Source organism: Eschscholzia californica, unplaced genomic scaffold, assembly GCF_041429995.1.
Source record: "Eschscholzia californica isolate CP2 unplaced genomic scaffold, dmEscCali1.0.p SCAF_6, whole genome shotgun sequence".
Classification (NCBI taxonomy): domain Eukaryota; kingdom Viridiplantae; phylum Streptophyta; class Magnoliopsida; order Ranunculales; family Papaveraceae; genus Eschscholzia; species Eschscholzia californica.
In genome coordinates, this window is record NW_028238483.1 from 5,944,064 (window position 1) to 6,016,152 (window position 72,089).

Genomic DNA, 72,089 nt, shown 5'->3' on the forward strand with positions numbered 1-72,089 from the left:
ATATGGACTGACTGTGGCGGAAATCTTCTTCTATGAGACTAAGACATTGTTTCTTGGTAAATCACTTTTGCGGGTTCGGTTTAAGAAATCATGAAGTTCCTGAATGCAGATTCCACAACATTATAAGATAGACCAAATGAATTTTCTGTGTCACTTCGATTATTTTTGACGAAATATTAGTATGCATTCAATACCCATTTCAAAGATTGTAATTAGCTTTCAGATAGTTCACATGAAAGTGTTGTGAACATCATTCTTAATGCTCAGCATGTCATTCCACCGTTCCTACCTAAATCTCATGAGTTATGCTTGATTAGACGATCAAAATCTTACACGATGGATATTTAGATTATTTGTATTACCTTATCATATATGATGTAACTTGTCCATATCTTTCACGGATGTGGTCATAAAAAAGATCGACTTTTTTAGTGATATTTAGGGAGTGGAGCATCTGGTGCTTATGTCCAATATATGTAAGTGTGTTGTCGGAAGGTTATTATTCATGGAATCGTGGTCAGATATCATTGAAGTTTCTTTCATCAAAATGCAAGATCAAATTAGTTTCCTCACCTTTGGATTTATCATTTCAGTGACGTCCGAAATATGGGTCCTACATCAAACAAGCGCGTATTGAAGATCTATATACTTTTTGTCTTCTATTAAAACATTTAATCTTTTATACCTCATCTTCTTTAGAGGTGCAACAGATTCAGATGATCCATCTTTAATGGATCCATTCTGAAATATAACTCTCTTATTGTTTTGATTGATGCGGAAACTTTTGTTCTCTTTTAATATTGTATCTTGATGCTTAGCTCTTTTCTTGCAAAGGGTAGTAAATCGATTCTTCCCTGCATTATCCGTCCATCTATTACCAAATATGTTTTGAGTCTGCACACAAGATTTTCACTATTAGACCCAAACTACAACTTCATCATCAAAAGTGGGTACTTTCTATTTAATCAATCAAGATGACAAGAACAGTATTAGATGATCAAGGAAAGGAATGATCCATCAAAACAAACCCTCTTATTGGGATCAAATCATCACAATTAACAAGTAGTCAAGTTTCATCTAAAGTGCTTAGAGAAAAAAAAATCTTAATAAATTGCAAAAGTGTTAATAGAAGAACACTAGTTAGTACCTCACATAAGAGCATGTCTCCAGAGGAAGATAGTTCTTCCGTCCCTCATGTAATTAGAACATGGGCTTGTGTTTCATGTGTATGATTCATTGTATTTCAAAAGAAAAAGATTGGGATGACCACTTGACTTAGGTCCCCTACAATAAGTATAGTTACTTCTGTTCTATGTATCTCTTTATTGCACTTTCAAAGAAAAAGGTTAGAATGACTGCTTAGACTTAGGTCCTCCCAAATAAGCATGGTTTATGATTTGAATGATGGAGTATGCACATTAAAATACGGAGGAGGCACGTTGATCATGCCTATTAAAATGTATTAAGTATTTATAATGTCTTACAAAATTTTGTTTAGAAAAATCTATCCAAATATTTTTTGTGTTTGAAAAATAAAACACATCAAAGTTAAGAGGAAAAAAACACATGGTCATAGAGACCATTTGATATAGTCAATTACCATTGACCATGTCCCATAGTTAGTGAAGGTCACAAGAAGGCCAAAATCACACAATAAACTTCAAGGAAGCTTCAAATTTTAATCCCACACCTTTGAGTTAGAGATAAAAGAAGCAAAGGGAAAGGTTATATATAACCTCTTCCTTTGGATTTGAAGATATGCTTTGTTTAGGCACAAACTTTAAGTAAGCTCCATCTATTAAACCCACATTGTTGGGATAAAGGTAAAGAAGCAAGAAGAGAAGTTATATCAACTTCTTCCTTTGCTTCACAAAACAAGGTTTGACAAAAGCCAAAAATTTTAGTAGCTCCAATTCTTTAGTCCCACACCTTTGAATCATATAAATTTCATTAGGTGATATGGGGATGAAAGGGGTGCTTGCTTGGGTAGTATTAGTCGGGCAGCTAGCGGGCGGATCCTCGCGGACGGGTACCGGGCGGGTATTTGGGCCGGGACTCGGATACGAGTGCTTGTCCGAGGCCCGCCCCTATAGCCCGAGCCATCGGGCCGGGTAAGCCCGGCTCGGGTTGCAATCGGTTTTCGGATGCAAACGGTCCGGGCGGATCGGGCCGGATCTCGGGTTCCCGGACCGTTTTCCCACCCCTACCAGTAGGCATAACTTTCAAAAAAGCCTGACACACATGCATGGGATGCTTGGGCGGACAAACTGACTTCTCAGTTCGTCCCATGTCATCAGCATGCATGGGCGGACGAACTGAGAAGTCAGTTCGCTCGCCCACTATGAAGGGTGTTCTCCTGAAGCGCCATAATGTTTTCTTCGGGCACCCGCCCAGAGCAAGCATTAGGTTGCCCTTGGCGCCCAACTGGAGGAACTCCTGGCGCCTACCTACTCCGGGCACCCGACAGACTGTCAAAAAAAAGTTGTTTGTGTAATTTCCGTCTTACTGACTAGTTGCATAAATGTTTTTCCAAATTCCGCTACAACAATAATCGGAAATCTACGACAGACTCGTGTTTTCTTACTTCATACCAACCAAACTGTTTATTTATGTTTTGGCAAATTTATTTCCTTGGTGTATTTTTCAGAAATTTCTACAAAAACTATCGGATCAATCCAACACCGGCCTATCAAACTATAAGCACCGAGCTAACTCAGTGGACGCGACACTTCTCGCGGACAAGACCCCATGGGACAAGAACTCGGCTACAAAGGCAGCAAAACCGAACTACGTATTAGTCATATAACTTCGAACTACTCTCTAAGTTTCCGCACTCCGTCAACTTAGAGAGTGGGGGACAAATTGTATGGTCCAAAATACGTCACCAGGAATACCCCAAGAAATTCACGATTAATGGGCTTACTCGGTGACCAAGCCCATGAACTAGTGACTAATGGGCCCGACCAATTTATCGTCGGGCACCCCGAAGCAACGCCAAGAAGCACTTCCAGCCCTGGAGGAAGAAGTCCACCCTCGCCTCCTCATCAACCTAAGTACGAAAGCACATCCAGCTCTAGATAAAGGGGTCCACCCTCAAATCCTCAACAGGCCTCCTGTCGTATATCTGTTGGAAAGACGTTACAGGCATTCAAGATGACAACATCCCGGATATATCCGTTAGGGGGTTACAGCATCCATATTAATGGTGACAACTCATGCGTTACCACCACTAAAGATCACAACTAATCACCGAGTAGCAGTCGATCGAAGACTCTATAAAAGGACCAAGAAGAAGATGATACGGATCATCTGATTCCGGGCAAACACATCGAGTACAGACTCAACATCGTCATCGAATTCCCGACTAAAACACTCGATCATCTGACAACCAAGGAAGGTCGACCATTACTTTCTCTCTCTCTGGGGCGACCAGACAACCAAGGAAGGTCGACCTTTACTTTCTCTCTCTTGGGGGACCTGAAAACCAAGGAAGGGCGACCTACCATTATCTCTCCTGAAGATCAAGTAGGCAGGCTACTTTGTCTCTTTTGGAGGTCCGGCTTTCCTTATCTCACCCACGTGAATATTTACAAGGTCAGGTCCTTAAAACTTCCCACTTATTTACTATACATACCCCTGGAGAAGGCAAACCACTCCAGGGTTGTTCACTCAAGGACATACATCATAGGTTGTCATATTCTCTCTCTAATCAAATCAGTCATCCGTAGAGAGCGAGCTCCGGCCACTCTACGAGCCGTGCCTAAGCTTCGACCATTATCCAGCCAACGGTAATATTTCCAAGGATATCATTTACGCCTCGACTACTTCTCTTGCAAGCTTACTGACTTGACCGTCGGAGCCCCCTTAGGCCGACACTATCCCGGTGTCCCCTAAGACCTCACGGTCACGTGTGTTGTTGTCTCTTTTGTCCCAGGTTGAGCCCAAAGACGTCGTCGGTGCCCGCAAAAATATTAACAGGTGAAGGTTCGACATCTGGTCAACGACCCGGTTCAGCTGACTTCTTGACCCACAATTTCGTACCCTCACACTCTGCAATATTATGGCATGTATGGAAGAACATGTGTACTTACGTGTTTGAGGGAACTCTTGCCTCGCCTCAAACCACCATTCACAATATACAACAAACAGTTCTATTAACCGTTGTTTATCTTTTCCCTCCAAAAGCACTACCATCAAGACACTTCAGCCCTTCACACAACCTTCGGCAACCACCATCTTTAGATTATGTTAAACTTAATGTGGATATTTCTTTTGTCAAAGTAGGACAGCCTGCAGCAATAGGATTAGTAATACCTGATCATTCTTCTAACTTTCTCTTTGCTAAAACAACATCAATCCACTACAGATCAAGTGAAGAAGGAGAGTGTCGAGCACTTGCCCTAGAATGGGCACTTCAGCTCCAACTCTCAAAGGTTATCATTGAAGCCGATTCCAAAGACATGATTAACGCAGCAAACTTGCAACCTAACTCATGCAGCTGGATGACGCAAGCAACCATTTCTGAGTTGTTGGAGCTGAAAAGTTTGTTTGTACAGGTTTCCTTTGTTTGGATAGCTAGAAACTCGAACAGGGTGGCTGATGTTTTAGCTCATACAACCAGAGCAAATGATCTTTCTGCTACTTGGACCTCTGTTCCAAGTTTTTTGAGCTCTTTTTATAAGGATATAACTTTTGTAAATCCGACTGTTCAAATATATGATATTCTAGCTTCCTATCAAAAAAAAAAGAATTAATAGAGATCTACAAAATCAAGTTTAATGAAGATTGTCAAATTATAAAGAGATCTAGAAAATAGTTACTCACATCAACCAAACGTGGATTTCAAAGAAACTTTTGCACTAGTGGTTTGTGTGGAGACTATCAGACTCATTCTAGCATTTGCTACTCAAATTACAAGTATTTTTACAAGAACAAATTCAAGGGTGGCGGAACATTTCAAAATATCCATGATGATAAATATGAAATGACAGACTTGAAGCTCATGAATTTTTTTTCTTAGAATTCAAATTTGCCAAACATGACGTGAAATTTTAATTTCTCGAGAAAAATACATGGATGACTTATTCAAAAGATTTCAGATGTCAGATTGTAAGCGTATTTGTACATCAACCCTTCTACATGAAAAAATTGCAATTAAATGATGGATCACCTAAAGTTCCTGCAAAAAAATTTAGAAGTGTTCTTGACTCTATAATTAATCTCACGAACACAAGGCCACACAGTGGCAGACCTAGAAAAATTGCTTTGTGGGGGCACTTTTAGTTGTAGTAAGTCGTAAATCTTCTAAAAATCTTGGTTTGACGTCCGAACGAGCGATTTCTATACATTACTGTTACATTCTAAGCCGACTCAACTACTATGGAGTATTGATTTACAAGTTGTACATGTTGATTGTAACCAATATAAATAAGTATACACATTCGAATTGTATGTATAGAGAAGTTAAGGTAATAGAGGGGACAAACTCATTTTAGAAAAATAATCAGAAAACAACACCACACACACACATAAAAGAAAATGAAATAAAAATGAGGCATAAGGATCCATGAAGAAAAGTAGTTCTAACAATGTATAAGGACCTTCATAAAAAAAAAAAAAACAATGTATAAGGAGTCAACAATAAAAAAAAAGGCTAAAAGATTTGTAAAGAAGGGTTCAAAACAAAGTAATACAGGGCTAATAGGATAACTAGTAGAAACTAGGGGCTATATACCAATTTACCCATAAAACAACTAAAAAGAAAAGACTGCTGGATTCGAACTCTAAACCTCTTGAGTGGAGGACTTCATGTCATACCACCACACCAACTTCTCTTTAACATCAAGCTCTTGGGGGTTTTTGTTTTTATATCTTTCATTTGTCTTAACTATTTTAGACCCTTTTCATAAAAAAAAACTTTTAGACCCGTGGGGGCACGTGACCCCACGGGTCCCAATGTGGGTCCGCCCCTGAGGCCACACATGGTCTATCATGTCAATCTCATCTCTAGATTCATGAACGAGCAAGCAAAATTCACTTTTTTGTTACAAATCAAATTTTTAGGTAACAAGGAACAAAAAGTCACGGAATTAAATATAAGGAAAGCAAACTGGTTGATTTTACTCGAGAGGGATTGGGTTGGTTTTTTGATAATCGAAAGTGTACATCTAGGTATATTTTCTGTTAGTTTCAAAGGTTATTGTATGATCTTCAAAAATGCAAACGACTATTGCATTATCATCAGCAGAGACGTAAGTTATTCGGCGAAGGGTGCAACATGTGAAGTAGTATGATCAAGAATATCAACTTTAGAATATTTATTTTAAATAGAAACCGATCCTACAACAATTTACCGTGACAATCGGTCTGCAATAGCAATGACAAAAAATCTACCATTTCGAGAGTAATTTGGAATAAGAGGAAGAAATTTCAAATTTCATTTTGATTTTTCAACAACAACAAGCAACTGGTAGATATCTTTACAAGACTACTACAACATAAATTTTTCATCAATTCACAAACTTTACGTAAATTACAAATTAAAGAATGTTAGAATTTTCTAGTTTGTAAGTTTCCAGGTACCTGATTTTAAAAACTATCTGGATTAAAACTCTTTGTATGTTGGGTTTGAAATTATTCATAAACATCTTGCACCCAAGGAGAGGGGAGACGGTGTTATAATGGTGGAGGTGGCGAGCAAGATAGTGGAGGGTCGGTCGACAATGTGTATGAATAACCCTTAACTTGGTCGTAGGCAATTGACCAAGTAAAGTGTTACCTCGTGACTTTGTCTATAACATATAAAATTCAAATCCTGATAGGGGGAGTCCCTGATGTATTCCCTCTAGTACAAGGGGTATTTTAATCTCTTCACAGTCTGAAAAAATCATGAAAAAGACCAAAATACCACTTGTCTTATTAGCTACCCGAGCGAAGTGAGTCAGGAGTACAAAGAGAAGTCCCCCACCCATTTTTGTATAAAATTGAGTTTTTAGGGGGAATCACTGAAACCCCCCCTTTTGATGATACACATTACGAAACTCCCACATCTGAAAAAGTGGGTGTTTCAGTTATGTGTATTATGAAAAGACAGGGGTTTCAGTAATTCTCCCTATAAAATGTCCCCATCTTTAGCCAAGGGACCCTTGGCATGGAGTTGAAGTAGAGGATAAGAAGACTTCACATCTGAACAGAACACTCATCAGTAATGGCAACAATTAGGTTCTCTTTCACTTCACCTAAGGCTAACCTTATTCCCTCTAAAAGAACTGTTATCCTCTCTCCTCAGTTCCTCCCTTCTTCGACTTTTGCTTTCTCTACTCCTCCGCAACTCAGAAAACCTAAATCACCCAAAAAGTTCAAAATTCAAGCTGCACGGATAGAGTCTAAAGGAGTCTCATTAGGATCCAAAGCCCCTGATTTTCAGGTTCTTACTCACATTGCATCCCCTCATTTGGGGGTTCATTTCCGTTTGCTATTTCAGAACACTCATTAGTTATTGTTATATTTATATAGCTACAGGAACCTCTAACTGGGAAAACCTGGAAATTGGACGATTTTGATTCTCATCCTGCTTTATTGGTACTCTTCTACAATTCCTTTCTAGTTGTATTGTCCTTTCTATTATACTGCATGTTGTGCTTAGTAATCTTGTGCTTAGGGTGAACCACTTGATTCCATTCATAAAATTCCCATCCATTGATAGTTGATACACACAGCTGGAAAGAAGATAGTTCACTCTAATTGACTGTAACTGTCCAGCACTACTACAAAAAATGAGAAGTTTTTGTAGGCAATGCTGCTAAAGGCAATCCCTTTAATAACATATTTTGGTTAGAGAAGGCATTGCCCGCATTGCCCATTTCAGTTTGACCTAACGGAATAATTGACGCCGTTAGGTCGTCGCCGGCCGGGGACCTTAATTAAAAAAAATTAAGAAGAGGAAAACAAAATTTAATTAAGCTCCCACTAGTAACCTTGATAAATAAAATTAAGAAGAAGAAGAAGAAGAAAAAAATTAATTAAGCTCCGGCCGACGACTTTTTGCCCGAAGGAGAGAAAAAGAAAAAGTGGTTGATAAAAACCCTCAAGTTTGGGCATTGCCTCTAACCATACTTGGTTAAGTTGTTTTGACCAAGTCTTGGGTGAAAAACACATTGTCTTTAACAAGTTTGTGCATTGCATATAAAACTCCCACAAAAAATTAGAACTCCTAACTCTACTACGTATCTGCTACTTACTCAACTAATAGAGTATTACTTTGTAGGATTAGAGTAACAAATTACTAATTAGTAAAGGCCGCTGCTTTAGGGCACCCAGAAAATGTTGACCTTTGGGTAAATCCAATCTGACCCAATTGACTTTACTGTGTCAGAGAGGAACCTACCTTTAAGCCCTAAAAATCAACATGTTTACTTTTCAGCTGGTGGATTTTTAGTCCATTTTTGGCAGGTTAATGTGCGAACCATCCAGGGATAACCATTAATTGGCTAAAGGCTCAAAAGAGCGGATTGTTTATTTTGCCCCTCCGCTCACACATAGTTAGGACATATGCCATTCTCTTGAAACAAACCACTCAAGAAACTCAGGGGCTAAAACTTATTGAGATTGAATCTAATGGACTTTCTTGTCCTCACTTGTTTGTTCTTTTTTATCTTTACTTTTTGGTGATTTATTGGCAAAAAACTTCTCAATGTGGCGTAGAGAAGAGTATTTTTTGGCTGCCAATGTTCCTTGACTACCATCCTTTAGTTATGAGGGTCATAAAGTTATGTTGTAATTGAAAACAATTAATTTAATTAGCTCTTCACTAGGTGGTTGGTGTAGATCGAGTCTTAAGAATGGGGAATCCGGTTCCTTTATATCTTCTTGTACTTTTGGTAATTTCCGTTGGGACTTTCAGTAGATTAGAAACTTCAACATGTCGATGCAGGTTATGTTTATCTGCAATCATTGCCCATTTGTGATACACTTGAAGAAAGACATTGTAAAGCTAGCCAATTTTTATATGAAGGTAAACTTATCTCCTTTTCGTGCTCGGAAATGGGAAGAAAAATGACATATCGATTTGTATCATTCTTGGGGGTATTATTCTTCACACAAGCATATAACACACAAAAATGCTGCAGAAGGGACTTGCAGTTGTCGCTATCTCTTCAAATTCCGTAGCTACACACCCGCAGGTTAATATGAGTTTGCACTTCGAAACCTAATTTTACAGTTTAGCTATTCAATGTTTTCTCATAATTGGAAGTTGGAAACACTCCTATAGGACGGACCGGAATTCATGGCAGAAGAAGCTAATTTATTAAAATACCCTTTCCCTTACCTCTACGATGAGGTATGTAACTGTAACCCAGATTCCTTTATTTTAAAATTATAAATTAGTCAGCCTGTAACTGTTAGGTTTTGTTGTTGGTTATGTAGATGAGACTATCTTGGTTGTTGTTATTGTATCTGTTGTTTGAGAACCTGCTAATTGGGAGGCGTTTGTTTTTCAACAGAAGTTAAAACGCAACTGTGAACTTTATTTACACTTCATATTTGTTAGTTATAGTATTACACTAGTAGTTAGGTTTCCACCTTGAGTTACCATAAATAAACTTTACTCTCCGATGCGTACCACGGACGAGATTCTCCATTTTAATTTTGGTACTTTTTTTGACGTACATTTGGTACTTGTCTAATCTAGTACATACCAAAATTTCAGTTCTAGTTTAATAATTTCTTTCTAAACAGATAAGAAAGTTAATAGATCTTGAGCTATTTCTTTCCATGACCATAAGATCATATGGAGAAAACCAGTCTCCCTGGCATCAGTTTTACTTTCTGGGGAGCATGCCAACATCAATTTCCGTCTGTTGATCAATTGAAAAATAGGAGATGCATCAGGGTCAATAGATGTGTTCTGTGTAAAGAACTGGAAGAATCGGTGAACCAGTTGATCTCCAGCTAAATCATCTAGTGTGTATGGAAGGAGAGAAACCGTAGGATTTTCAAAGAGAGATTTTCGCTGGAGGACTTATCATGTGCCATCAAATGATTCTTATATTACTTTAGTAGATTGCAAGTCACATATTTTGTACGCAAATTGGAGGCTTTTAGTTTCTAACTTAACTTTGGTTCTGTACTTCTGTTCTAGCGCGAGGTCCAAGGCCAATTGTACTCATCTCCTATCTCTCAATTTATTCATCCAAAGTTTCAGACAAAACAAAGTCAATAAAATTTGTAATAGTACCCAGCCATGGATTAATTTAGACATCTAACCGGCTAAGTTGGGCACCAGAAGATGATTGAATCGGTTCGAAAACCTAGGAGTCAGCTAGTCGTATCAGTCAAGCTGGGACTAGCGACTACTCAGAAAGCAGTCAAGAATAGTGGGGGATGTTATGTACATTTACCTTATGAAATCTTTCCATTAAACACTTATCTTCCCTGTTGGATCCAAGATCTGGTAATACCTTTGTTGCTCTAGTTACTTACCTTTATCAACTTAAAAAGTTGGTATCTTTTATTTCCTGCAGTCACAAGATGTTGCACGAGCTTTTGGAGCTGTCTGTACACCAGAATTTTTCCTCTTCAAAAAGGTTAACCCAAAAATTGAATCATCTTATACGAACTTTGAGGCTTAATTTAGATTGCCATGTAGCTTTATGTCTTCTTCAATTGTTAAGAAGTATAGGAGAACACATTGCCTTTGTTTTTACTACTACTAGGTTTTTAATTGAGTTGCAGGATGGTAGAAGGCCATTTCAGCTCGTTTACCATGGACAGTTTGACGACTCACGTCCAAGTAATAATGTTCGGGTTACTGGAAGGTTTGTATCTATGATCTATTTAACAGTAAACATTTGAGGCTTTTAGTCTATATTTGTCTTCATACAATTTATGTCTTTAGGGATTTGAGCATAGCAATAGATTGTGTTCTAAGTGGCCAGACATTGTCATCTGTACAAAAACCATGGTAACTAGTTAGCTCTTCTTACCAGTTCTTCCAAACTTGTGATCTATGTTTGTACATGTTTGTTTTTTTAAGCTGAAATGTTATATTTTGTTGGCTTGAAGTGTTGGATGCAGTATAAAGTGGCATCCTGAAGAAAGTGTCTAGTCCACGATGACCATCTTCAGCTCATATGCAAGGATCGTGCTCTTCAACTCTTAGAAATCCGTCTATGGTACGTCACTTACTCTACCAAAAAGTTAATAGTAATTATTGACATGTGAAGATAACGAGGGTGCCCCGAGCAACAGGCACCTCCGTCCCACCGACCAAGATAGAAGATAGGGATCAAAGATCCTCCCTAATTTCAATATATATATGTATGTTATATTTATCTTCTCTATTCTTGTACAATTATCTAGTGAGACAAATAAAGTTGCTACCTTGTTAATACGCTTCATTGTTGCTTGTGTTCTTCACAATTTCGCGATAATACTTTCTTTTGAGTAATGCTTGCTTTAATGATGTAAGAGAGAAGGGACTAATATTGAAGACTGAAGAATGAAGAGGGCTGAAGTGTAGATTAAACCGTTATAAGAAAGGACGGAAGTGGAAATAGTCAGTTTCTATGGGCACTCACCTCACACGCTTACATCGCTCGTGTCTATTATACTAACAATCAGATTAGTTGTTAACTAACAACTAACCTAACTTTCTCTCTCTAAACCGAACTCTTAATTCTGTTATTCTCTCTCTCTCTAAAACTCTATATAATGGGAAGATTCTAATCTTGTAATAGTTAGTTGAAGTTCATAATATCAAAGCTTCACTTTTCATGGTATCAGAGCCCTAGCGAGTTTTTTTTTTTTAATCAAGGAATTCTCAGAAACTCCATTGGGACTAAACTCAAGAACAAGATAACTTCAAATCGATCGAGGTTTCTGCTATTCTTTGTCATTACTCATGTTAAATTCTCAAAAGTTCGTATTGGAAAAGAGTTGGATCTTCTGTGTCAAAGAATCAGGGACTCAATCTCATCACAAAATGGCTACTAATCAAAAGCCTAATTCAGGTCAGTCCTCTCATAATGCAAATATCACAAGTTTAATCTCTGCTCATTTAGATAGCTCAAATTTCTCGGTCTGGAAGGACCAAATTGAGAATGCCCTAATTGGAAACGATCTAATTTCCTATATTGATGGCACAAATTAAGAACCCCCACAATTAATTGTTCTTGAGGGTAGAGATGCTTTCAATCCAGCTTATCTTCGATGGCGGAAGAATGACAGTCTTGTCAAATCTTGCATTAAAGCCACTATATCCCACTCAGTAGCTTCAGATATATTGGGTTTGAAGACAGCTAGAGAAATTTGGACTTATCTTGAGCTCATCTTTCTTTAAGAATTTGAGGCTAAGAAATCTTCTTTGAGATATAAGCTTCAAACAACCAAGAAAGGTTCGACATCGATTTCTGAATACCTAAGTAAGATAAAGACTATTGCTGATTCACTTGTGGCTGTCAATGATCGAGTTTCTGATTCAGAGCTCTCAAGAATTACTCTACAAGGTCTGGGAAAGGAGTATTCCCAATTTGTCATTACAATTCAGAATAGAGAGGGGTCTTTAAACTTTGCTGCGTGAAGAAGTCGACTTACCCATCGTGAGCATTGGCTCAAGGAGCAAGAACCCATTGTTGAGCATGAGTCTTACTTTGTCAAGAGGTTTCCAACTAGGGGTATGTCTCGATCTTCCCCTTTTCAAGGTGCAAGATCCATTTCACATACTCAATATCTTGATTCTGGCTCAAGATTTCCAACCAAAGCCAATCCCTCCTCCACTAGAAATAATTTCTTTGACTACACCACCATTCCTTGTGCCATTTGCTACAAATGGGGTCACACAGCTAGCAATGTCGCATGAGATTTAGCGATTTTTCAGAGTCTACTTCCTCTCAAAGACCCCCACAAAGAAATTTTGCCAATCTCCATTTACAAGAGATTGAAGAAGAAGAAGAAGAAGAGGGAGAGGTGTTCATTGAAACCCAAGAAGAAGAGGAGGAGCAAGCTCACTTTGGAGCATTGATGAACACTTCTTAGCATCTCTCTTCCTCAACTGAAGAGATTCACTTAACACGCCACAATGCTAAAGATGAGAAATGGATAGCTGATACAGGAGCAACAAGCCATATGACACACACCAAGGGCATTCTTGATCACAGTTCCCCCTATAGAGGTGACAATAGAGTGATGATAGGAAATGGGCAGTATCTGGACATCAGAAACACTGGCAGAGCTACTATCATTGCTGGTGCACATGCTTTTGAGCTCAAAAAGGTATTACATCTCCCATCCATACATAAGAATCCCCTCTCTATTTCCAAATTCACTAAAGAAAACTTTTGTAGTGTTGAACTCTTGCCTCGGGGGTTCCTTCTTAGAGATATTTGGTCCAAAGAGGTATTTGCTGATGGACCGATGGTTAACAATTTGTATAGCACTGATTTTACAATGAGCCTCTGTGATAGTCCATCTGAGATCCTACTGGAGCAAGCTTATAGTGTCAATGCTTCAGCTAGGACTTGGCACAACAGATTAGGTCATACCTCCAAAGATGTACTCTCAGTTTTGGAAAGAAGTCAGTAGATTGTCATCTCTTCCAAAGACAACTATGATGTATGTACCTCATGTCAGCTAGGGAAAAGTCAGAGACTTCCTTCATCTACAGGCTCTTCCTCTACCCCACTTGAATTGATTCATCGTGACATTTGGAGTCCAACCCCAGTTACTACTAAGTATAGCATTAGGTACTATATCCTATTCATGGATGATTTCAGTAGTTTCTTTTGGATTTATCCAATGAAACTAAGGTCTGGCAGTTTGGGGTGTTTTCAACACTTCCAAAGGCATTATGAAAAGCTTTTATCTACTTCTATCAAGAGTTTTCAGAGCGATGGTGCTTTGGAATTGGCTAAGGGAGAGTTTCAAGCACATCTAAATAAGTGCGGGACACTGTTTAGAAGTTCTTGCCCATATGCTCCACAACAAAATGGGAAAGCTGAAAGAAAAAACAGGCATATCACATCCGTTGACAACACATTGCTGTTTCGAGCATCTATGCCCAAGCATTTCTGGTATCATGCTTATTCTACTGCCACTTATCTCATCAACAGGACACCAGCTAAGGTATTATCATTCAAAACTCCTTATGAGGTGTTGTTCAATAGGACTCCAGACTATAACATGATTAAAGTATTTGGGTCTACATGTTATCGTTATCTTGGGGACATTAAGAATGATAAACTCAGCCCAAGATCTGCAAAATGTGTTTTTATTGGTTACAATCCTGTGCATAAGGGATATAAATGCCTAGACTTAACCACCAATAAGGAGTATGTGTCCAGACATGTTATATTTGATAAGTTTCTCTCTTAACATAATATTTTTTATGGATAAGAATTCCTAAAAAGAACAGATAAATATCCGATACTTAACGGGTACTTGCACATTTTATAACTCTCCGGCTTGGATCCTACAGGGAATAAGGTACGGCACCGCTAGAATTTGGAACTGTAGTTTTTAATATTTTTGATTCTGGGTAATGAGTTACTGGAACCAGAACCGACCCATTAACACCTCTAATTGGCCCTATGAGTTGGCACTGTCTTATTATTTCATTATAGTATTATACTAGGGTATAGCCTGTGCCTCCGGCACGTCTAGAAAAGAAAAACAAAAAATATGATAAAAATTCAAAATTGTGATGACGAATGAAAGTGTTACTAAAATTGGAAAAAGAAAATTGTAGTGAGTTGGCCGAACATATGAATGTAAGTCGTTAACTTTTTTTCATTTCAACATCATTTGCAAGTGAAGTTTCCTATAATGTACACATTCTTGAAGCTCCTTTACATAAAACTCTCCAAAACTAAAACTTGAAATTTCATATATTGCAAAAAGAATATTGTAACAAAAGTCATCAAAATTTTCAACAGAGATCAACAAAATGAAAAGTAAAAAACTTCCTGCTTGTTGATGTGATAACTCAAGCCGACCATATTCTCTCATAAATGAAGAGAAATGAGAAGTAATTATAGATACTCGTACTGTAAGATCCAACTTCTTTATTACTCTATTGTTAAATTCTAAAGAATTATTTAACTTGGCATGAAAAATCAAATAGTAGATAATGGTATATGCAAAGATCAAACACTATAATTAGAGAAGAAGGAAACTTGATTGATAATCTAAATATGTATCTTTCACGAGGGTATAACCCGTGCCCGCCGGGCACGGACAATTTTATCAAGCGCGTACATGAGCCGGTGAAATAGATTAAAACCATACTGCATTAAATAAAACCCCCGAAGAAATCGATTTAAATTTAACACAAATCAATTTATAGACCCACAAAAATCGAGTAGCAGAAAGTAAACTTTAAAGTGAAAATAGTTGTGACCTAATAAGTTCAAACATTCCAAATCAAAATATGGAACATGTGACAATCTCATGTCATTTCTTTGATAAATCTACTGCTAACTTTCATGTGACAATCTCATAAAAAAAAACTTTCACGTGACAAACCACTTCTATGATTCCTTCCAAAACCATGGTTGTATGATTTTTACGACAGTAGATATTTAATTTCGAATTTCCTTGATGGACTTCGAATCCAAATGAGTACTTTTGCAGGAGGTTCTTTCTTTGATCCCTTAAGTGATCATTTCGTATAAACTCTAAGTTGATCCGACAAACCCTAAAATTTGTTTGAAAAAACTTAATAAAAAATTCAGAAACTCCTAAGAAAGAAAACGCAAGATTCAATATGCTTAATCTAATTAGCAAAATGAACAACAACAACAAATTAAGCAAGATCAACAACCAATTAATAGTAGCAATTCTTCAAGCACACGCCACATGGATTAACATTTACAACCGTTCATTATAAATAATTAGTATAATTAACATAGGGCAAGAAAAAAATGGTCAACCAGTATTTACATAAAGAACTGAACTGATAAATGGCCGATCTAGCGACTGATTAAAATACTACAGTAATAATCGATCATTAAGTTACTGAAGAAATAAACAACTCAAGCTCAATCTCACATATGCCACAATAAAAAAAAATTCACAAAAAGAAAATAAAATAAACAAAAATACAACTCATAGAATACGGAATGAATATATTTATCCGAGATCAGTAATTACATAGAGAATAATCAACAATAGCAATTGGCATGGATAGGTATATAAGTTAAGGTTTTAGGCAGATGTGATGTAATTATAATAGTAACAGGTGATAGTTGGAGCAGTAAAGGAAGATATATGATGATTCATCATCATCTAATGAGGTTGTATGAGATTGATGGTGGGTTGATACTATTCTGTTTGCTCTAATGAGGTCGTGTGAGAAACAAACTTGAAACCTATATTTTGATGGGAGATGAGTTGGTTTACCAAAACTACGTTATTGTTATTATGGTTTACTCCACTACTAATGTCACACCTTTTGTTCCCATGACCACCATCCATGACCCCTGAAACGTTAATCTTTGCATTGTTAAGCTGATACTCCTCTCTTTCATCAAAAAAAAAAGCTGATATTCCTCTACATCTTGACCATCACAAATAAGTTTGATGGGCTCTTGTTATGGATTTTGTTTGATAGAGAAAGAGAGATGGTGTGAGCTGGAGAAATGTTGAGAAAGAGGAGAGAGGCAGGCCGGCTGCGTGAGGCAGTCAGAGGCTGCATGAGAGAGAAAGAAACATTTGAAAAAATTGAGAATGAGGGGGAAAGGACAAATTCGGGGGGAAAAGTGATTTCAAAATGGGGGAAAAGTGATTCAAAATGGCATCTTCCAAAAGATGCTCTACCATTTCATTTAAACCATTAGATGGGGTGTCATGTGAGTTTAAGCCATTAGATTTTGGGAGAATTAATCTCAACCATCTTTTATCTTTTGTGAGGATAAATCATGGCCATTGGGAGGAGGGGGAAAGATACCCTCCTCCCTTATTATATAGATATTCCATTAGTATTTATTAATTCATTATCACTCAAATCTTGCCTTACCTTCCACCAAAAGTTTAGCTTATCGAAAGTTTCAAGAGCGATTAGTTGAATCCATTCACAAGATAAAGCAAACACTCACAAACCCAGAGAAACCACCACCGTGGTAGATCAAGAGATTGGTCCGAGAAATCAAATTATTATGGGAGCAATTCGAGGAGTGTTCTATTATGCACGTGTATAGAGAAATAAACCAGGCAGCAGATTACCTCTAAAAAATGTAGCCCGCAAATGGAATGATCGAGATGACCCCAGAAGCAATGCTTGAGGAATTAAAGAAGCTAGTGAGAGATGACCAGAGGGGTGTAATTAGAATTAGGCATACTTAATTTGCTGATTGATATGTTTCTTTATAAGTCCTTATTGTTTTATTCGTCATTTTCTGATTCATTAGTTTTGTAAAGGGTCGGGCCCTTCAACCCGTTGACAATTTCAAATAAAAAACTCATAATTTAATTGTGTATTTTGCCTTACATTGATGCATTGGTTGAATCTAATCCATCGGTCAGGTTAGAGACTTGGTGATGCTCCAAACAGAAGTAAGTGGGTTTCGTGAAATTTTCTTTTTTAGCAGGAATCGACAAAATGAGGCTCCGAAAATCAGTTTTTGCATTAGATAACCTATTTTAAGAATGACATTAATAAAGATTAGAATTACATAACATATTCTATTTGTGTAGGGAGTTATAAAAATGACACCAATAAAGATTAGATTTGTACAATTGAGGTTCTGAAAACCAATAATATCCACACACAACTAAGTTTCAGTACCAATATTAGATTTATGTATTTCAACAGAAAAAAGATTAGAGTTATATAAGTAAAGAAGAAATTAGATTTATACCCACGGTGATTACAAAGTCCACGAAAGATCCTAAAATTTTACCTCACTAAATCTTTTGAAATTTGAGGAGATATTGCAACACAAGCTACTCCGTCTTTCGTTTAACAAAGGGAATAGAGAATCACCTTGAATCTTACCAACTCGGTTGAGTATTTGAGTTTTTTTAAAGAGAGAAGTAGAGAGCTGTTTGTTTTCTTTGGGTTTATTTTTCTTGATATGATCAGAACCGTTGAGAGGATCAACGGTGCAAATCATTTTTTAGAAGGTTCTGAACTGTAAACACGGTATAGTTATGGACCGAAGTGTAAATTACGTGAAAAAGGTTTGCCAGCTAGTTTTTGCGGAGGGACTTAACCGTAAACACGGTGTAGTTGTGGACCTAAGTATAAATTAGTGCAAGGGTTTGGCAACTAATTTTTGCGAAGGGACTTAACAGTAAACACGGTATAATTGTGGACCAAAGTGTAAAATTCAAACTACTTTAGTAAAATCACGTGAAAAGACTTATAAATTAAAAGGAATTTGATCACTTTGTAAATAATGAAGGGTTTCTAAATAATATGCATAATTAAAAAAGGGTGTTTATCCTGTCAATCGTTTCCCCTTCTGGTTTATTATATAGATTCGTTCTTTCCTTGGAAATATATGTCGAGTCACTAAAAAATAGTATTTTGAGCTTCAAAATTTTGAGTTAATTTTTGTAGAAGATTTTTTTGTCATTTTTCTTGACAGAATGCTGCAGAGCCTACCAGGAAGGGAAATAATTCTTTTATCAACCTGTACAATGTCTTGCTTATGTGATTGCAGTTTCGAAGGATTCAAGTTATTATTTGATCAACTTTTGCCACTTAAACCCACATACAACTCTTCAATGTATTCACGGAAATTGTGTTTGTTTCCTAACACATTTTTATCAAAATCAGAAAAGTCAAATGAATGTACTTGTTGTATGAATGGCTCAATAAAGCACATTCTTTTCAAACTTTAAAACAAGTCTGAAACTAAAGATCGTCTTCCGAAATATGTTAATGACAAATTCTCCTTTCTCTAAAAGTAAAACTGAAAAAAAGGACCTAAAATCAACCTCTTTCTCTACCCTGACCGCGAAAATTGAAATCTCGTGAATCTCTAAGAACGGTAGAGTTGACAAAATAATAGTTTTTGCCATTAAAAGAACATGTACATTATAATCTTTCCTGACCTATTGTTTAAACCGACAACCTTTCTTATTGTGATGATACATGTACTAAACAAGGGCTTTCACGTACTTTACAATGTGATTAACACACCTGGAACAAGATCAGGTATCACGTACTTTGTTAGAGATAGAAAGAGAAACTAATAACACGAATAACCGCCTATAAAACACACATGGGCACAAATTAATGAATAGCTCTTGCAGAACATCCAATACGTTTACACACTCGCTCATATGTTTTAACTTTGGTGAATAGATACTAACTTTCATCTTGCCATCCTCCCATGGTAGACGCAGCCACTTAAAAATCTTATTCAAGAAATCCTGTATTAGAACTTCATGATGAACTCTCTTCATCCTATATGCCTTCTGTTGTAACTAAAAGTCGCGGAAGCTATCGAACCTATCCTAGAAATTGATCCGACTACGAAAATTAATCGAAAAGTTATGTCAAAATCAAATATGCGAACAGAATTTAACGAGGTTCGGCTTTACAGCCTACGTCCTCGGGCGAACAAGAAATCTTTATTGAAGGATAGATGAAGACGACTAACACAACCCGTAAGTTCGTCCCAAGATGGTACCGTATAGAAATCAACCTTCTATACTAGATCTTCGACGACCGAGAAATTAAACACCGCTCAAAACTATGAACAAAATTTCCCCCTCACTTGCTCTCTCTCTAGCTCTCTCTAAAAAAGAGTTGTTGAGTTGTTGTGTTCATGTGTTGTTACAAAGCATTCAACCCCCTATTTATATATATTATAAGCCGGTGGGATTGAACCAAAAATTGGAAACAATCCAAAATTGGAAACCGCCATAAGCAAGCAAACCGCTAATTGAGTTTCCAAGTTTTCTCAAAACCGCCTATAACAAATTTGATACCAACCGCCTCTTACAATTCTCCACCTCGTACACAATTTGATATACTTCAAATTCTGGACGAACAACAGGATACTCCTTGTAAGATATATCTGTTTCTTGTAACTTCATCTGACTGCACCATATGACCATGGCTGCCTACCTACCCTTTTATAGGATCAAGCCTACCGTAGTTCTACCAATCCTTCACATAAAGATTACCTTGACGCCATTACGCCCTTTCGGACAACTTAACACGAGTCAATTTGTAGCAATTCCAAACAATGCTGAAACTTACTACACGTCACCACTTTAGTCAACATGTCCACGGGATTCTCATCTGTGTGTACCTTCATGAGAGAAACATCACCTTCCTCTATGACATCTCGTACAAAGTGATACCTGACATTGATATGCTTAGTACGAGCATGATGAACCTGATTCTTCGCCTTGTGGATCGCACTTTGACTATCACACCATACATCTACGCACTCCTGCTTAATCCCTAGATCTTCCAGAAAACCCCACAACCACAATGCTTCCTTCATACCCTCGGCCATAGCCATATACTCGGCCTCCGTAATAGATAACGCAACTATAGATTGTAACATCGATCTCCAACTAACTGGAGCACCATGTACCCTAAATATATAACCAGTAGTAGATCGTCTTCTATCTAGATCGCCAGCATAATCCGAGTCAACATAACCGCTTACCTGACATGTGTCTCCACCAAAGCACAAACCCGTATCAACGGTACCCTTCAAGTACCTCAAGACCCACTTCACAGCTTCCCAATGTGTCTTCCCCGGGTTTGCCATAAACCTACTAACCACACTGACCGCTTGTGAAATATCCGGACGAGTACACAGCATAGCGTACATCAAAATGCCAACTGCACTAGCATACGGTACACGATCCATATGATCCTTCTCCACCGCAGTAGTGGGAGATTGTCTTCCCGAGAGCCCTGAAGTGTGGTGCCAAAGGTGTTGACACCACCTTCGCATTCTGCATCTCGGATCGAGTAACTACTCGTTCGATGTAACCTTTCTGATTCAAGTACAGTTTCTTACTTGACCGCTCTCTCTTAATCTCCATTCCCAGTATCTTCTTTGCAGCGCCCATGTCTTTCATCTCAAACTCTTGACTGAGTTGAGATTTCAACTTATCTATCTCCACCATGCTTCGAGAAGCAATAAGCATGTCATCCACATACAAAAGGAGATAAATAAAGTCACCTTCGCGAAACTTCTGGATGTATACACAACAATCATAGTCACTTCTGCGAAAACCATGCTTTAGCATGAAAAAATCAAATTGTTAGTACCATTGGCGAGGGGATTGTTTCAATCCATAAAGAGACTTCCTCAAACGACATACTTGATTTTCTTTGCCCTCAACCTTGTATCCCTCAGGTTGAGCCATATAAATTTCTTCTTCCAAATCACCGTTCAAGAAGGCGGTTTTAACATCGAGTTGTTCCAGCTCAAGATCACTGTGAGCAACAATACTCAATAGCACCCGAATAGAAGTATGTTTCACGACCGGTGAGAAAATCTCATTATAGTCGACCCTTCTTTCTTCTTGTACACCCATTTACAACCAATAACAGACTTACCTTCGGGCAATGGGACAACCTCCCATGTCTTGTTCTTGTGAAGAAACTCCAGTACTAATCTGTTTGCTTTAGTACTGATCTGTTTGCTTTAAGTGGTAACAGAGCTACGCTAGATTTGTTATTCTGCGAATCTATGGCAGGGCGGGGTAATAACGTGGAGCAAAGTCAAGGAAGTACCGAAACAAATCCAGCAGCAAGTAATATGGCTACAGAAGAAGATGTGGAGATGCTTCAGTAGCACCTTACACAACTCTGTGATCGCCTTGAGCAAGCTAGAATCTTCGGGCCTCGTAATGTGGCTAATACGGAACAAAGAGAGCCACGGGCCACCATATTTCAGCACACGTATCATCGAAGAAGACAACCAGATCCAGCAAGGGTACAAATACAACACCATGTAGAAGAATCTTCAGACGGGGAAGGTGAAGATCGGCCTTATGAAAGACAACCTCCTTTCGATTTTGGTACTCGACGTAATCAAGATCCACATGTGAGATTAGAAATTCCAGACTTTACCGGAGAGGAACAAATAGAAGAAGTTTTGGACTGGTTAAATGAGGTTGATAGAATTTTCGAGTACTTGGAGCTACCCGAAGATAAGAAAGTCAAATTGGTGGCTGTTAAACTAAAAGGGTATGCGTCTTCTTGGTGGCAGCAATTACAAATCACAAGAAGGCAGACCGGAAAGGAGCGAGTTCAGACATGGTAAAAGATGCAACGGCTGATTCGGAGTAAGTTTCTTCCATTAAACTATGAAGATATGTTGTTCCAACAAGACCAATCCCTTCAGCAAGGAAACCGTGCAGTTCGGGAGTACACCAATGGTTTCTACAAAACAAAGACTCGTGCAAACTTAGTTGAATCAGAAACACAAGTTATACATCGTTATTTGATGGGACTAAGGCCAAATATTAGAAACTGGATCGAGTTACAACCTTGTAGGACATTGGCTAGTGTTGTTCAGTTGGCAATGAAGGTTGAATTACAACAAGCAAGACCTCATAATCGGCAAAATCAGATGTACAGAGGGCAAGTGCAAATAGGGCCTTATAGTGGTCAAGGTGGGTCAACTCAGAAGATCGAAACAGGACCTTCATTTACACAATGTTCTGGACCAGCACCTTACTCCCAAGGGCGTGGACAGAATCGAGGAAGTGGAACACCAAATTTCAATACGGGAGGTGCTACAAGTGTGGAAAAGAGGGGCATAAGTCTGCTGAATGTCGAAAGAAGCATGCCAATTTACTAGTGAATGAAGAAGTTGAGGACTTTGGAGCTGCTTATGAAGATGGTGGCAGCATTAATGGGGAAAATTTGTTAGAGTTTACTGAAGATGAAGTCTTATATGATGACAAAGATCTGCCAGCTTTAGTTGTTCAACGGGCCATGCTAACACCTAAAGCTATTGAAGCCAAGCCACAACGTAATAACATCTTTAGAACAAGGTGCTCGTCACATGGACGGCTTTCCGATGTTATCATTGATAGTGGTAGCTGTAAGAATTTTGTTTATAAAGAAATGGTAACGAAACTGAACCTTGAGATGCAACCACATCCAAAGCCATACAAAGTAGTCTAGTTTAAGAAAGGGGGCGAAGCAAAGGTAACCCATCAATGCCTTGTTCCTTTCTCTATTGGTAAAAAATTACCCAGACAAAGTTTTATGTGATGTGGTGGAAATGGAAGCTTGTCATATATTGCTAGGGAGACCTTGGCAATATGACAAAAAGACTGTCCATCTCGGAGAAAAGAACATTTACGCTTTTTTCAAAAATGGCGTTAAAGTGGTTCTTGCCCTAATGATAGAGGAAGACTTTCCTAAGCTCTGGGGAACATGCCTCATTGACAGCCCAACACTTTATAGAAGAGCTTGAGACAAACTCAGTGGCATATGTTCTTTTTGTGAAAGAAGTAAGGGAGCTACACCAAACTCATTCACAGCTGAAATAAAAGCGTTGTTGGATGAATTTATAGAAGTATTTCCTCACGATCTACCTTCTGGATTACCGCCTCAAAGGAGTATCCAACATCATATATTAGGGAATCAATGAGTCCTTGTGCTATTCCAGCATTGTTAGCACCGAAAAAAGACGGATCGTGGAGAATGTATATTGATAGTAGAGCCATCAACAAGATAACAATCAAATACCGTTTCTCCATACCCCGATTAGACGACATGTTAGATATGTTGCATGGGGCAAGAGTATTTTCCAAGATTGATCTCAAAAGTGGTTTATCACCAAATAAGAATTCGAGAAGGGGACGAGTAGAAGACAGCCTTTCAAACAACAGAAGGGTTATATGAGTGGATGGTGATGCCCTTTGGTTTATCAAATGCGCCGAGCACATTTATGCGTTAGATGAATCAAATTCTAAAACCATTCATTGGGAAGTTTGTGGTCGTATATTTTGACGACATCTTAATCAATAGTCCATCCAAAGAAGCACATCTACTACATCTAAAGGAAGTACTTGCTGTCTTACGCCAAGAAAAGCTCTATATTAACGTGAAGAAGTGTGACTTTCTCACTGACTCTTTGCTGTTTTTGGGTTATGTGGTAAGTGCAAGTGGAATTAAAATGGATGAGAGTAAAGTGGAGGCAATTAAGAACTGGCCAGCACCAACGACAATCGGAGAAGTACGCAGCTTTCATGGATTAGCAACATTTTACCGACGCTTTATCAGAAATTTCAGCACAATAGTTGCTCCATTAACTGATTGTATGAAGAAAGGGAAGTTCAAATGGACAACACATGCAGGGAAAAGCTTCCAAGAATAAAAGAAAAGTTGTGTTCAGCACCTCTTCTAGCATTGCCGGACTTTGACAAGGTTTTTCAAGTGGAATGTGATGCATCTAGGGTTGGGATTGGTGCAGTCCTAAGCCAAGAAGGGAAACCAATAGCATTTTACAGCGAGAAGTTAAATGACACAAGGCGGAGATATAGTACCTACGATCAAGAATTTTATGCTATTGTTCAAGCATTAAGGCATTGGCAGCACTACTTGATACAAAGGGAGTTCGTTTTGTTCTCTGACCACGAAGCACTAAAACATATTAACAGCCAAAAGAAGTTAGACAAAAGACATGCACGTTGGGTTTCATTTATTCAGCAATTCACATTTGCCATAAAGCATAAATCTGGAATCTCCAATAAAGTGGCAGATGCACTCAGCAGGAGAACAATGCTTTTTACAAGTATGACAACAACTGTTGAAGGATTTGATTGTTTCAAGGAGTTGTACGTTGTTGATCCATGCTTCAGTTCCGTTTGGAATGACTCTAAAACTGGGCAGCAAGGTAATTTTGTCTTGCACAATGAATTCCTTTTCAAAGGCAACCAGTTGTGCATACCCGATTGCTCATTAAGAGAAAGACTCCTCTTTGATATGCATAGTAGTGGCTTGGGGGGACACTTTGGTCGGGATAAAACCTATGCTATGGTGGAACAAAAGTTCTTTTGGCCCCGAATGAGGCGTGATGTTTACAGGTTTGTTGATAAATGTAAAATATGCCAAGAGTCTAAGGGAAGGGTGCAAAATACAGGGTTTTATACCCCTCTTCCGGTTCCTACTTCACCATGGGAAGATGTGAGCATGGATTTTGTCTTAGGACTGCCTAGAACACAAAGAGGAATGGACTCCATCTTTGTAGTGGTGGACCGTTTTTCTAAAATGGCTCATTTCATTTGTTGCAAGAAAACTATGGATGCTTCTCACATTGCCAATCTCTTCTTTCGTGAAGTTGTCCGCTTGCATGGGGTACCAAAAACAATTACATAAGATCGAGACTCTAAGTTCTTATCACATTTTTGGAGGAGTTTATGGAAAAAGCTTGGAACTGAACTTCAATATAGCGGTTCCCACCATCCACAAACTGATGGGCAGACTGAGGTGGTCAATCGAAGCCTGCGAAATCTACTACGTTGCTTAATTTGGGATAACCCAAAACAATGGGAAGTGGTTATAGCTCAGGCAGAATTTGCTTACAACTATTCCAAGAATCGAAGCACGGGTGAAAGTCCTTTTGAAGTCGTATATGGGAAACAACCCCTCCATTTTCTTGATTTAACTCCCATAGTCGACAACAGTAAAGGAAATGGAAAGGGAGAGAACATGGTTGAGGAGATGAAGAAGCTTCATAACGAAATCAGGTTGAAGATTGAAGAATCCAATGCCAGGTACAAAGAACATGCAGATAAGAAGAAACGTGGGAAAAATTTTAAAGAAGGGGATTTGGTTATGGTTTACCTACGAAAAGAGAGCTTCCCGACAGGAACTTATTCGAAACTGAGCAAAAAGAAAATTGGACCTTATCGGATTACCAAAAGGATTGGGGAAAATGCCTATGAAATTAATCTACCACCATATATGGGCATTGACTCTACTTCTAATGTTTCTGATTGATATGCTTATCATTGAGGCGGAGTAGCAACAACTAACTCGGGGACGAGTTCTCTTCAAGAAGGAGGGACTGGTGCAAATGGTTCTAGAATAGGGTAGAAGTTCTCTAGGGTCTGGGGCAGTAAAGTCAATAGTCTAATTAATTAGTCAAGATTATTAAATTCTAAATATTAATTAGGTGTCTAGGTAATGTGAGGGTTTTCTAGTTGCTGTCTAGAGAAGTGAAAGGGTTGTATATGGGATGCTATAAGTAGGGAAGCTCTCTATTTGTAAGGCAGTCTACATTTTCTGAATATTCAAGTAATATTAAAGGGTTTTCCCTAGCAAAGGGTTCTCAAAGTCTTTTCCTTGGTTTCAACTCAAGAAATCAGGACTCTGACGGTGTTTGGAGTATTCCCCTTCCGATTTTAGAAAGCCAGTACTATTTTGTTTGCTTTAGTACTGATCTATTTGCTTTAAAACAGTAGCCACAGAGAAGGGAAGAAGAAGCAAAAGAAACTTGGAAGTTTCTAAAATTGGGCTTGCTGGCCTGGTCGCGTCTGAGACGCGTCCCATGCTTCCTAGAGACAGAACCCTAGTCCAACTCGGACTAGGAGTCTCGACCTTCTAGGACCAGGAATCCTAGTCCGTTGGACTAGGATAGGTCCCGACCGTCTCGGACTAGGAGTCCGAGAGGTGCGACCTTGACTTGGTCGCGTCTCAAGGACGCGACCATACAGTCAAGACGCGTATAGAAGCTTCTGTCCCGACGCGTCTAGGACGCGTCTGGGTACAATTGGAAGCTTCTGTCCAGACACGTCTAGGACGCGTCTGGGTGTGTCTAGGCATCTCGGACTTCATGTCTGAGATGACCTATGACTCGGGGATTGGTCAAGAAGCGTCCAGACATAGGACCCGACATGTTTGGAACGTGCCGTTCCGGTTTGGCCAGTGCTGGGCTAGGTCCTAGACTTGTCATGGGGTAACCCGGGCTAGTCAAGGGGACTATTGACCAAGTTTGACTTGGATCTTTCGAGTTTGATTCGGGCCTTAATCCGAGTGGGAGGTCTTGACTTTTCTTCTTCTGATTTCTACCAATTTTTCCAAAATCGACCCGGGTCATCCGAGGGCCCAAACAGATTTTCTCCTTGAATCGATTTTAGAAATCATTAAGGAAGAAACATAACGTGCCATTAGTTTATATTTCACGAAAATTAACTTAAAAGCATGTTAGACATAGAGATGACACAATTTTCCACAAATAGAAAACCTAGAAACGAACCTAGGATACATACTTTATTTTATGATTGTCATATTTTGTATGTATATGTATGTGAATGCGTAGAATAGTATTGCCTTTGAATAAGTAATCGACTCTTGTTTCTAAGCACATAGGAGTATATGCCTGAATAATACTTAGAGTATAGGGTCGTAGAATCCATTGATGAACCGAACGATGAGATCATGGTTCAAGTGGGAGTAATCAATGGAGGTTCAAGGACGTAAATCCAAACGAACCATAGGTGAACAAGAGGTAATCTAAAAGATTAGATCTTTTAGGGGATATACTAGGAACTAATTAATTCCTTACGCAAACTCATATAAACTTTACGTAATAAGTCATGAATGGTTATGATAGAGTTCACAGTAACGCAAACTTGATAAATTACGTAAAAGTCCCCAAAAAGAATTTTCAGTAAAGCCTACCAAGAATAAGACACCTACTGCGCCCTTGTTCATCGATGGTGGTACGTAAAAGTCCCCAAAAAGAATTTTCAGTAAAGCCTACCAAGAATAAGACACCTACTGCGCCCTTGTTCATCGATGGTGGGTCTGCCTCCACAAGGTGCCATCTTTTACCTCGGGGCAGTACGGGTAGATCTATGAGGAGGTCTACATGTCTAACTGGTTATTCTCAACGAGTCACCAAAAGAGTTTTGGTTTCGGGCAAAGGATGAATTAAACACATAAATGTGTTATTCATCAACCAAAAGTCATAGGAATATGATCTGTAAAGAGTTACTCACCCAGGACGATGGGGTTAAGGGCAGTGCCCTAGTACGCTTAACCTCAAAGAAATGGGGTCTTGGAATCGCATTATTCCACCAGGAACGGTTCAGTGAATAATGTGGCAAAAACTATGATTTTTCTATGATAATAAGTTTTAGGACTTTGCCTTTTATTTTAGAGTAGAGTATATATGACCATTAGAAAATAGTTTTCCAACCTTCGTTCATTCCTTAGGAAGGAATAAAACGAAACTTATTTCCTTGATTGGATTAGAATCCGAGAAACGCTCTCGAATTCGAAACAAAGAAAACGTCCGAGAATATCCCGTTCCTAATGTTCGATGTTACTTCAGTTTGTGAAGACAACTGAAAAGAACATTGAGGAACGTCTGAATCTAAGAAATAAGTTCTTAAGATTGCGCAACTAAAGGAATATAAGAAAAGTTCTTATGATTTATAGGGACAAAGGGTCAGAGTTTTAAAAGCAATGGCTAAGCCACTACAGGAAACTACCCTAAGTACCTGGAAGACAAAAGAAACGGAATTGCGAATTGCTGTTCTTGCATCTTTGTCAACAAAGTTAATCTAGCAAGTTTAGTAGATTTCCTTCATGGAAATCACATACTTGACTAAAAAGAGAAAAGATCTAAGAGGGAGCAGAAGCAAGTAATTGCTAAGGATGTTTAATTGGATCAAAAGTCTTCTTTTAGACACGGATCTAGCGTAGAACTTAATAAGTGTTATTATGTTCTTCTAGAAACATCTAATGTTTTAAACCAGTGCTAAATTAACAAAGTCGGTTCTGGGAGAACTGAAACGTTAACAATGATACTATAGGCTATGATCAAAGGATTCAAACCGGTCAACTCTGGTTTTGTCATTGCGTCTAATTGACATAAGACACATGAGGAAGATCCAATGGTATGGATTCCCAAGTCTAATGATTTTGAATCATATGACACATGTGAATTTTGTTCAAAAGGACTATTTGTCAAAGTCACCCTTTCGAAAGGAAGCTATGACTAGTGAACTAATAGTCTTCATACATACGGATGTATGTAAAACTATTAATAAACTAACTAGGGTTAATCAGAAACCACTTGACAAAAATATAAGTCATTCGATTGGATCGAGATGATGAATATTTAAGTCAGAAATTTGATGACCATCAAGAGGTTGAGAAATAGTTTCTCATCTTGCTCCAAACACATCCTATGGGTGATGAGTCCAGTGGGAGTAATCGAACATGTTAGACATGAGTCGATTAATGATGGGTACGCCAATCTTCCGAACACTTTATGGGACATATTCTCAAACACGGTCGTTTATCCTTCCTAACCACATTCCGTCAAAAGCTAAAGAAACATAGGGGATTCTTCACAATCCATCAGAGAACAAAGAGTTAGTTGCTCGTGATGTGTCTCGTTTGAAATAAGAGTTATTCCAATAAGACAAGTGGGAGAAATTTAAGATATCGAAGAAATTCGATATGAGCAACAAACTGACAATGGTATTACAAATCAAATGAGTTATACGAATGTCAGAAATTGCGGTTCCTATCGATTCTAGCCGATAGATATGGAAATAAAGGTAGAGATAGTAGATCTCAGAGATCCTTCCGCATAAGTCGAATTAGATTCGAATGAGAACACTCAAGGAATAGATAGCGTCTCAAAGTTGTTCAAACTCCTCGTAGGCCTTGAAGGATCATAGATCTGTCTCAGATGACTAAATCCTATTGAAGAAGAGATGAGCTACCTACACAAAAACTATGAAGGAATCACTCCGAAATATGGCTTGGAGTTATAAGATCAGAATGGAATCGACGTCTGAAATCAAGTTTGGAACTTGATCTATTTTTCTTAAAGGAATAGTTCCTGTTAAGTACAAATAGATTTTTCATAGTGAAAAACAGACAAGGATGGAAACAGTAGTGTTTCCCAGAGCTAGACTAAGAAAGAAGGTCACAGAATTCATGGTATAGACCATGAAAAGACCATCTCTCAAGTCATGATGCTTAAGACCATAATGATCAATCACTAAGCAAAAGAATGTGTACATGACACATCCTGAAAGCTAAGTGACAATGGAAAGCTTTAAAAATCCATCGAAGGATTCAAGCATTCAAGTAGGAGTGGGAATCTTCGATTACGCAAAGTAATCAAGAGTTAGTTTCTTTGGGAATGAAGAGAAATCTTGAATTCAGGAAGTTTAAGAAGGTTAGTGGGAGTGGACCAGTTTTTTTTGGTCCAGTATGTAAACTACATACTAGAGATCGGTCATGTTAGACATGATTAGCGTTCACCCTGACGTCTCATAATACTTGGAATACCGATGGTCGTCACCAATCTAATTCAGATAAGATGATCTGGATCGCATAAAGTTCTTGAGAAGCATTTTACTCGGTAGGGAAAATAAAATGGTTGAAAAAGTCATATGTTGCAAACTTCCAGAATAAGATGACAATCTTGACTTAGAAGAACAGTAAGCTGGAAGGGTTCCAAGCGAAGACTGTTGCAAACTTTACAAACAAAAGAAAATAGTTAAAGCTTAAGAAGCTTTAATTTAGTATTAAAATACTAAAGATTATCATCGAGATGATAACCAGCAAAATCTAGATAGATTTGATCTACTAACTAGACTGTCACCTAATGATGTGAAATCTAGTGAACCTAAATACTACTAGGCTAATTAGATTAATTTAAAACTCGCAAGTGCACGAACCGTATGTGAATATGGCAAGTATTACAAAGTCGATCCCACGAGGATTTGTTCGGAATTAAGTCTAAACCTAAAACTAACTAATAAACTAGGAAAGAAAATAGTTGATTTTGAGAATGATTTGAGAAACTAAAAATTGAAACTTAGAAAACAAATTTAAGTTGTGATGAAAATCTATAAGTTGGTAAATCTAGGATATTGAAATTCACCACTAACAATCATATTCGAATCTAATATCTAATTCAAATTATTATCCCGCTTTTGATAACTCAAAAATTGTTAGAAATCAATCTTCAATTTTCGGAAGATAAAGCAATAAAAGACCCTTCTCAATTAACTAAACCCATAACCCACTTCACTTAAAATATCATGCAATTAAGAACCAAGTTGTTAGTTTCTTAGGCTAACTGAAGTACGATTAATTATGAAACATTAAGGCACACTAAAAGAGATAATAAAATAAATTATGATACTAAAATTTCAAATACTCATGTGAGGGTTTCATCCTCTATCCTAGTGGAAGAGTAAGAAACCCATGGATATTAAATACATGGTTCAATTAATGATAAACAAGTAAAGAAAAAGAATGAGAGAAAGATAAAACCAAATTAATATTTGATGAAGCCCTCGTCTTTCTCCAAAACTTGTCTTCGATGAAGCCCTTGAATCTCCCAAAATTGACACTCAAAAGAAACTAATATCGCTCTTTGATTGCTCCTCTAAAATTGCTCTTAGAGTTGGTAGTGAATGTGTGTTTTTAATTCCTTGAGTTGGTTGGCTTTTATAGATTTGCAAAACTAATTTAATTAGTAACTTCCCATAAAAGAAACTCCTTCAGCCGACTTTATCAAATACCCATTCACAACCGACATGCATAGGCGGCATTCTCGTGAGAAGTTTTGCCAAAATGAGTGAATGGCCCAAAAAGTGGGGTACCATTACGGGTAAGGGCCACACCAAAATAAAAATAAGGTGCAGGTCCAATTCATTAATAAGTGGGCTGCCCAATAAAAAAGTACAAAAGAGAATGTGCCAATTATTTTGAAGTACCCCTAATACCCTTCTTTCTCTCTCTAAATGAAAAGTTTCCTCATCTTTCTCTCTTAGAAAATTTCTGAAGTTTTTTCTTTTTCTCTCTCTAAAATAGTTATCTGCTTCTCACTTTCTCTCTCTCTCTCTTCGATCTCTTTCTTTCCTACAAATTTCAACCTCCCAGTTTAATCTTTTTCTCTCACACAATATAAATAAAGAAGTCTACTCCAGATTCATTTAGGCTTGGAAGTATGGTGAAGAGTCAGATTGTTTTTTTTATTTTTGGTTTACAAGGAAGAACCGGATTGTTGGGTTCAGGAAGCAACAAATCTGGATTTTTTATTTAACAGAGATTTATGGCTTTTGGAGAAATTCATATCTGGGTTTACAAGGAAGAACTAGATTGTTGGGTTCAGGAAGCAACAAATCTGGAATTTTTGTTTGACAGAGATTAATGGCTTTTGGAGAAATCAGATCTGAAGTTATCCTTCTGCTTTTACTGTTTTCGAGGAATTTCATTACCAAGTTTTCGAGGAAATGTAATGTACATTCCTCAATTCCCAGTACATTTTATCGTTCCCAATCATTTCCCACGTTTCCTTGTTATGTGGAAGTTTACTGTACATGTTTTAGTTTCTTTCGTCTTATATTTCTATCATTTTTCTTATTTTGTGAATGTTGCAACATGAAAGTTTTCCTTCGAATATTGTTGAATGAAAAATCTAGTACGAAAGATCGGAAGTATCTAATACTTTTATAGAGAAAAAAATATCTTGATCTGTTCTATGGAAGGAAAGTTTAGAAAGAGAACATATAAAAGTCTTTGGTGGCGTCTAAATTTGATACATTATAACAACCAGATTTACGTGCGTTTTTAGATTTTTGTTTACCGAAAATTCATTAAAAAATCTTTATAAAAATCTTCCAACATATAAAGCAAGAATGTTTGATAGAAGGAAAGTAGTTAAGATTAGAGAGAGAATATATGCTTAAAAAAGAAAAATATGGAAAGAGAAAAATCTGGAGAGGAAATATGAAAAAGGAATCAAATTTTAGATAGAGCTAAAATAGGAAAAATCCGGAGAGAAATTTCAAATTAGAAAAGAAAGAATAATATTTGAGAGAAGAAACGTATACCACATTCTATTATATACTGTACATAACATAATGTACAGTACATAAAACAATTCCCGGTATATAAGAAAATTCCCGGTACAAAAAGTGTTTAGTACACAACCAAATGACTGGTACATAAAACAACTCCGGGTACACAAGAAAATTCCCAGTACAAAAGTGTCTCGTACATAACTAAATGGCTAGTACATAGAATAATTCCCGGTATACAAGAAAATTCCCAGTACAAAAGTGTCTAGTACATAACCAAATGGCCAGCACATAAAACAATTTCCGGTACAAAAGTGTCTAGTACAAAACCAAATGGCCAGTACATAAAACAATTCCCGATACACAAGAAAATTCTCAGTACAAAAGTGTCTAGCAATAACTAAATGTCTAGTACATAAAACAATCCACGGTACACAAGAAAATACCCACTACAAAAGTGTCTAGTATATAACCAAATGGCTAGTACATAAAACAATTCCCGGTACACAAGAAAATTCTCGGGACATAAGTGTCTAGCACATAACCAAATAAGTGCCTAGCACATAACCAAATAGTTAATAAATAAAATAATTTCCGGTACATAAGAAAATTCCCAGTACAAATGTGTCTAGTACAATGGCTAGTATATAAAACAATTCCCAGTACACAAAAAAATTATCAGTACAAAGGTGTAACACATAACCAAATGGCTAGTACATAAAATAATTCCCAGTACATAAGAAAATTCCAAGTACAAATCTGTCTCGTACATAACCAAATGGCCAGTACATAAAACAATTTCCGATACACAAGGAAATTTCTGGTACAAAAGAAAATTCTCAGTATTAAAGTGTCCAGTACACAAAAAATGTACAGTACAAAACCTATTGTTTTAAAAAAATGTACAATACAGAAAATCTAAACAAATGCCCAAAATATAAGGAGAAAAATGATAAAGAGGGAAATAAAATCTCGATATAAATCTCAAACTTGAAAATGAAATCCATCCAAAAAAAACTTTAAGATTTACCAAAAAAAACTAGGGGGAAGAGAGATAAATTTACCGTAAATTTATGAGAGAAATTAGGGGAAGAGATGAATCTAGAGAAAAAATTCTGGAGAGATAAAGTAGTTATAGAAAGAGATAAATAAAATAATTAGAGAGAAATAAAATTATTTAGGAGAAAAAAAAATCTGAAGAGATAAAGTAGTTATAGATAATTTAGGAGAGAGAAATAAAATAACTAGAGAGAGAAACTGTTTGAGAGAAACAAGGAGGAGAGAGAAATAAAGTTGAGAAGAGATAAGGGAAAGAAATGACACATGTCACGTTGGAATTAAAGGAACGTGGGGGAGTATGGGATTGGGTGAATGGCATTTCTTGTAATTTCATGAAAAATGAGGCCTTAATTGACACACAAAACTCCCTCCTGACACGCTGGACCTGCTCCCTATTTTCTCTCTGCAGTGGAGCGGGTCCCTATTTCGTCCAAGGGATTGGGCCTTTTGCCCAACCCCTCAAAAGTTTTCTGGAAAGCTGTTTTGTACACAAAATTGTTGTTGACGTCACCATGACGTCACCATGACCAAATCACATTCACGTGGGCTGTGGCAGCAATGTATTTCCCCCTTTATAGTTTCTTACATTTCAGTCCCTTATAATCCAGAATTACCCCCTGGAAAATGCCGAACTGCAGAACGCACCCTAAGCAAACCATTTTCTTCACCAACTTCACTCTTTATAGTTACCAATTCATATATCTACCTCAATATCTTTAGAAACTTCTTGTATTAGTAACTTCTTTACCTTTTTGGGAGTTTCCTACAAAACCATGTAACTTAATTATCCCACCAAAATTAATACTTAAAAACTATAAAATAAAGCCCAAAAATGGAGTACTTTACGTACTCATCACCTAAGACTAAATATGGAAGTGATTTCAGGGTCACAAGCATTAAGCTTTCCTGAAACGCTTAGACTGGTAAACTTGAGGGTGTAAGGAGTTACACGGGAAGGCTCAAACACAGGGGCAACAGAGACCCATACCCACCAAGGCGCCTGAATCTGAGGGAGAACAGGAGACCTTTAGATCCTCAATCCAGATGACCTGATGAGAAGGTCCATGCTCTTCCCAGGGCTATATTGCCAAAGTACAACCTCAATGTCGAACTGAACGAGGTAATAGTCGTGACGAAAATTATGGGTAACACAGTGAGGTGGCCAGGTAAGACCAAAACTCCAAGCAATAAGAGGGGCACCTCCTAGTGATTTGAGTTTCATTCAGATCACAAGCATACCACTAGAGATTGTATAGCCCTGAGATTGAGGTGGCAGAAATCTTGCAGACATGCTGACAGACAAAGGAAAGAAGACACTAGTGCTCAGAGATGAACAACCGAAAGAGTCAGAGCAGCCAATCCCAACAAGGACATGTTTAATGATCACCGGAGGTTCGAAAGTAAGTGGAGTTAGCCACTCAGCTTCTAAAAGAAGCGCGAGGATAGCTCACAACCCCACAACACACTCAGCCGATGCTCCGTCACCAGCGTGCACTGATCAGATCATCAACTTCGTAGAAAAAAAAGTCACAGGGCTTAGACGGGACAAGCATATATCGCTAGGGTCGGGAATCGGTCTGGACGGACAGCCAGGGACAGACTTGTTCCAGGTTCAACAGGACCAGACAAAACTCTACTATGACCGTTCGGACTGGCGGACTAAATGAAATTTTTTTTCCTCAAAACTTGTATGTCCGTGTCCGGTTAAGGCTTCCGGACATGCTGGGCAACGGACAACCTGCTATCGGATATGTAGCACGAGAAGGCCAAAAAACAAAATGCAAAACTAAAATTTACAGAAGTTACAACTTTACACTATTATAGTATGGTTTGATACAACTTAATCAAAACTAAAAATTTAATCGATAATATCATCATTTGGCCCAGTAGCGAAGCCAGAAATTTTCTTTCGTGGGGGCACTTTTAAAAAGAGATACCCACATAAATTAGCAAATGAAACAATATATATGAACCCGTTATATTTTAATTTACTATATTGAATACTTTCTGGATCGACTCAATAAAAAAGTGGTTCGTCCTACACTATAGTTTATCATATTTAGAAATCGACAAACTTGGACAAAATTTTTCTTCCAATCAACCTATTGCTATTTAATCTTCTTTGAATGATCCTAAGCAATACGTATGTGAATTTCATTATATTCTTAATTATATTTTTACAGTAGTTTAGTTCAAATTTTTGAAGAAAAAGAATTAAATAATTTAATTTAGAAATATAAATACAAAGATAAGCAAAAAAAACAACACTTGGGGGAAAAATTTTACACGTAATCAAAATTCTAAAGGTCAATAAATTGTATATATTCATGTTTTTATCTTATTTGGTTCCTAAGGCATTTGACTATTTAGGATCATGTTTTTTATCAAAATATTTTCCGTTTTATTTTTATTGTAATTTAGTGGTTATACTTTTATTTATGTAAATAATCAAGCTAGGTAATTAATTTAACACATTAAAAAATTTATATTTTATGCAAAAAAATAATTTTTTCAAAGAAAAGATGATTAAGAAAAATCGTGTTACTCATCAGACTAGGTTTACCAAGAAATTAAATTACAAAATAATTAGTATATATCATTTCACGTATAAAGAATGAGATTATGGTGAGATGGGTTTTACACTATTTTTCCATGAACTTAAATTATAATTGCTTAATTTTGTGGTGGGTACATATGAGAAGTGAATTTTCTTTAATAACAAAATAGTGGGTTTCCTACGAAGAAAAGAAAAAAAAAATATTTAGGAATAATTTTTTTATATGGGAGTAGTGTTAAGGGGAGTCTTGGGAGCTTGTGGGGGCCCATGCCCCCACATGCCCCTTACTAGGCCCGCCCCTGATTTGGCCGTCACTTTGGTTGCAAATTTTAGATGAAATGGGCAACAATCTTGAAATAATTTTGCGTGGTGTTGTTGTTGTACTAGGTTGAAATAACAAAGAGTATGATAATAAGAAAACAGAGAAGAAGAATGAACCGATTCGTTGAGTTTGATCGAATCAAAAAAATCACCAATCGAACAGAAGAAAAATTATTTCTAGATATTTCGATAAAAAAAATTTATTTAGACCGTACCTTTGATTTGAGTTTGATCAAACTGAAAGAAACAAATCACCAACCGATTTGTTGTCGTTAAGGCTTGAAGATGATAACTACTTCCTTCATCAAACAAGAACAAGACAAACCCCAAAACCAAAACAAACAAAGATTAAGGATTAGGAATTCAGATTTAGGGATTTAGGGATTAGGGACTCGATTCTTCGTTGAAGTCTTGAAGACTAAAGAGGGTTGAACAAGATTAGGGATCTCGATGTGTTGTTATTATCCTTATTAGATCTTTCCCTTGACACTAACTAACCAAACTAAATATTTCTGAATGCAAATCTTGGAAAGTATTTGTAAGCTACAATCCTATAATTACAACCAACCTTGATCATACAAAACCAAATTCGTTATCAAATTCACGAAGTAACAAATATGAAAATAATGAAATGGACCACTTTATTATAAGATCATCCTTTTTTTTTGTTGAAAGATCGTAAGGTCATCCAATGACCAAATGTTTTGTTTTAATATAATAACTTTTAATTTTATTTTAAACTTTAATTAGTTTTAGTTTTATTTCAAAAAAATCAAACAAAAACTCACACATTAACAATTAAAATACATCCCACTAACGTGTACCCGAATAATTCCCCAACCTTGAAAAAAATATATTATTTCGAAAATAGTTCAAACACGTGTTTCGCACATACACAAGATCACACATGTTTTTCGGACACCGACAAAAATTTACACATGTGTTTCTCACATGCATAAATTTTAGGCCTAAAACGAGGTTGACATTAGAGCTCATTTTTTAGGCTGAGCGTCTGCTTAAAATTTTGGGTTGAAAAAATAAATTTGGGGTTGAAAAAAATGAATTTTTTAGGTTGAAAAAAAATGGTTTTTTAGGCCTAAGACAGGATTGGACTTGCTATCAGAATCTGTAGTTCTGGATACTATCAGAATCTGTAGTTCTGGATATTGAATGTCGACCGTTGGATTCAATCATGACGATATTTTATGAAGTCAAGTAAAATCAAAGTAATAGCAGCGGCAAATTGCCAACTTTATGTGAGAAGTGGTTGATCCCCGTCCCAGTGTTATTCCATGAACTCCTCGAACAAAAGGACTTCTCTTTTGCCAGATTTGTTTGTTCTGTAGTGGATTTCCATCAATACATGTCCTCAGAATAAAGGGAGAGCTAACAGATTAAGATGAGAGAGAAAGAGTAAGTAAAAAGACGACAAGAGAAAACAATAGAAATAGAGGGAAACGAAGTGGCAATTATGAGAAGTCAGAACAAAGCTTAAGAATGGGGGAACCGTCGAAGAAGGCCAAAACAAGGGGTCAAAGAAAAAGCTCGTAATAAATTGGGGTAATAAACCCCTTCTTTTAAAATTTAACCGATACACAAATCTTAGGTGCTGTTTGTTTTTTTTTCTTCGTCTGAATCTGAATTGGCTGAATCTGAATTGGCTGAACTGAATTAGCTGAATCTGAATAGGCTGAATCTGAATACAAGTTAGAATGTTTGTTTTTTTATCTGAATTTATTGGGTCTGAATTTTAATTTTGACATTTATACCCTTTTTTACATAAATGACTAAGGTACCAAAATAAATCTCTAGAAATTGTAACCCTAACCCTAACTATCTTTGCTCCTTTCTCTGCCGCCTCCCCTCCACTTCCCTAACACTCAAACCCTAATTATCCTTCTTTCCCTCTTCCTTGCCTCTTCACCTCTTCCAATACCTGAGTTCCAACTAGATCTTTGTGATGGTTTTACAGTCGATTCTTTAGGGTTTCAGGAGAACCACAGTCGCCTCGGTCCTGATTGAGATGGATGATTTGTTGAAAAAATCAGAAACCCTCTATGATCTACATCTACAGAAGCTAGATAAAGGAGAAGATCACCTTCTATATTGGGAAATCACCCAAATTTAGAGGAGAGTATGTTCTGAAATTCGTAAGACACAGAGAGAGAGAACTTTTCTCTTGGTGTCAAACTGTCAATAGTGGAACTTATGGAGTAGAGAGAGAAAGTAGTATTATCAAACTTTACTATGGTAGATCTGGTTTAGAAGTTCATCCCATTTTCAAGCTTGTTGTGTATTTCTTGTGATCCACTTGGTTTAAGTAATGGAAGTTATGGTGTAGTAGAGAGAGAAAGATGAATCATCCAGTTTTACTGTGGAGTTCCTGGTTGGAAAGATCTCTTCCAACCTTCAATCATGTCTGAATCTTTTGATAAGTTTTTAATTTTATTTTGTGGTGGTGGTCGGCTGTTGGTGGGCGGCTGTTGGTGGTCGACGGGTGTGTTATGGTGGTCGGTGAGATGAAGACGGAGATTGGAAAGTATTTATTTACTTTTGTGGGGGTAAATTTGTCTTTTGAGTACTTTTCAGCTGGTGGGCTTATATTTCGGACTCATTTTAAAGTCTGAAAAAAGTGGGCCTTTATTCAGCCAATTCAGACCTCTAACTTATTCAGACAAAGTTTCAGATTTTACAAAATAGAAAAACAAACATCTGAAATCTGAATTGTTACACAATTCAGATTTCAGATCTGAAAAATTAAAAAAACAAACAGCACCTTAGATGAGAAATTTTATTGAATAAAAATGTCTAATTACAACAACAATACAGAAACAAGAACAAAACATGAATCACCCCAAAAGATTTGGATGTGATACCTGAATTATGTTCTTAGTCGTGTCAATGAAACCCTAGAAAAAAACAACAGAATTTGTAGTCTAGGTCATAGTATGTAATTGATCTATAGAACTAATATCACGCACATACCCAAGCTCTTTTTAGTTGTCATTTAAGCCCGGAAACCTTACAATTAGGAGTATGATACAAGAAGATAATTTTGTTTGATTAGAAGAAAGAAGGGGATATTTATTTCAGAATTTCTATTCCTCGCTCCATTTGGTCCCTCCCCTCGACCTCCCCTCCCCTGCCCTCCAACTGATGTGGCAACGTCTAATTTCGTGTTTAAACTCACTTCTTTAGGAAGGTAACCATAAGAAGGAAAGCTAACATACGACTAACTACGCCCCAAAGGAGGAGTATAGCTATACAGAGAGTCCAATCATGAAGATCATATCCACTTTTCAGCAGCGAACCACATCGTGTTATCAACCACACTCCTGAGTACCTGGACCGTTTTAAGAGACATCAGTTTTGCTATTAATAGATTTTTTTTTCTACAGAAATGTTATTTGGTCCGAAAATGGGAGTCGACCACACGCTGAAAGCTGATGAGGCCGACTTCTATCGGTTTGGACATGTGGAGAGAAAAACGCTTGGACCAATGGGGGCCTGGTCCGGGCATGTGGAGGGAAAAACGCCCAGACCAATGGCGGCTGGTCACCTCAGCTTTCCGGTTGTGGTCGGCCCCCATTTTCGGGGCCAAATAGCATTTCTTTGTTTTTAAGCTATGACTGTTAGTTTTTGCAGTTGACCGGTCATAAGACGAGAGAGAGAGACGAAACAAGTCTCCAAATGAGGAAAAGAATCGAAAACTTACCTTTCTGCATTTGCAATCACAAATGCCTCTAAAGCCCACTTTGTGTAGCACAACTTAGCTATAATCTTCATAAACCCTTCTTTGTTGTCCTGAGTTGCTATCAGAGTCAAAACAACAGGAAGAAGTACCGACCACTACACGAACCAAACGTTATATCATTTAGACTAACAAATAATGAACATAGAGAGTGAAAATGAAATGAAAAAATGACGTATAAATACGAACCAGTTGAGCGGGACCAGGTTCAAGGAAGATTGCAAATACATAAGCTATACCGGTAACGCAGTAGACAAGGCAGACCAAAATTATATAATTATCTTCGAAGGAAGACCGCGGATTGTTGAAGAAATAAAACATGGAGAGGTAAACTAGAGGCTTGATGATTGTATTGAAATGATCAACTGTATCCTTAGACAAAAAATAAGCCAAACTACTCATCCCAGAAGCCCTTTCTCTCAGGTAGATTAATTTGTCTAAAGAAAATGATCTCAATGCAGCGATCTTGGTTAAGAGAGCTGAAAACCAAGTAATACGATGTTGGTAAATTATATACAATGTTCTTAACAATACTACTAGTACTACTTTGAGTTGTGCAACTTACAAACTGCAATGACTGTATAGGTGTAACCTAACGCTCCGAATGTCTCGTCACTCACTTTTGCTAGTGTACCTAAACAAACCCCAGCAAGTAATAACAAGAGAAAATCCATTGCCTGTATTCTAGCCTCTCGTAGACGTTGCTTAACAACCCTGAAAAATATCGAGCATTATTTTAGGACAAGATATCATTGCCAATTGGTTTTGAGTCGGATGACCACAAACTTAGTATCTTGATGTTCTTAAAAGAAGAAAGATAAGCTAAAACTTGAAATTACCTTCCAAGGAAATATCTATATTGTCGCATTACACCCGGAGTAACCCTGTTTGATAAATCTTTGGGCTTCAAAAAATTGTGGTGTATAAGGTCTTTCTCAATCTCAACAGTACATTTAACATCCTGCCATAACTCTCCGGCAAAAGATGGTTCCTCAGCTCCGGCAACGGAAGGATCCGCATTACCAGTTCGATTTATGGAATTGGATGAAGAAGCAGAACCATCATCACTCTGGAGCATATCTGGGGGTACGGGATACCCATTATGAACCATCCATCGGATCGGAAGTTGTTTAGTACTGATACCCGTCGGTTTGACTATACCTTCCAAAATATCGATGAAGTAGTCTGGCGGATTAATACGGTCAGGAACATTGATACCCAAGCTTGAAAAATATTCTTCTACTTTCTTTACCGGTCCGTGGTACACAGTAAGCCCACCCTTCGCTAAAAGTATTAAATCATCAAACATCTTGAATAAGGCATAGCTGAAACAGATAATGACCCTTGATTGTATTAGCAAATGAAAGCAGGAAAAATGTATGATATTATAAAAAAGAACAAAGCGAAAGATTGTTTAGTAAGCAAGAACGAGTATCCATGAGAATCGCTTAGTTCCATTGGTTTAGCAAACAGAAGCACAACGAATCCGACATAAAGGAAAAAGAGAAATCACAATGTTCAAATTGTATTATACCTTGGTTGGTGAACCACCATGCAAATGTTGACACCTTCAAGAGCCTCACGGCGAAGAGCTCTAAGCAACAACTGAGAAGACGAACTGTCCAACCCTGATGTGGGTTCATCTAAGATGAGAAGTGATGGTTCCATGACCATTTCCAACCCGACATTTACTCTCTTCCTTTGACCACCAGATATTCCTCGCTTTTCAACAGTTCCAACTAATGAATCTCGTACGGCTTGTAACCCCAATGACTCAATAACTCTTTCAACAACTAGAACTTTATCTGGTTTTGATAAATCAGCAGATAGTCTGGAATAAACATAATTCAAAATAGAGGCAACCAAAATCAACCTAGTGAAATATAAATCATTTCGCGTGGAAGATAGACGTAATACACATACCTGCACCGTGCACTAAACCACAAATTCTCTTCAACCGTTAGGTTCCCATGCACGATATCATCTTGTGGAACGAAACCAATGATCCTCTTATACGAGTGGATGGATTCAATCTTTCCATTTATAAGAATTAAACCCCTCATTATGCAACCAGTAACTTTTCCAGCCAAAGCACTAAGAAATGTTGTTTTCCCAGCACCAGACGGTCCCATGACAGCGGAAACACGACCAGGCATAATTTTACCAGTAACTGACCTTAAAAGATGTTTGTGTTTTCCCTTTAAAGTGAGAGTTAGATCTTTAAAAGCAACCTCGATAACGGGTCGTGGTCTAATCTCAATATCAGTAGCCATTGAAATTACACCCGAAAATGTTAAGTTCTTGTTCTGCTGTTGCAAAGCTTTCTCTTTCTCAATTTGGCCATATGCATACTTGAAAATTTGGCTCTGAGTATGCATTTGTTTACCTTTCGGCATATGTTTCTTGATATTTTTATCTCCAATTTCAAGATTGAATCCCTCGTTGCTTTCGGGGTTCTCCTCAAGCTGACGCATCATTTTTGTAAGGTCACTTGGTTCTTTCTTGTTTCCTGCCTTTGACGTTCCAGATGTACCAGGCATTGGAGGTAATGGTGCTTCAATTGGTCCACTTTTTTGACCAAATATCCTAGATGATATCTCTTGTCTTACAGATTTTTTACGCGAAAATGTGCGTGAAAACTGTGATTGTAGTCCAATTGCACGCTTCTTAGCAACATCTCTCGCAGATTTCCATCTTTCACGTGCTTGTGCAGTTTCTCTTGCACTCTTTGCTGCAGCTTCCCTCGACTTGGCTTGTCTTTTTTCCCTCGTGGTGAGAACTTGGTCGGAACAGTTATAAAAGATAATTAGCAATGTAGTCAAAACACCCTGTATTTGAAACATGTGAATCCTCGTTAAGTCTCTTATATAAGAAGAGCCAAAATATTAATTACTAGATATAGAGAACAACATTATAATTTACGGATAGATTTCCTCGTAAACGAAAGACAACTTACGAAAAGTATGACTCCGTAAGCAGTAATGTTTTGATTTACGGTATTTGGAGTACAAGTACTCAACCTGAAGCATTCTGCAATGAAATGAGCAGGAGTCATAAACTATAAATACTGTATATGTATACATATATAACAAAAAGGGAAATGCTAAATGTACTTAAGATCTCGACTTAAGTCAAGATCTTAAGTACAAGTGATTGGTTTTTGATAGAAAACTATCCTAAACCAACAAGGATTCTAATGAAAGATAAGAATGGTAATCCTAAACCTATTACTAGTGGCAACAAGGTTCTGTGAGGCGTTTAAGTCAATAGAGGGATATACTATACCAATTCTTAATACACCATGACTGTTTTCCTTCAATTTAGTATGATTAATACTAATGGATGTATGTTATGGTCAAATAGTAAAATGCCCTGACAGTATAACTTGAACTATGAGAGCATCTCATGTCATCTCGTGACACTATGTCCCTTGTCCTATTAGTCACGTAGGACAGGCGGTGCACAAGGGTGTCCACAGAGTTATTAATGGAACCAAGTCACCAACTAGAATTTGGGTTTGAAACCCAAGTAACCAGTAAGGGGGTTTAAAGCCTAAATTTAGGCCAGCAAGTTAGTGGTCCTAAACAAGGATTAATATGGTCGGCCATCGCTAATCCATGGTGCAAAAGGAAGCAAAAATTCTATTTGGCCCGAAAATAGGGGCCGACCTCAGTCTGAAGGGTGATGTGCCGGCTGTCATTGATCCGGATGTGTGGAGAGAAAAACATCCGGACCAATGGGAACCCGCCATATTAGCTTTTTGGCTGAGGTCGGCCTCATTTTCGGGCCAAACAGCATTTCTCAATAGAAAATTCCTTAAGTACATTTCGAATAACCATCATAGGATCAAAATAGGTGCAGATTTACTTTCACCATGAATATAGGAAGATATTCACCACATGTAAATCGAGGCAAACAATGAGAATTAGTAACTCGGTGTATATTTCTTTGGAAAGTAAGAGAAACTTACTTGCTTCAGCCGTTGAGCCAAGTCTGCAGTAATGCCTGGTACATTACACGTAATATTAGCAACTAAGGATGAGAAAATCAAAAGATGTTGAATGTCGCAAGAAGAGTTATTTAAATTTTTACCCGTTAATCGGCAAATAAAGCCATATGTTGTACAAAATAACAAAATAAATGCAGTAGAGTTGTAGGATAAAAATTAATACCCACTACTGCACGATTCTCGCAGATTAGTAGATGGACAATATGATCCTGCTGAACAGAATACCTCACTACTACCCCCAACATCAGCCCACACATTTGCTCCACCACAAGTATGGTTTGGCCGCCCGGGAGGTAACTGATAACGGTACCTGTAAATGATTTCTAACAAATATTAGCTCCATAGATATAACATTAAGGAGACAAAAAAATGACAACTTACGGCTGACATGCTCCAGTTGTGGTGTTAAGTTTCGCGAGTGGGCAGTAAGCACCTAATGGGCAAGCTTGAATTGCACAAGAAAAGAAAAAAACTGAGTTAAACTAACACAAGGTGAAGCAAATAAAGGGAAAGAACAGATGCTTCATATCTTCTCATATGTGATGGCATTGGACAGAGTCCACAAGGCCTAAGACAATATCGAGCGAATAAAAAAAGAAGAGAACATGTCAGGGATTTAATAATACTTACGTATCATGCATGTTAAACCTTGAGGGCAAAAGAAACCCTCACAACACGGCTGACAGTCTCGAGTTCTATATGGAATTGCCTTTGAGTCTTTGAGGTCGACCTTCTGTTTGGCTCCAACACTACAAGCCCATCCTGGCTCACATCCATCAACCCATGAAGTCAAGTTACAATTCTTGTTAAGCTGTATAAAGTTAGCTGTTCCATGTTCAATTAAACTAGTGAAGTAGGCCCTCAGTTCTGCTGCCGAACAAATGCGCTGCGGAAGATCTCCTGTTAATTTCACAAAATAACACAAATTTGTTAACCAATTTTATGACTCAAGGTAGAGTCGGGGAATATATTTCAAGATTTTCACCACATGAACAAAATATTGGTTTAAGATTTACATATCTCAGTCGCTAAGTTTTTCTAATCTCCCAATGCCAAAAGTGGGGAATCTCCTTTGAGAGGTCTTCATCCTTAGAGACTTCGACACTTATCTTCAGTCAGACTGCGTCTTCACTCTCCGCTTTGTTCGCAATTATGTTACGTTCTTTGGTTGGCTTAACTGAGAACTTGTACTTAGTTTTTGTCGACGACCCCGACTACCATGTGTCTCATCTCAATCTTATTTCCAAGATTTGGGGAGACATGGCGTCTTGTTTTAGAGAAAACGAGTTGGGTGTCGCATAACCTTTTGGTTCCACCTTGTCGATAACCTTCATCTCTTAAGGAGACAGAGGTGTCTACTTTTTCCATTGTAGTCTAGAGTGGATAGATAAGTTTTCAGTTTTTTTTTTGTGGTTGGGTGGCTACTAGGCAAGTTCATGTCATATTGTTCTACTTCTTGATCGAGGCAGCTATTATGTCTCTACTTCATTGGGTAAAGTGGGGTTATTGCATACACGGTTCATTTAGCTCGTTTCAGGAGCTTCCCCACTTTTCAAACTCAACGGCGAGAAGCAACCAAAGATTCAGAATGGGGGAACTAGTCGTTACAAGTATCTACTTTTTGTTTATGTTATTCTGTTATCTTTGTCGTTGTGCTTACTGTCTTTATTTATATTCTTCTTTTGTCTTGTTCGACAATTGAACCTAGAAATAATGCATAAAACCATTCATTTTATATAGCACCAACAAACAAACAAACATAATTTTGATGAATGATTACCTTTAGTTTTCTTAATGCAAGAAGAAATGAAAGTCGTATTAGATGTAAAATTGAATGCTCCATTCCAGTCAGCGTCGCTAAACAAACACCAATAACACATTCAATATCATATTATAGTTTTTTTCGAACACACAAAAAAATAACGGATCAAAGAACCAACTTGTTCTCTGTTCGACCGAAAATCGTAGACCCAAATTCAAAATTTAAAGATAATAAACTCGGACTTGTATACTTCAAGAAAATTAAATTTATCGAAATTTGCATCAAAACTGAAATTTAACGAAGTTTCTCTTTACAATGTCTTGTCAACGAAATCAAGATATTTCCGTCTCAATGACCGAATCATTTCTATTTCCATGTCTACCGAAATTTCTACCAGAAACCGAAATTTAACTAAGTTTCTCTTTACAATGTCTTGTCAACTAAATCAAGATATTTCCGTCTGAATGACCGAATCATTTCTATTTCCATGTCTACCAAAATTTCCACCAGAAACCGAAATTTTATTCCTTGGTATAAATTAATAAAATGAGGATCAATTAAGACATGGCAACAAAGGAAGAACAGAGAGAAACTTACATGTCTTTGATGCAATAGCTTAGATTAGCAGCAATCTCTCGACGAAAAGCCGGAGTAATATTAGATAGTTTTGTATAAATAGCTCCTGTAACAAGAGCCAGAGCTGCTGGATTACCTGTTTGGCTATATTCATCTTCACCTTCAATATCACTACTATCTTCTTCTTCTTGACATTTCACATACCCAAACACCAAAATCCAAACTATAAATACCCAAATGATCAATCTCTCTCTGCTCATCTCGATTTCTCCTCCCTCTAATTATTCTAAAATCTGATCTAATTTGTGGAATTCTGGATGAAATTTTTAACCAATGCATTTCTCTCTTTGCATTTGAAGATTTTTTTTTTATCGATTAAACAATAAAATATCAATCAATTAATTAAACTTAAGGAATCAAATAAGATATAGATAGATTGACAAGGATGTTGAAGAATCAAATTAATTAGAAATCCCTTCTCTCTGTCCTCTGTTTTTTTTTCTCTCTCTCTCTCTCTCTACATCTCAATCAACAAACAGTCGAAGGAGAAAATTTTGGCCGTTATTGCATTTTATAAGTTACATATTATTAGCAAGAATTTTAGGAAAATTTGTGTCTTCAAAACCAGGAATAAACTGTATTTGAATTATTTGGTTGTCCGTTCAAACTCCCGTTCTCTTCAAAATTTTACCCTTTTGAATTAACACCATCTAGGACCCTAAATGCCATACAAAATACATAGGGGTGAGCAACGGTAGGTTTTTTTCGGTTTTGACTCGAGCTGAAGCCGAATCAATAAGTAGCGGTTTGACTAAATCGTCGGTCGAAATCGAGACGATCATTCGGCCGGCCGACGTAGTTCGATTCGGTTTAGTTCGACTCGGTTGAGTTCGATTGATTGGTTTAACCGAACACAATTTAGAGAAAATTGTAAACTATGTTATTCATTTCATTGCATATGCCTAAAACAAAAATTAAGAACCCATCGTACTTTTCCGCCGTTACATATGCCGAGAATATAAAAATCAAAAGTTCATCGTACTCCTCCACCATCACAAAAAAAAGTAACAGTGCGAATACAAAAGCTATATTTTTAAGTTACTAACTAAGAATAGGTTGTGGTAAATAGAAAATCAGTGAAGACTTACCTTTAAAGTCTTTCAACCAAGTTGAATAGGTAGTTGTTGAATCCGACAACAAGTACGTAGGAGGATGGATAATAGTATGGAAGAGTTGATTAGGGTTTTTTTTTTTTTAAATTTACTTTTAGTTTAACACTTTCTAACTTTACAAAATTATTATTTCATTTTTTCTTATGGTTCGGTCGGTTCGGTTTGGGCAGTTTCTAGAAACTCAAGTCGAGGTCAAACCAGACAGATTTTGGGTTGTTCTGTTTTTCGGCCGAACCGAATCGAACGGTGATTGGTTCGGCCCAAAAACCGATCGGTGCGGTTCGACTTGGTTTGGTTCTGCCAATTGATTCGGTTTTTGCTCACCCCTCCAAATACATACCCTTAATTACGGCTGGAAATTAGTCGGAACGAGCAGTAGGCGGATAGCTACTCTTTCCAGCTGGGGCGCTCGGGCTGTCAGACAAAATGGACGGGCAATTCGGAAATTTTCTATGAGAAAGCCCTTCTGATGTTGGGTATTTAATTAATTGGTTGATGATCCACACTTGTGTTTGCTAATCTGTACTCTTTTGTTTGCTTATTAGCGACCACCATATGAGAAGAGATAGTTTAAAAGTCAATTTTTCTTGACAACCCACAGTAACACTACTGATATAAACAACTAAGAAGAGTAGAGAAGGGTCCCCACACGTTTGGCGGGCTTGGGGTTTGGCGAATCTAAAATAAAATAAAACACCCTGTGGTTCCACGGCGTAATTTTTGTGACGCCCCGTGTAAGGGTGGGAATTTAGCCTGGGAGCCCGAAACCCGGCTTGGAACCCCGAGTCCGACGAAGAAACATGCAGCCCGAAGCCCGAGACAGGCTCTACCCACGGGGCCCGTTAACTTTTGGTGGGCGGGCTTGGGCTCTATTAAAAAAAAGCCTTGCCCAAGTGCATAGCCCGACTCACATACCCGACTTATAATGTCCGTTAGATTAGAGATGGACGACCAGATTTTGATATTTAATCTTAGGGTTTTGTATGGTATAAAAAGTTCTTTACTGCCTCTCCACCGTCCAAACTGAGAAAGCAAAAGAGGGAGAGAGGCAGAGAGAATAGTGAGAGAGAGAGAGAGCGAGCGAGAAGGAGAGTAAGAGAGAAAGACAAAGAACTAGCGAGGGAGACATATGAAGATTCAAGCAAAAAAACGAAGACCGGGAGTTGTTGATTGAAGATATCTAGATATATTTTATATTCATTGGAGATGTGGAAATTGTTGATGTCAAAAAATGACCTTCCGTTATATCAGCATGATACAAGGAGTTGATGCATGACAGCCTTCGTTATGGTCGAATATCCTGTTATGTTAAGTTAGATTTCGCAGAGTGTTCCTGCTTCCACCTCTGGTTGTCTGCGTCTTTACTCCTGCTCCTCGCTCCTTGCTCCTGCTAATTGCTCTTTGCTCCTGCTTTTTGCTCCTTGCTCCTGTTCCTGCTCCTGTTTGTCAGTTCCAGCTCCTGTTCGTCTGTTCCTAAAGGGGGGAAAACCTGCAAAGGTTCGAAAACTGCTCCGATGCTCAAGACAGTCAGGGTGCTCTTTGCAGTAAAAGAATGAATATTTATCGATCCTTTTGGGGGCGAGTTGTGAGAACTCAGAGTTTTTTGTGACCTTTTAGGGTTAAGAGAACGTGTCCTTTGAAGGACGATTTGGGGGCCTTTTATAGGCTTAAGAGCCGGCAGTGATTGTCGTGGAGGGAAGTTTTCCCTTTGTATTTATCTCGTATCCAGGATAGATGAAAGTTCCTACGTTCAAGGATCTTTCATAGATTTCCTGCCGATGTGATAGATCTTTTGGGAGAACTCTCCTCCCTTGGTCGCGTGAAGTCCAAACTTGTTTAAACACTTAGAGATCTGTAACCGACTGAGATCTCTGTAGATATTCTGGGACTAAGTCGGTAGGTTGCTAGTGCGCTTTTGCCTTCCAGTTCTGGGCATAAGAGATCGACCGAACCTACGTGAACCTCCCTCATTCTTTTAGTAACCCCAAGGCTGATCCGTTCATGCGAAGGGCGTTACAGGGTTGGTTTCTTCTAGCAGACCTCCCAGTTAGGGGAGTATGTGACGGATCGTCAAGGGTTCAGCTGACCTGTTGCCTTAAGCCGGGTTGACCTAATGGACTTGAGGTCTGATCTTGACTCTTCAAACATTAGTCAACGTCTGGACATTTTATGCATCATCAGAAATAGCAATTGAAATTGGAAACAGATCTGATATAGATCTGTAAATAATACTCCCTCTAGCGCAAATTAAGAGTCATGTATTCCCTTTTGGTCTGTCCCAAATTAAGAGTCTCATTTCTTTTTATATCATATTAAATCCCCAAATATACCCTTGTATTGGATTTTAGAGTTATTATTAGCTAGCTAATTAGAGCATTTCCTAGTAGAATAACACCAAAAGTTAGCTCATTCCTTAATAAAGTATCCCACTTTCTATAATGGCTTAAAATCAACATTATTTGGGTATGAGATTTTGATTATCTTTTAGATAAAGGTAAGAATAATTTTGTGCTTATAGAAATTAGTCTTATATAGTGCTACTAATCTATTTTGGGAGTCAAGAATGAATATTTGTCAAAATAACATTTTTAGTAAATTCAATTTTTTTCACAATTAAATTCTAATTTGAAAACTCAAATTTAGTTAAAATGAAAATAAAAAGCGCCAAATTTCAGAGTACTGAAAATTAACCAATTTTATATTTTAAGATTATCACATTTTATTGTGTTTCTAATTTAGTGCTTCATTTTATTTTCAATAGTTGGTCACTTATGATAAGTGAAATGAGAGAAATAATACCCTACCATAATTCCTTTTTTTTTGTTGAACTAGTTTCATTGATTAAACCACAAAGTTATTACAGTATTTATCTACTAACATATAAGGTACATTCTTCCACTTTCTGCTTGCGTTCTTCTTCCTCGACCATTTTGCTAATTTATCTGCGCTTGAATTTAGAGCTCTCTGAATGTATTTGAATTTCACCTCCTCAAATTCTTTGCAATTTGCTTGGATTTTCTGCATATGTATAAGAGATTTCCAGTGTAATGTATGATGTTTATTATGAAGATGGTTAATGAGATTGATGTTGTCATTCTCCACTATTATTTTCTTGTGGTGATTCGCTTTTGCCCATTCGAGGCCGAATAATATTGTCATTGCCTCTCCTTCTTCACTATTTCTGGCTCTTGTAGTTTTAGCCTGCGCTTCAATGAATCTTGATTCTGCATTATGAACAATAAAGCTTATACCAACATTAGAAGTTAAATTAGTATAAGATGCATCAACATTCAACTTAATAAAATTTTGAGGCGGAGGTTGCCATTTCTCTGTTGAAGTTTGTTTGTTGTTCTTTTGTTTTTTGTTGATTTTAGGGAAGTTTTCAATCATTCTGATGATTTTGTTAAGATCATTGATTTCATGTTGGAAACAGTGGTCACACCTCACTTTCCATAGGATCCATAAAATGGTTGAAAAATGAATATTATCATTAGTATAGCTTAGATTTGCATTGTCTTCCCAAGAGAATATCCAATCAGTAATGGACGTGATATTATCAGAAATGATATTATAGTAAAACCAGATGTTTTTCGCCAAAACACAGTGTAGAAGCGCATGTTCAATAGATTCAGTCAGATTGCAATTAGGGCAAGTAGTAATATTGTTGATGTACTTACCGATATTTTCTCGAACCGGAAGAGCTTTGGAACATATTTTCCAGATGAACATCTTGATTCGTGGAACCGCCGATAGAGACCAAATAAAATTCCAATTATGACAGCTAGTGTTATGATTGCTATTATTAACACTGAGATGTTGATACATCGAAGCTACAGTGAATTTACCCGATTTGGTGAGTTTTCATTTAAGGTGATCTTTACCTTCACTGTTAACTGGGATTGTTCTTATGAGGTTTTGGGTGTTATCGTCAAAATTGGCCATTAGCGTTTCATTGTTCTAGTTATTATTTGAAATAAGTTGTGCTACTTTGGTGAGAGTAGATTGATTGTTGTTTTGGATAGTACCATTGATTTCAGGGATCCAGTTGTCAGTCCAGATGTTAATGTCTTTTCCCGATTGCACTTCCCACGTAGTAAGATCTTCAATGAGGCTATGCTTTCGGATAGTCTTCCAATTCCATGAGTGATGAGCTTTCGTTGGACCTGGGGTGTCGGAATGTGGGTAATACTTGGCTTTCAGTACTTTCACCCATACGGCTTCCAGATCTGATTTGAGTCGCCAAGCCATCTTGGAAAGCAGAGCAGTGTTATTGATGGGCCTAGAAAGTTTCCTAAATAGGTCACCACCCGCAAGTATACGGGCGTCAAGTAATAGTTCCGGTAAGACCGGTTCGTTCCTCAGAGACTAAGTGAAACCTATTCTAAGACTTGGAAGTAAGACGGTTTTTGTTTTTGAAAATTTAGTTTTTGGTATAAAATAATAAAATACTAAAACAAATGTATGAACTCAAATGGGGGGAGATGACCTAGGGTTTTTGGAATCCATCTTAACATGTATTAATGATGATCTAATCAAGCATATCTTCTTTATCACTCAAGTTTTGGTAAGCGAATGTACCAAACCCCGGAAAATGTTCTAGTTAAAGCCGAATAATACTAAAGTCTAAACTCGAAGTTTTAAAATAAAAAGTTGCAACTATCACTACAAAAATCGCGAACATTGCCGACGGTAAAAAAGCGTCGGCATCATATAAATTTCGTCGGCATAGCTCACTGCCGACGACAAAAAAATGGTCGGCAATGTAGGCGTCACGAAAATATCCGCGACGAACTTCCCGACGAAAATGAAGCGTCGGCAGAAAGTATGCCGACGGTTTTTGTAAATAAAAAACCGTCGGCAGTGAGAAAGATAATTTCGCAGGAACACCATTTCCCGCGAGTTTCTTAACCTATGCCGACGGTTTGTGTTCCAAAAAATCGTCGGCAGGTGTTGCTTTTACCGACGGTTTCCACTCCGTCGGCAATATTTTTTTTTTTTTTTTTTTGATATCTAATTTTTGTACCCGCTGCTGCACCTGGTAATCCATAAAATGCAGCAGCATAATGAATATTAACCTGCACATTGAAACGTCTAATGCACATTGAAAATAAATAAAACGTCTAATGCACATTGAAGAACAAGTCATATGTTTCATAATAGCCATTGTCTAACGAAAACAAAATCATGAAGGATTTGAAGATTCAAAATTACAAAACTAGTTTAGGAACAATGAACTTATAATAATCAGATCTTCAACAAGTATCTTATCACCTCTGAAACACCAACAGACCTGCACAAAGAAACAACCGAGCAAACGATATTCAAACTCAATGCTTGGAACTCAATTTTAATTTTTTAAGTAGGTGTAACTTGTTACAATGCTAGTACTGCTCCAAGCATTAAGGGTTGAAGTACTAAATGAGAAGATTGTGTTTTTTTTCCATGGGTAACTCATCAAAGGATTAAAGCAAAACTAGTTTCATGATACTATATGTTAACTAAATGAGTAGCCTATATTGAAACAAAACTTAACGAAATTATGCAAGAACACAACTAAAACTACGGATGTCACGATTCAATCTGCAGTAATCGATCCAAGGTAAATTTCAGAAACTAGTATGCAATCAAATTGATGAAATACCTAGAATAATAAGCTCACATAGACACCAAATAAGCCAGACTACTAAATTAACAAGTATGCCCAAATAGTCAGGTCAGATTAATTTGAAGTTAAAGTAGGAACAAAACCAGAATAATCAAAACTAAGAATATCAAATACTAATAAAAGAGTTTAAGAAGTTAAATCTAGGAACTTAAAACAAAATTGGGCAAATACTACTAATATTTTCAGACCTTCATTGCTAACACTTAAAACTTTAATCAGCTCTGAATCATAAATTTATACTCCAGATTTAACTCATATCAAAACAAAAAAATTCATAGTATAAAATGAACTCATATCAAGACAAAACATTAAATATACTTATATATATAATTAAGACAAGTTGGAGAATTCTACTACAGTATATCTTATGATTTCATTTAAGGAAAATGACTACTACTAGTATTATGCTAGTAATTAAATTTCCCTGAAAGTACACCTAATCTTTTACTCCTAAATAGTAGTACTAGTAATTCTATTCATGAAATCAGTACTAATATCAAAACGTCCCTAAAACTTCATACGTCATGATTTACAAAATTGAACTCAAAATTGATGAATATGAGCAGAGAATCCTAATAAGATCCGTAAATTATAAAAGAAGAAGAATCAGAGTCTCCTTATTCTTCCAGATCAGAATTAAAAATAAATTGAAAAGAATAAGTAGTTACCGTTTGTTGAAGACCAGTGAGATAAATAGCTTGAGTACAATTCTTCTTCCTGCAATTAACGGCTTTAGGGTGCAGACGAGCGTAACACCTATCAGAAAAAAAAAAAATTAGTTCAGAAAAATGTCAACTTGCAAACCCATTTCCCAACTTTCTCAAATTATAGGTACAATTTTCTCTTGAGAGAGTGAGTGTTCAAAGAGAAGAGTAAGCATCTCTAATAGATTTGAAATAGCCTAGATCAACATAGCGAGCCTATCACTTGAGCTATTCATCTTCCAGACTAAACGGTTATATCCTTGGAGCCCCTTCTCAATAGGAAACAAAGCTACACAAAAACTAAAAACATAATTTATTCTCTACTTATCACCAACCGAAAAAACATAGAATAATTCGTTGTAAATCGACTCTAAAGAAGGTGCTCTTTCTCCTCTCTTCTCGACTTTGTCTTTCAACTAAAAATTTAAAAATATCGTGAATAAATTTTCGGTTATTGGTTGATACCTTGCTGGAATGAGAATAGTGAGTTTAGAGAAATCAACAAGAAAGAAGGTAAGTGAATTCATCAATAAATAAACTTCAGCAACACTAAATTTTGTAGCTTGGTGTTTAGCCAATACATTGCAGTGATACAATAACTTTATATTTTGACCCCAATAAACAAAAACAAACTACAAAGCACACTAATGCAGATCTAGAAAGATCAAATAAATATATACCAGAAAATTCTTGTTACATTAAAAAAATCCTTTTCGGGTCGTAACCCATTTAAACAAGTAAACTAGGGAGCATCATCGCAGAGTACGTTTGAGATTCTATTGTCAATAGAGGAAAAGTTTATTTAGCATCAGTTCTGATCTTCTGAGACATTCTTGGCTTATTATGTCCTATGTTCTAGGATTTGTCGACAATCAGCAATTTGAAATGTCGGATGTGATTATAATTATAATACAATTCATAAAAGACCCGAACTTAATATCACGGTATTCATCGTTAGTCCTCCCTTACAATCTATTTGAGTAAATGAATTATTCTATGCTAAAGCTTCTTTCTCTAAACTCACTAAAGAAGTGTTCATTTTTCTCTAAACTCACTATTCTCATTCATCTCTGATGAGTAAGAATAGTTTCAATACAAGTATTCTCATTCGACTTTGACTTTGTTTAGGCATAAAAAACTCAATAATGCAACAGACTGATTCACTAAGCCAGGGAACCTACTTAACTTTCTAGCTTTGATGTCTGCCATGACAAAGGGATTTCCACATTTTGGCCTGCAAAAATAGCATGTACTCCTAGTATATAGTTGTCCCAGCAACATGCCACTCATATACCAACTCTAGTGGACCTTCTGACTTGGTTTTCAGTTTGAAGTGGACATGGCTTGAACGACCACTAACTTCAAAGGGTTCCAATTAAAAGTTTACTGTATGGTAAATAGGAGGTTCCACTCCGACCGACTAGTATGATACAGACTTTTTAACCTCTATCCAAGTATGGCAGTGGTAATGCTGGGGACTGGGGCCAATCTTGGCCTGCAGAAACTTTAAACGTAGATGGCAGCCGAAATTTGCATCCTTTCTAGAGAGAGAAATAGGGAGGTCACCTTCAACAGTTGGTGTTCATTTGCTTGGGTCAATAGCTCAGCCGACACAATAATAGGGAGTTCGCCATCAATGGTCGGCGTTCTTTTGCTTTCATGTCTGGGGCGGCCTTGACTTTTCGGACAACTATAATTTTTAGACTTAACATTATTCAAGGTAAACCAACTCCATGACAATTACTTTTGAAGGAAAAATCCATCATAATATAGATTCAGTTTGTTGTATCTATAGAATTACTCTTAAACTAAACTGTAAGGATAAGTTTATCATTCCCCCAGAATCATCCTTCATTTCGGTAAACCTAAAATTACAATCCTTCTCACAAATTAGCAGACAGAAGAGCTTACATTATAACGTGCAACATAAGTAGATTAATACCACAAATGTTCAAACCCAAACCGATATTCTACTTGCTTGCTACATGTTGATGTTCATGATTCAATTCATTCATTCATTCAAGCACTAGTTACTACTCTCAATAGTAAAACCCTAAGTAATCTATATATATCAAGTCATCAACAAGTTCAAGCTAAACCCATATAAATACCACATTAAGATATAAAAATACTAATCAAATAACAACCAAATAAAGTGAGAATGCATCAAATAAGATATAAAATGTCTAAAATTCTTCGACTTAAACCAATAAGTATCTCAAACATTTAAACCTAAATAAACCAAAACCAACAAGATTTATAAAAGTTGTGATGTTCATTCAAAATAACAATGAAAACAAAACCCTAGATCTCTAGATCAAGAAATTACCCAATCTAAACTTATAAAAGTTGTGATGAAGAAATTACCCAATCTAAACTTAAAACCCTAGATCAAGGGTTTTGGGTAAAGCTTTAGATTACCCAAACTAAACTTAAAACCCTTAATTAAATTGATACCCTAAATCCAAATATGAACAAGTATGAGTAAAATTAAATTGATAAACTCAAATCCAGTTTCAATATGCAAAAATCCAGCTTAAATCATGGATATGTAGAGAGATGTAGAGAGATGTATACCTGTGAAGTTGAGGCGCGGTGGCTGTGAACTTCCGCCACTAAACAGACTCCAAGACTCCAAGAGAAGAACAAATCTTCTCCTCAACAAGAAGAATCGAACACAGAGAAGAAGAAGCGATGGAAGTTTTCGGCCAAGAGAGAAAAAACGAACCGAGAGAAGAAGAGGGTTTTTTTTTTCTTTTTCTTTTTTAAGGGATACTACCGACGAGAAGAATAAAGGTCGTCGGCCAGGGTCAACCAGGTCAACCACTATCGACTTCTACCGACGAAAATAAAGAAAACCGTCGGCCAAGGTCAACCTCTATCGACGCGTACCAAAATTCCGTCGGGATAAGATTTCGCGGGAAGAAAAAAAAAATGTGCGCCAAATTACCACCGACGGGTTATAGAAAACCGTCGAGCCAAATTTTGGCGGAAAGTTTTTTATTTTGAGCGCCAATATAGTCCACGAAAAAATAAATATCCCGCCAAATATATGCCGACGAAAAAGAAGTGCGTCGGCAAGCTAAAAAAATACGGAATTTCCCGGGACGACCTATGCCGACGTCAGTTAGTAAAAACCGTCGGCGGAAGTCCAATACTGCCGACGACTCTTCCTAAAACCGTCGGTGATAATTTTATCGCGACACATTTACATTTTTCCGTCGGTAAAGTCCGTCGGCAATATTCGCGATTTTTGTAGTGTATTAACTATCAATTTATAAGCATGACTCATTAAAGGACTTAACCTAAACATGAGCCATCAAATCAAAAGCATAGCTAATGAAGAAATCTCCCTATGTCAACACTACGAATTTAATATTATAACGATTAAGGCATTTAAGATATTAAGCCATGAAAGGATTATCATCAAAATATTTTCAGACTTCATCAAGAACCCTAAGTCAAAGAGAGTTAGCTAATCATGATCAAGTAACTAATAAGTATGATGAGTAGGAAAGGAAAAGGAGATGAACTAAACTTTTTATCGCGGGAAAATGATTTTCCTTCTGTGAACCAAACACTCCCCTGGAGAAAATATCTTTCCACCAAAGTTGGATTGTTATTTTCCAGCAGAAGTTCCGATCCAAACAGGGTCTTCTCCTCTTACAAAATTTCCTCTATCCTATTGTTTTGTTCTTCTTCAAACCTCTCTACTGTTTCTTTCTTTTCTTTTCCTTTCGATCCAGAAATCAAACACCAACCCAATAGAAAGAGAAGATATTGATTAAATTAAGAAATAGAAACAAACTCTCTCTCTGATTTCATTGGATTTCTCTGTTAATCTCCCTCTACAATCACTCTTTCTCTCTCTATTAATCTCTCTTCTCTCTCACAAAAAAGATAGGATTACATAAGAAAAAGAATTGAAAATAGAAGATGGTAATAATTCGGTTTCTAATTCCTGTTTTTATTGAGCCCAAGAGATGATAGAAACTGACTCTGTTCTTGTGTTCTTTACAAACCAAGATGCTCTCTCTCTCTCTCTCTCTGATCTTTACATTTGGTTGAGCTTCAGAGAATGATTCCTCCCTGTTTTTGTTTAAAGCCCCTGATGAGACATGAAACATGTCCCATCTGAATCTCTTAACTCGGGCGAGTTAGTCTAATTCGAGCGGTTACTCTGATGAATTATTTGATTTTCTTTCTTAGGTTTCATTTACGGAGTTCGATGCGAAAACATCGTGATAAAGACATACTTGAGGGGCATTTTGGTCATTTTAATGACAAGGGTATTCTGGTCAATATTAGTGCTCATGTGAAAGTAGAGTCTGAGACGAATCCAACGGCGAAAGCGAAAGTCAAATCGGAGTTCGGACGAGAAAGATAGAGTAAGTCGAAGTTGGGAGAAAAATTAGTTGATTAAACCTACTCCAGAGACACGTGGTGCGAAAGTGAAGAAGGATCTGACGGCTGAGAGGTGGTTCAGGTTAGTTTCGGTCACGGACAGTGGTACATCGGGAATTCCAGTTGCCTTCGATTTGGTGTAACCCGGCGCATGATAGTTCAGGTGTACTGAAGATCCTATTTAGACACGTTTACAGCCCGTAATATCCAGCATCTTGTATTTGCGTCTCCCACCTTCTTAAGTTGCTGCTGATACACCGTATTCTCCTTCTATAGCCAGCAAGACGTCAATTCGGTTGGGTCCACTATCTTTCTCTTTATTTCCTAAAACTATTTTGTTAGTATACAGTGAAAAGAGAAAGAACTTAAAGGAAATTTAGAAACTTCATGGACATGGAAATAAAGATAGCTGGAACTTGGTCTCGGTCTGGAGAGAGAGTTATTTCAAGAGATTATAGAGATTGATGGAAAGAACAAAGAAGGAAAGAAGAGAAGGGGAAGGCGGTAATTAGAAGATAGCCGAGAGAGGGAGATAGGATTCGATTGACAGAAGATAATCGAAGTTGTAGAGAGAGAGAGAGAGAAATATCTTTGGAAGGATTTGGCCTCTCTTGATCTTTCTATAAAATCAGAGACTAACGAAGGAAGAGGAAGACGGGAGTTTGAGGCACCAGGGAGACGACCATTAACAGAAAACCGAGAGGTTAAGAGAGAGAAGGAGGACCACCATCATCTCTCCATTCCACCATTAAAGCTTATAACCGAGAGCTAGTGAGAGAGAGGGAAATTTGTAGTTTCTGTTTCTGTTCTTATTCTTCTTCTTCTTCTGATTCTTCTCTTTGTGAGAGAGAGAAGATTATATAGAAAGAGTTAAGAGAGAGAGAGATACTGTAGAGAGAGAGAGATTGAATTAATATAAACTCCATTAAAATTTCTTTATCTTCTTCTTTCTTTACTATTTCGGTTAGAGAGAGAAAGAGGTGTTACTGGTTTGTTTTAGAGAGAAAAAGAGAGAGAGTTTAGAAGGAGAAAGAAGGAGAAAACAGAGAAGGAAAGAGAAAAACCAGAGAAGGAAAATTATTTTCTCACCTGGAAATCGTTTCCGGGAAGATGAGAAAATAATTTTCCCTAAGGTTCTGTTTGGCCAATACTCCTTAGTTAATAGGTGAATGTTGAAAACGTGTGTAAATCTTTCATTACCTATGCTTCATAAGTCTTGATTCGTCATATTTAGGTTAAGTCCTTTAATGGAGAATACTTGATAGTTGATAGGCAATAGTTAGAGTCGTAGAAAATCAATCATAGTGAGCCATACACGATATAAGATTTAGGTCGATATTTATGCCTAATTATAATGGATTCAAACCCTAGACTTCCATCCCACTGATTTACTCTCATCGTTATTAATTGCCCTCGTTATTTTAGTATTTTGGTATTCTATCACAAAGAAAAAAAAAACCAATTTCAAAGAAAACCTTATTAGTCATAGGATTTAGAATAGATTAACTTAGTCTCTGAGGAACGAACCGAACTTACCGGAATTATCACTTGACGCCCGTATACTTGCGGGTGTAGACCTATTTAGGAAACTTTCTAGGCCCATCAGCCCCAAAGATGAGATGAGATGCTTGAAGAAGATGACTCTGTTTTATAAGAAATGAAAACTCCATAAGATCTCTGATTTTCCTTATCTCTCTAGGAAATATATCTGGTTCCTATAACAGTAGCAATCTTCATGATTCTCTGTAATAGAACTCATTCGAATCACTGTGATTTTAGGAAGATATCTCTTTAACCAATCGAATATTCTTCTCTATAACCTTGCTGTCCACAAACGCCTCCACTGATCTCTCTCTGCTGTTCTTATTTTCTAAAAGATAGAGATGAGAGAGGGATAAAGAAAGATAATATCTCATCAATCTCTCTCTCTCTCTCTCTAGTCTCTGTAAAAATATCTCATTCCACCTTCTAAATAATCTCTCTATAGTATTTTCGGATTTAAGAGAGAAGAGAAATCAGCAATGAATCGAATCTCTCTTTCCATTCTCTGTAAAATCCAAGTATAAAAGGAGAAGAGGAAATATCTCCTCCATTAGAATTTTTCTCAATCACTACCCAGCTCATCTACTTCTCTCTACAAATAGTTCAACCCAATCCATGCACCTCTCTTCTCTGTTTAAGAAAAATCTCTCTCTAACTCAATCTTAGTATGATTTTTATTTAGGGTTTTATCACTTTACACCATGTTCTAGAAATTGGTTTTCACTTTACACCATGTTTTTTTTGAACTTTCATTCTACACCAGGTTCCGTTAGATTTAACACCACAAACAGTTAAAGTTTTTAAAATGACTATACTACCCATTTTCATAATGCACCAAGTAATGTTAATTAAATTACAGATTACACCAGTTTTTTTAATTTCAAAATACACCCATTTTCAAACTTAACTATAATCTTGTGTTTTTTCTCAAATCTACTTTAGACGACCAATGCTACATAAACATTTTGAAACATATATTCATAAAAAACATTCATTTAAACATTAGTCAAACATGAGAATTTTTCGAAGATGTAAAAGATTTATTTGCATTAAAGTCATCTATCAAGACGTTCTTGGGTCGGCCATGGAAACAATATTCAAGAACCATTGTTATTGGTTCATTGATCGATGATGTTGTTGATCCAAAAGGGTATTTAGAATGGGATGGTAATTTCGCTTTGAGTACACTTTTTATGGTGAGTTCATGAACAGAGGAGTCGGTTCAAATACTACTAATTGGGTTAAATGGCCTGGATTTAGGGTTATAAACAATGCTACTGAAGCTAGCTAATAGGTTCACCGTGGCCCCTTTTATCAAAGTTAATGGAAACCATCTTCTGGTGTTCCATTTTATCCTGGTTTGACTTTGGAACTAGTTTGTAGTATCATTTCATGTTCTTCCAATACTTCCGTGTCGCGAACAAACTCACCAAACTCTTGTTCTTCCTGTGCTCGATCAAAATGAAGTGGAGGTTGAGTATGAGGATTATCGTCTCTAGGTGGATCATGAATGTCAGCTGCAAATTCGAAATTGGGTTCATCCATATTACTTTCACCCTCATCAACAAACCCATTTTGAGCCCAAAATCTATCTTCATCTTCTTCAGGATCATCTACACAAATCTCATCTAATCCCAAAACATTGTCGGTTATCGGATCTATTTGAGGCTCAAAAAATATAGGAAAAGGATCATAGGGATTATTTTGAACATATTCATCATCACAATTAGAGGTAGCCTCACTGACACCGGCAGTAGCACCTGTTACAAGACAAGGATCATTAGTAAATCATATATAAACTAATCTAATATGAAATAAGAGAAGAGCAACAAAAACCATTACTTGATGGTGGTGGAGGTGTTTCAAAAGTCGGTTGTTTATCCGCATATATTGTTTCAAACTGTCTGTCAATTACTTCCCAATCAACTCTGTTATTATCAGCTTGGGTGACTTCTTCATTAGCATTAATAGCAACATAAGTATCATCCTCACAGATTAAAACCGAGTTATCAATCATTCGTTTACGATGACCCTTACCCCTAATTGGGGCTCTGTTCAAAGAGTTACACATTAACAACCACATACAGAAATTAAAAAAACATTTTGATAAACGCCCATACACAAAACAATTGACGGTAACGATACTTACATTTTGTTTTTCGAGCTCATTACGTCGTCTGACTCAAATAACTAAAAATCAAAACAAATCAACCATTAAGTCGAGTTTGATATTATGGTTCGAACAAAAATAAACTTTCTACAATCATATTCAAATCACTTTAGACTCTGAGTCGGATTTCAAATAAAACTTTAGGAAAACATACACTGTCTAAAGTATAATATATGCAGATGTGCCATCAACCTACTTTTTTATTGTTAAAAATGCATTAACTAAAGGCATAAGAACCTTCACCTTTCACACTACCTAACACATATAGAAAAAAAAAAAAAGCTTTCTAAACAGGAATACTATTAAATACATACAATATGCATTAACTCCCACCCCTACTGCCTTAAAAAAAAAATACTACCACCCTTACTGGACCACCGCCACTCTCCACCACCAGTCCACCACCCCCATCATATAATGTCATGTACTGACCAATAAGGCTGCAACTACAAGGCAATATACTCCCATCATCAAAATATGTAAAATATGGAATTCAAATTTAGATATTACATAAGATAAAGCTTTTCCACAAAAAAGAGGGAATTCATCTGTAGACCGAGACTGTTACTGAGTTCTCATCCTACTATCCTCTGGAACTCTTAAAAGAAGTTAGTGTTAAGATAAAATTCATGAATCAATCTGTTGTTTACCCCATATCTAGAATTTATGTAATTGACAAAAGCTTTTCTAGCTATCCATGAAAACTATGTTTTCTAAAAATACTCAGAATTACAATCACAAAGATCCAAACCTGATTGTTGTTAATTGATTAAAGAGAGAAAGAATGTTGATAGCCTTAGGCCTCTCTGTCGTCGGTGGAGAAGGGGAATTATGAAAGTCGGTGAAGAAGGGGAATTATGAACGTCGGTGAATGACTTAATCGGTTGTGCTTGAGAAGAAACAGATTTGACCCTAAAAAATGTTGATTATGAATGACTAAATCGCCCTTCATGTTTTTAGAAATTGATTTAAGGGTGAAAATTGACTTTTCACATGACTTTAACTGTTTGTGGTGTTAAATCTAACGGAACCTGGTGTAGAATGAAAGTTCAAAAAAAACATGGTGTAAAGTGAAAACCAATTTTTAGAACATGGTGTAAAGTGATAAAACCCCTTTCTATTTTCAGCCCTTTCTCTCTTTATGAATGGTATTTAGTGATAATCAAAGGAAGGTATTTTTCAAAAATGGAATGGAATTCAAAATGGAATGAATTCAAAATGGAATGGGCACTAATCACCAACGTGGGTTGTTACCTGGTCAAACAAGAATGATTCCCTGCATCACGAGTCACTTATGAAAAATGAGATGGTCCATCTAACGTGAATTAAGCCCACGTGTCGGCGGATCTTCCGTCAGATCTTGTGGGGATACCGAAATTTTATAACATGCAAGTACTGAATCATTTCTTATTTCCTGTCCCGAATGTGCACCTCATTTACCAAACTATGTACCGAAAACATCCTTCACGCCGTCAGATGCATGCCACGTGCCTTCTAGTAAATTTAGTCAACCTTCTTTTACTCCGAACTTTGACTTGGACCAACTCTCTCAACCGGACTCCGATTTGACTCCCGCTTTCGCCCACGAGTTCGTCTTGAACTCTAGTTTCATCCGAAACTCGAAATAGACCAAACTACCAGAGCACCATTAGCACCAAATTACCGAAATGCCCCTAATGTGTCAATCTTCCGATTTTAACCGTTTTTCGCGCTCAATTCCATAGAAACCACCTGAGTAAGAGAAACAAGCAATTCATCAGAATAACTGCTCGAAATTGACTAACCAACCCGAGTTACGAGATTCAAATGAGGCATTTTCATGACTCATCAGTTATCTATATCTGGTAAATGAAGACCTAAACCTCTATATTTCCTGGGGGTGCATATAGTTGACCAGGCTTTAGTGCATATACCTTTTGACTTACCCCACTAGAAATTTCGTTGAACGGCCTTGATGCTTTTGCATATTCCTTTAGGAATCGCAAAGCATTGCATCTGGTATCGGGGTACGGCCGCAGTTATGGCCGAAATAACCACCGTGCGACCAGCTTGTGAAAGAAACGAGTGATTCCATTTGTTGAGTTTTTTCTGGATGTGTTCAAGTAAATCTTTGAAAACCTTGGTTTTTTGAGTTCCTATGGAAAGTTGAGCTCCCAGGTATTTCTCTGAAGCAGAAGCATATTTCACTTTGAGAGCTCGCATAATAAGCCGCTTGAACTTGGGATGTGAATTCTTGGAGTAGAAAATATTGGATTTAGCATAATTAAACATTTGACCCGAGGTATCACAGAAGTCTTGGAGAATCTTTTTGAGGATGTGGATATTCTCAAACGTGTTCTTACCAAAAATGATGCAATCGTCAGCGAAGAGGAGATGGGAGATCTCAAAATTTGGAAGATTAGTCCTAAAACTCGAAAAACTATTTGGACTACTATTCATCATCAACTTACGATTGAGTCCTTCCATTGCTAGAGTGAAGAGAAACGGGGGCAGTGGATCTCCTTGTCTAATTCCCTAGAAGGATAGAAAGCCTTGCCTGGGCGACCATTAATAAGTACTGACATTGAGGAAGTGGATATACAAGATTTTATCATCTGGATCCAGTGTTCGTCATATCCAAGCTTCCTCATGATATCCAAAAGGAATTTCCATTCTATTCTATCGAATGCTTTGGACATGTCGAGTTTGAGACCAAAGTAACCGAAAGAACCTTTCATCTTTTTGAAGGAGTGAATGATTTCTTGTCCCATAATGATGTTATCTGTAATATGTCTCCCAGGAACATAAGCTGCTTGAAAGGGTGCAATTATCGGGTTTAAAGTATGTTTGAATCTTTCAGCAAACAGTTTGGTTATGACTTTGTAAGTAGTATTCAGTAGACCGATGGGTCGAAAGTCTGCTGGGGTTTGGGGAATAGGATTTTTTGGGATGAGGCAGATATGTGTATGATTTATTTATGGTGGCAGGTAGGTTGTTTTGAAGAAGTTCTGAACCAAGTCATAAATATCCTCACTAATAGTCTCCCAATTAGATTGGAAAAAATAAGGGGGATATCCGTCTGGACCCGGGGCTGCTTCTTTTTTAAGACTTTGAATCGCCCAGTTTATTTCTTCTTTATTTGGAATTTTAATTAAATCTCTGTTCTGGTTTTGATTGATAGTGGGAGAGAACAAGTTGAGAGTATCCATGTCTTCTCTAGGGTTAATCGTAGTATTGATATCAAGGAGATGAGAAGTGAAAGTATTTTGAATGTCTTTAATGTCCTCTTTCCATTCTCCATTTTTATCTTTAATCGCATTGATCGAGTTTGTTCTGCTGCGTTGAATAGCTTGGGAATGAAAGTATTTCGTGTTTTTGTCTCCCAGGGTGATGAAATTGTTCCTCGATTTCTCTTTCCATATACTCTCTTGTTGCTGATATAGATCCTCCAAAGCAATAGTGAGTTTATGATTTTCCTCTTTAGAGTTGGTAATTTGCAACTAATTGGTGATCTGATTAATATTATTGTCTATGTTGCCGAACACCTTTTTGTTCCAGATAGTAAGTCTGTTGCTTAGCTTCTTTAAGTTATTTTGTATATTATCCTGTACCCCATAATTCCTTGAATTCCAAAAAAAAGATATACTAAAAATTAATATGGGTAAAAATGAAAAAGCAAAACTTATGAAAAAAATTATATTCTCAAAGTGCGACTCTTAATTTGGGACGGAGGGAGTATGTTGCATGTAAACAGATCTGGATGTATGCATAGATCTATCTCGCTCTCTGTCTCTCTCTAAAGATAAAATTGTTAAAGACTAATATCTGTGTTCATTTCTCATATTTGTGTAGATGTCTATCTTTTTTCATGTTGATGTTAGTTTATGAAAGGCTTGGATTCTTTTCTATGAAATAAAAGTAACAAATTTAGGGTTTATAGTGATTTCTGTTTATAAAAAAATTAAAAAATCTGATACTTGAAGATGGTCGACCCGTTACCCGGCCCGCCCGATGCCCGTTGACTTTTACCCGGCCCGAGCCCGCCCGCTAAGTCAAATGTTCATTGATATATGGTACCTTAAACGCCCGAGCCCGGACTAGAGGTGCCCATGGGTACCCGAGCCCGGACCGTTTTCCACCCCTAGCCCCGTGTCCCGAATCACGTTTGCCAGGCAGTTTATAAAAGAAACTCGGTTTAATCCTCACTCAAACCAGGCTCAAATATAAACTCAAGCCAAAACTCTCATCACGGGTTACAAATCAAGAACAAACGCAATGGAAAATAAAATATAGTTTAAACCTTTTGAAAATATGTTCGTAAAATGTGTAATCCAAATATTTTTCATAAAGATAAAAATAACTTGAATTCATGTATATGAACAATTCCCAGAAGAGACTGAATTTGGACACAGTCTCCTCCATAAATTGGACATATCAAACCTGAAAAACCTGTCAAACATTCATACATGTTTTCATAAACTTCAATGTATCAATGACATCAATTCAAAGTGATAGAGTGCATACTATATACACGCAATCACAAACAAGTGAGCAAACGATCTTAGCTATTCTAGATTATACATTTATAACGTTGTGATAAAATCACAAGTTGAAAATATATTAAAAACTATATCGAGCTTAAATAATGTGAGCCAACGAAGTAAACTATGTCACTCCAAAAACAAATAGGAACGAAATAACCCAAAGGTCGGTTCAATAGGATACTTAGACATCCTACCCGCACGACATACATCAACAGTTTAATATATCAATAGTTATAAGTTTTACATATATATAGAGATATCAATATGCACACCAAACAAGGCAACATAGCAAGATAATCCTTTTAGCTTACCGAGATCAAGACTGAATAAGCCCTCAGTCGGGGGTCACCTACTATTCGGCTAGGAAGAACAGGTTCGCCCTTTGTTAGTATGTAGGCAGGCAGAGCCTTATCGAACAGTTGACTACTGCAGTGTACACATGGATCCACGTAATACTCTAGTAAGAGTTTCCGTAACTCTTCCTTCGTCATCATCGCCAATCGGGCTAGCTTGTGATCTCAATATGCATCGAATATTAAATCTCACCCAAACATTGATACGCTTAGAATATGTCATGACTTACCTAGACGACTATAAGACCATCGTCGTGTAGCAGAGCCATATAATCACGGCGATACAATTATCTCGTCTTGAGGCGCGTCCTATCTCGGCCAGATCTGACGCTTCCTCGCAAGGTATTTCATTAACCATTCGAATAATACCTAAACATATGCATGAACGTATAATAATATTAAATGATCTGAGTGGCTCCCACAGCTACAAGAAGAAAACCCTTCTAACAAATCCCATCAACCAGAGGAGAAGAGCGTTCTTGTGTCTCAAGGTAAGGTAAATCTTGTTTAAAGCCAATCATTTTCAGGGATTAAATATTTTCTTATTAAGAAAACTCGGGTAAACACCCTCTTTCATTTCGGTGAAAACATAGTAAGTATCAATCACAACAGAATTCAAACCACACACACTAGTGGCTTAGCAGAATAAATAAACAAGCATGACATTGGGTCGATCCCCTAATCACTCCAAGGGTCTGAATACCCCAACTCCCATCCTCTCTAGACCCCATTCTGAGTAAACTGAAATGATCATTACCAAATGGTTGCGCACGCACCGAGTGTAACCCTTGACATAATTCATGGCTAATCCGTAACATAAAAATAAACAAGGGGACCAACTAATGCCCATCGGAGAACAACCATTACACGTAACACAACTGAAGCGATTTCGCCACCACGTGTTTACAATTCACCCAAAACGACCACGCAGCTCAAGCGATTCCGCCACCATTTGATTATTTTTCAGAAAAATCAATTTGTTTTGTAAAGGGAAACATTCATAACATAGAGCACACCACATACATTCATATCATACCATATTATATCATAATTTGAACTAGAGAAGGATAAAAAGAAGAAAATAAGTATATATATATAATGGTGAAACGGGGAATACTCGTGCTTCAAGTAAGATTCGTAGGATCCTAACTCTTCTTGCGCCTCCAATGGTGCTCCTAACTAAGCTCCACCTCTCATCGAGCTCGCCATTACAGTACAGTAGTCTTACTGAAATATAAAAAGGCAAAACGGTCATTTGACAATTACATAACTGTCAAGAGTCCTCTTGCAGAGCAAGAATGCATAAAAGGAATGAAACTATACTAAGAATGTCCTATAAGCACTATAGAGTTCACCGAAACATTCCACCGAATACCTGAAATGCATACAAACCAACCAACCAACTTCCCATAAACTCTATTTTTACATTCCCGAGTCCCATAAGCTGACAAATCATATAACAACCCCAATAGTATGAGTCTATAACTCAAACTGTCCATTCATGTGAAATATGACAAAGTTTGGGTAACCCTCTATATTCCAATTCATTCCAAAATAGTCCAAATATGAAATTCGAGCCGTAAAATAATTCGGCAGCAACCCGTCTATATATGGACATCCCAGAATAGTCCATAATAACCTAAACATGATCCTGAACATAAATCATTCGAAGAAACTAAAAAATAACTACTTCAAGGCACGAACCCAACGATATTAGACCCAACTATACAGTCTTCAATATAGCTATCAAATAACCACCAAATTCGGACGAATTAGAAAATTCTAAACCATTAGATATGTAGAACAAGTCGAATGAAATTACCTGGAATAAGTTTCATTCAATTCGGACGACCAAGTGGGAAGAAATCGAGGAAAGAAGATTCAGATCACTCAACAACTAAAAACATACTTTGTTTCCCACGGCTCTTGGAGGTTTGAAAGTGATTGTAAAACGATTGTGATAGGGTTAAAATGAAGTAGGGCAAGTTAGGGGTGTGCAATAATAGACCAAACCAAACCAGTCTAGTCGGTTTTCAAACCAAACCAAACATCGAGTGGTTTGGTACGGTTGTAGATTTCCAAAAACCAACTGGTTTGGTTCGGTAAGTGGATGTAATTTTTAGGAACCACTAAAACCAAACCGAACTAGTCAAATTTAATTAATACATATAATTATATGTATACATAGTTTTTTTTTTAAATATATCTATCATATCTCTATAATTTCATACAAATACATATCTTTCATCAAGTTCTTGCCAGAAATAAGAATAACTACTATCCATACAAAACATCAACACTACTACAATATAATGTTATTAGCTATTATATAATGTTTCGGTCGGTGATTTGCACAGGTCTTATATGTTTAAAATATTTTTTTACGTATTATGTTAGTTTGATTGTTTTTTTCAGGGTTTTAAAGACGGTTGTCTTGATTTTATACGTCAATGTATGAACAAAATAACTCGATTCGTCAATTTTCATGGAGAACAGACTGTTTCTATGGATGGTTTGGTATCCAGCAGTGTCCAAACCGCTCATTGACGATTTGGTTGGTAACCGAACCAAACCATGAGCAGTTTGGTACTGGTTTGAGACATCACTAACCAAACCATGAGCGGTCTGGTAATGGATGGCACAAAAACACCGGATACTGAAACAACGAACACCCCTATGACAAGTGATGTGTGCGTGGATGGAGTGGGTTGCGTGTAACATGGAAGATTAATTTGAAATGAATGAGGTGGGTTGGTTTTCTTATAAAACACTATAGATGCCAAGGGTCCTCCGTGCAACCAAATGCTAGAACCTTTTGACTTTTCAACTTTGGATGATTTTGATATTAATAATAATTATATAAAATAAAATTAATAAATTATATATATACATGTTTTTAAAATCCAACAACACCCATTATCCATTTGCTCTAGCCGTAAAGCTATTATATTATTTTCATTCAAAGAAATAAAAACGAATAAATTATATTTTCAAATCACACCAACCAAAACCGACACTACTAACTTCCGATCGAAGTCCAAATACCGCCAAAATTTCGAATATCATCAGACAAAACTCATGGTTTCTCAAAATCTATCTGTGCTCTAGCTCAACAAAACAAGTAACCAAGACCAAACCCAAAAACGAATCACTAAATCTACTCGGCACTCTAACTCGTCCAATTTTCTGACTCGTAGATCTGGGCGCTACAATTTTATTTTGACTCAAACTCTTTTTATTAGAAATTTGTGGGATCAGCACGATCTAGTTTTTGAGTTCATCTTCAACTTCCGTATCCTATCTACCACATTTCCCAGTGGGTTTAGTCTCTCTTTGTGGCTATATATAGTGGTCGAATTTGACAGAGAAAATATAAATAAAAAAGCTATCATCTTCTTCTGCTATTAAGTTATCTTTCTGCTTTCTCCAATATTGTTCTCTTAATTTTTTATTTCTCCATTGATTTATTCTTATATTTCCAATACCCATGACCTTTTTTTTTTACCGAAAAACAGTTTGAAAATGACTTAAATATAGGTCGATATCTAACCGTTCGCGATTCGCGAAACGAAATTTTGGGCCCGTTTAACAGTGTTAATCAAATAAGCATGGATTTTCTGTGAGGCAGGGATTCTGTTAAGGCGGTTACCTTTTTAAACGGTATCCATGTACGTCTCGGAATTAAAAAGAGGGATGTGGTGCGGCAGTGGTATTAGGGTTTTTTTAGTGGGCTATATAAACGGAAACAATAGAGATATTGATTGTAACCCTTCGGAACTTGTTCGTCATTCATAGTAGAAATCGCCGCGCCATTGTTCGCTATGGAGTATGTCTCGCCAACCAAACCTAGTAAATTTTTTTGTGTTTTGTGTGATTGTTTACTTACCCAATTACTTTTCTTGGTTACCTATTCTTCATCATAACAAACAGTCGGTCCGGAATTAGATATAACGCACATAAAGAATGTAAGTTTACCATGATATTAAAATATTAACTTGAATTGTAACTTACATGTTAAAAAACAATAATACAATAACTACAAAAAGAGAAGTAAGTGTATGAAGATTATATATCACTTAACAAATATTTTGATGAGACTAAGACATATTGTGTCGATATTTAGATTCAAAATCTCGACTCCCCTTTATGTTGTCAATCGAGACGTGAGGAAAATGTTCAGAGATTCTGATGATCTAAAAAATGGTCACCAGTCAGCATGGTCAATAAGTCACGAAAAGACCAAAAGCCCAACGGGTCAACCCATTTTAAAAAACAATAAGACAATAACTACAAATTAGAAGTAAGAGTATGAAGATTATATATCACTTGAGAAATATTTTGATGAGACTAAGACATATTGTGCCGATATTTAGATTGAAAATTTCGACTCCCCTTTACATTGTCAATCGAAACGTGAGAAAAGTGTTCAGGGAATTTGATAATCTAAAAAATGGTCACCAGTCAACGTGGTCAATAAGACAAGAAAAGACCAAAAGCCTAACGAATCAAACCGTGTCAAGCCGCCAGGGGGGTTGAATCCGAAAAGGTATGTCAATCAAGCCCAAAATTGAGGCTCGGTACGATTATCTTGGGTGCCTAAGCCCTGCTCTGGCTCAAATACGACCAAGTCTGTCCTAAGATTTAAGAGAAGACAAGGGGGTCCATGTAAGTGGGGCCGATACTTTAATCTCGAAACATGGGGGAGTAAAAGTGTGCCTAATGCTTTACCAACTTAATCTCGAA

The 72,089-nt window shown here is 37.1% G+C and overlaps 2 protein-coding genes and 1 long non-coding RNA gene across 3 annotated transcripts; 1 reads left to right on the forward strand and 2 right to left on the reverse strand.

Annotated features, from left to right (window-relative positions):
- The first annotated feature begins 7,093 nt into the window (after nucleotides 1-7,093).
- On the forward strand, nucleotides 7,094-11,392 carry LOC147530989 (Thioredoxin superfamily protein). Its single transcript, XM_086647852.1, has 9 exons — nucleotides 7,094-7,426; nucleotides 7,516-7,581; nucleotides 8,933-9,013; nucleotides 9,129-9,182; nucleotides 9,272-9,340; nucleotides 10,524-10,586; nucleotides 10,735-10,817; nucleotides 10,898-10,963; nucleotides 11,065-11,392. Exons 1-9 carry the CDS (start codon nucleotides 7,208-7,210, stop codon nucleotides 11,105-11,107), a joined length of 744 nt encoding a protein of 247 aa, XP_086503978.1. The 5' UTR covers nucleotides 7,094-7,207; the 3' UTR covers nucleotides 11,108-11,392.
- Nucleotides 11,393-39,492: 28,100 nt separating this feature from the next.
- Nucleotides 39,493-47,515, reverse strand: LOC147530990 (ABC transporter G family member 28-like). Its single transcript, XM_086647373.1, has 14 exons — nucleotides 46,835-47,515; nucleotides 46,256-46,332; nucleotides 45,106-45,375; nucleotides 44,857-44,920; nucleotides 44,639-44,785; nucleotides 44,437-44,471; nucleotides 43,423-43,496; nucleotides 42,390-43,294; nucleotides 42,001-42,297; nucleotides 41,306-41,791; nucleotides 41,032-41,180; nucleotides 40,656-40,945; nucleotides 40,431-40,564; nucleotides 39,493-40,058 (listed from the first exon to the last, which is right to left on the reverse strand). Exons 1-14 carry the CDS (start codon nucleotides 47,071-47,073, stop codon nucleotides 39,902-39,904), a joined length of 3,324 nt encoding a protein of 1,107 aa, XP_086503499.1. The 5' UTR covers nucleotides 47,074-47,515; the 3' UTR covers nucleotides 39,493-39,901.
- Nucleotides 47,516-53,093: 5,578 nt separating this feature from the next.
- Nucleotides 53,094-57,137, reverse strand: LOC147530991 (uncharacterized). Its single transcript, XR_015227771.1, has 3 exons — nucleotides 56,932-57,137; nucleotides 54,319-54,406; nucleotides 53,094-53,275 (listed from the first exon to the last, which is right to left on the reverse strand). It is a non-coding gene; the product is annotated as an uncharacterized LOC147530991 (long non-coding RNA).
- Nucleotides 57,138-72,089: the final 14,952 nt, after the last annotated feature.

What these genes read in the sequence shown, in the direction of transcription:
- LOC147530989 (XM_086647852.1), top strand. Translation starts at nt 7,208, where the DNA reads ATGGCAACAATTAGGTTCTCTTTCACTTCACCTAAGGCTAACCTTATT. An exon ending in TAGCCAATTTTTATATGAAG is followed by an intron (nt 9,014 to 9,128) that starts GTAAACTTATCT and finishes AAAATGCTGCAG; the next exon opens with AAGGGACTTGCAGTTGTCGC. An exon ending in TCCCTTACCTCTACGATGAG is followed by an intron (nt 9,341 to 10,523) that starts GTATGTAACTGT and finishes TATTTCCTGCAG; the next exon opens with TCACAAGATGTTGCACGAGC.
- LOC147530990 (XM_086647373.1), bottom strand. Translation starts at nt 47,073, where the DNA reads ATGAGCAGAGAGAGATTGATCATTTGGGTATTTATAGTTTGGATTTTG. An exon ending in AGCTATTGCATCAAAGACAT is followed by an intron (nt 46,333 to 46,834) that starts GTAAGTTTCTCT and finishes GTGTTTGTTTAG; the next exon opens with CGACGCTGACTGGAATGGAG. An exon ending in ACAACTGGAGCATGTCAGCC is followed by an intron (nt 44,786 to 44,856) that starts GTAAGTTGTCAT and finishes AATCATTTACAG; the next exon opens with GTACCGTTATCAGTTACCTC.